General features: G+C 39.6%; 6 protein-coding genes across 14 annotated transcripts in view; 3 read left to right on the forward strand and 3 right to left on the reverse strand.

Moving 5' to 3' along the window:
- Nucleotides 1–2,598: 2,598 nt before the first annotated feature.
- Nucleotides 2,599–7,084, forward strand: trub2 (TruB pseudouridine (psi) synthase family member 2). Its single transcript, XM_026934989.3, has 8 exons — nt 2,599–3,301; nt 3,481–3,615; nt 3,707–3,781; nt 3,885–3,946; nt 4,730–4,811; nt 4,970–5,042; nt 5,173–5,309; nt 6,058–7,084. Exons 1-8 carry the CDS (start codon nt 3,184–3,186, stop codon nt 6,426–6,428), a joined length of 1,053 nt encoding a protein of 350 aa, XP_026790790.2. The 5' UTR covers nt 2,599–3,183; the 3' UTR covers nt 6,429–7,084.
- A 1,477-nt stretch (nt 7,085–8,561) lies between these two features.
- Nucleotides 8,562–11,202, forward strand: hdhd3 (haloacid dehalogenase-like hydrolase domain containing 3). 2 transcript variants are annotated; one of them, XM_026921783.3, is made up of 3 exons: nt 8,562–8,661; nt 9,944–10,277; nt 10,569–11,202. In XM_026921783.3, the coding sequence occupies exons 2-3, from the start codon at nt 9,948–9,950 to the stop codon at nt 10,962–10,964; spliced, it is 726 nt and encodes a 241-aa protein (XP_026777584.1). In that variant the 5' UTR covers nt 8,562–8,661; nt 9,944–9,947; the 3' UTR covers nt 10,965–11,202. The 2 variants fall into 2 exon arrangements, with proteins under 2 accessions (XP_026777584.1, XP_034166737.1); XM_034310846.2 differs by lacking the exon at nt 8,562–8,661 and adding an exon at nt 9,089–9,707.
- Nucleotides 11,203–14,356: 3,154 nt separating this feature from the next.
- tgfa (transforming growth factor, alpha) lies at nt 14,357–23,862 on the reverse strand. The gene is made up of 7 exons (XM_026924815.3): nt 23,582–23,862; nt 23,389–23,468; nt 21,041–21,163; nt 20,458–20,572; nt 17,859–18,008; nt 17,555–17,664; nt 14,357–16,642 (listed from the first exon to the last, which is right to left on the reverse strand). The coding sequence occupies exons 2-7, from the start codon at nt 23,429–23,431 to the stop codon at nt 16,635–16,637; spliced, it is 549 nt and encodes a 182-aa protein (XP_026780616.1). The 5' UTR covers nt 23,432–23,468; nt 23,582–23,862; the 3' UTR covers nt 14,357–16,634.
- An 8,451-nt stretch (nt 23,863–32,313) lies between these two features.
- Nucleotides 32,314–43,643, forward strand: slc2a11a (solute carrier family 2 member 11a). The gene is made up of 12 exons (XM_053228297.1): nt 32,314–32,951; nt 36,643–36,741; nt 36,911–37,071; nt 38,013–38,137; nt 38,275–38,404; nt 39,009–39,157; nt 39,785–39,972; nt 40,462–40,572; nt 40,842–40,943; nt 41,520–41,595; nt 42,331–42,458; nt 42,914–43,643. Exons 1-12 carry the CDS (start codon nt 32,907–32,909, stop codon nt 43,130–43,132), a joined length of 1,533 nt encoding a protein of 510 aa, XP_053084272.1. The 5' UTR covers nt 32,314–32,906; the 3' UTR covers nt 43,133–43,643.
- Nucleotides 43,644–47,156: 3,513 nt separating this feature from the next.
- patz1 (POZ/BTB and AT hook containing zinc finger 1) lies at nt 47,157–59,962 on the reverse strand. Of its 3 annotated transcripts, none has more exons than XM_053228282.1 (5): nt 58,651–59,962; nt 58,404–58,467; nt 58,069–58,240; nt 54,500–54,586; nt 47,157–49,883 (listed from the first exon to the last, which is right to left on the reverse strand). In XM_053228282.1, exons 1-5 carry the CDS (start codon nt 59,778–59,780, stop codon nt 49,426–49,428), a joined length of 1,911 nt encoding a protein of 636 aa, XP_053084257.1. In that variant the 5' UTR covers nt 59,781–59,962; the 3' UTR covers nt 47,157–49,425. The 3 variants fall into 3 exon arrangements, with proteins under 3 accessions (XP_053084257.1, XP_026771984.1, XP_026771991.1); XM_026916183.3 differs by having other exon boundaries at nt 54,500–54,661; nt 58,651–59,960; XM_026916190.3 differs by lacking the exon at nt 54,500–54,586 and having other exon boundaries at nt 58,651–59,955.
- Nucleotides 59,963–66,158: 6,196 nt separating this feature from the next.
- The window catches only part of eif4enif1 (eukaryotic translation initiation factor 4E nuclear import factor 1), a 9,918-nt gene continuing 5,237 nt past the window's right edge, over nt 66,159–70,839 (reverse strand). For all 6 annotated transcript variants that reach the window (XM_026921753.3, XM_053228267.1, XM_034297709.2 and 3 more), the window contains 9 exons: nt 69,850–69,933; nt 69,566–69,749; nt 69,331–69,416; nt 69,117–69,250; nt 68,522–68,597; nt 68,125–68,245; nt 67,708–68,043; nt 67,404–67,580; nt 66,159–67,239 (listed from right to left, as the gene is read on the reverse strand). In XM_026921753.3, the coding sequence (XP_026777554.1) occupies nt 67,043–67,239; nt 67,404–67,580; nt 67,708–68,043; nt 68,125–68,245; nt 68,522–68,597; nt 69,117–69,250; nt 69,331–69,416; nt 69,566–69,749; nt 69,850–69,933 (1,395 nt within the window). In that variant the 3' untranslated portion in view covers nt 66,159–67,042. The remainder of the gene's footprint in view (nt 67,240–67,403; nt 67,581–67,707; nt 68,044–68,124; nt 68,246–68,521; nt 68,598–69,116; nt 69,251–69,330; nt 69,417–69,565; nt 69,750–69,849; nt 69,934–70,839) is intronic.

Below are 70,839 nucleotides of genomic sequence, written 5' to 3' on the forward strand. Positions count from 1 at the left end.
GTGGGTGAAGGCCAGATGGAGGGTGGTGGTGATGTCATCATCCATTGAGTGGTTGGGACAGTATGCGAATTGCAGGGGAGGGGGCAGCGAGGGGGCAGGGTATATTAATAATAATAATAATAATAATAATTATTATTATTATTATTATTATTATTGTTGTTGTTGTTGTTGTCATTTTTATTGAGATTATTAATAATAATAATAATAATAATAATAATAATAATAATAATTGATCCTTTTAGTTACTGCTTGGATGAATGTAGATTGCAATGGATGGGCTGCTAGGCCATCACAGAGCACCATGCACACATACAATTCACACCACGGGCAATGTGGAAGAACATGCAAATCTCTGCCCAGACAGTAACCTGAGCTCAGGATTGAACCAGGGACCCTAGAGCTTTGAGGTGGCAATGCTATCTTGGAAGCAGCACAGAAAAAGCAAAATGGCCAAACACCAGCCTCTTCCAGTGTCAGTGTTACATACAGCCTTGGATCAGTGACAAATTCCTGTGTTCAGATAAAGCTGGGCATGATCTCCAGCTTTATTTGCATATAATGTTCTGCTCATGTAGTACTATATAACCAATCCCTAGCCCATTAACCCAGGTTTTCAAACAACACACGCAATCTGTGATTCTCAGGTGCATCTCTGGTTTATTGTGGAACAATGGTAGTGATGTCACATCAACAGTTGTCCACTAATTAATTACCCTTTCCTATACAGCAGCCCTGAAGTCAAACTTAAACCATGGAAATTTCCATGACTAACAGAGACTATTGCCCTCAGGGGTGAAGGTGAGACACAATCTTGAGACTATGGCAACTCAGTGGTGAGCTTACAGTAAGGGAGAAGAAGGAACATCTGCCATAGTGAACAATACACAAAGAAATCACAATACAATCACAAAAAAATCAATAAAATTTGATCATTCTGATATAGCTGTTGAATATGCCTCATCTATTGTACATGCAATAAATTAATGCCAGCTTAGTGGTCCTTGTCAAAAAAAATGAAAAGAAAAAAAAAGATGTGTGTGTAGGTAACTTTCAAATTATGTCACTGCATAATAGCTTAGTCACATATTACTTTTTACAGTAGTATGATGTTTGAAATGTGTAGTATGCAACTGACAATCGCTCTGTATTATTATAAGTGTTAACTATGTAACTTTTTGTCCTTTTAGTTTTTATGTCTACCATGATTTCCAATGACACATTTGTACAAAGAATTTGTAATAAATTTTTCATTTAATTTTTGCCACCAGCTTGTGTGTTTTTAAATGGTCGATTAATACCATGATACAGTGAAACCGTGATATTTTTAGGCTAGGTTATACTGTAAAAATTTCAAACTTTAACACCCCTAGTCAGCACTCATCACTTTCATGCAGGCTATGGGAGAGAAAGCCATGACAGCCTCCCCACTCCTGTCAGGTAGAGTCTAAGGAGGACAATGAGGGAGACAGTGAGGATGAGGAAAGAGAGAGGCTGCAACTCTCCAGACCATCACAGCTCAGCTGTCATCACCTGAGGAGAGCCAGAAAAGCCCAAACTGACAGGGTTGCCAGGTCTGTGGCCAGCAGCGACACTGGACCCGACAGTGCCCATCGCCCTCTCCTGTCAGCATGGCCGTAACTACCTATGCGTACACAGAGGTCAAGACTTTGGTAGTTTTGAAACATTTTGTTTTTTTACCTCTCATGTGGCCTATCTCCAGTTGTCAAATTCAATATGAAAACAGTAGCATGCTGATAATGTGGTGGCATAACTGAATACACTATGCAGAAAAACTTGCTTTCCACGACCCAATCAGCAGTGATGGCTGACCTGAGAACAGTTGCCGAGGATGCTTGAGGTTTGTTCATAGACTTAGTCAGACATTATGTTTAGCATGCAACCATAGTTGAGAGATACGTAACACACATATTATAGTACAAAAATCTGACAGCTATGATATAAATGTGTGAGTATATGTGAGAACATATAAATGTGAGTGTGTGTGAGAGCAACTGGTTTGTAAAATGCAAATCTCAATTTGGTTTTCTTTGTTTTTGTTTATTAACTACTAACTATTGTATTAATGGCATAGTATCATGTATTGGACAGCACAGTGGTGTCATTGTTGCCTTCTCACAGTTCCAGGGTCACTGGTTTGATCCTGAGTTTGGGTACTGTGTGTGTGTGTGTGTGTTTTTTTTTTTTTTTGCATGTTTTCCTCTGGATTCTCTCCTCCCACTGTCCAAAAACACACAGATAGGAGAGCTGGCTACATTAAATTGCCTGTAAGTGTGAATGTGTGTGTGCAGGTTGCACTGTGATGGACTGCCATCCCATCCAGGGCGAATTCTCCCACCTCGCACCTACTGCTCACGGGATATGCTCTGCACCCACCACGACCCTGACCAGGATCAGAAATCAATAGGCTGTCTTGTAAACCAAAACAATGACACATTTCTGCAATGTGGACCTACACTACAATTTTAATCCTGTTTCTAAGTTTAATCCTGTGTGTAAGTTCTGAGACAAGGCTGTTGGGAAACAAGCTGGGATGGCACAGCCCCTTCAATACACCATATGTTCCACCTAACCTTAGGGGAATGATGGGTATGGAGTGCCATGTCCTGCTGAGGGACAAAGGGTAAGCATGCCCTCAAAGTCAGCCAGCTGCTGGGGAGGAAGGAGACTCGGACCACACTTTTACATCCCCAGAGTGACGGTTTAGTGGAGCACTGGCCACTCAGTTGGCTATTCTGACTACAGAGCATCAGCAAGACTGAGGAAGCCTACTGTGGGCCTACTGCTGAGCAGTTCAGGAGGTTGCACCCGGCAGCACTGATGATAAGGAGAAATCTCTGCACGTCTGTAGACTTGTAACTTAGTTTTAGAGCCAGAAACCTCTCGACTGCCTGGACTGGAGTACTTCTCCAAGCTGCCTGAAAGACATTTGTTTTGCTAGTCCACGAGCTAGCTCATTGTACTCTGCTAGTATACTTTACCACACCTCCGACCGGTAGAGGGCAGCCTTAAGCGCACAACAGCAGTAGTGTTTAACCCCGAAGGAAAACACACGCTGTGTGACACTTGCTTATTTGCGTGTGTTTTAAACAATGTGAGGTTGTTGTTTTACTTCATTCAGTTGGTAAACAAAAAGGAGTTAATGTCGTAAAAACAGCTAGTGTAATGGCTTCGCCAGTTGCACGCCTTTTTAGTAAACTAGACGGTTTGTTTGCTGTGTACAAACCTCAAGGAGTTCACTGGAAACTTGTCCGGGACTCGATAGAGACAAACCTTCTGAAAGGTATGAGCACTATGAGTCAGTTACTCTGATCTACATACTCCATTTACAGCGAGATCTGGGATGCAGTGGTTATTGCTATTCCTGCGACATCACATAATCTAATCTGTATTTCTCTCAATCTTTCTCTCCATCCTGTCTTTCTGCTGTCCCTGCTGTACTCACTGCACCTTCTGCTGTAGCGGTTAACTCGTGTCCTGCAGCCCCCCCGCGCTCTAAGGTCCACTTCCAGCTTTTACCGAGTGGAGAATGCAGCAGCTCCAGCCAGCTCACTGTCACCAAGTCCAATCTGCCTGCTCTGGCTGATCATCCTCTGGGTCAGACCCAGTTCACATCACTTCACATCATATCTAACCTGTGCAGTTCTTTACAACCCAGTCAAACTCCCTGTCTTTCCTCTTTGTCCAGTGACAGGACCAAGGTTTCATAAGATCCGTGTTGGAGTTGGCCATCGATTGGATGCATTTTCCTCCGGAGTATTAGGTAACACCATTTTTTAAAAAAAGTTATTAAGTATGTGTAATATGCTATAACTATGTGTAGCGTATTTACTTGCATTTTTTTGCTTATCCTCTGTGTTTTTCAGTTCTGGGTGTGGGGAATGGAAACACTGCCTTGGAGAGTCTGTACAGATCACATGTGACCAGGGTAAACATTAATATTAGTTATGGTATAGGTGCTTCTCGTCCCATCTCATCTCATCTCATCTCACACTCAGTCTGTGAACTACAAAGGAGCTTTCATTAAGCTTATAAAAACCCCATCCAAAGAAAGATGAGGATGAGGACCATCCTCACCCAGATGAGGATGGGGTCCCTTTTGAGTCTGGTTCCTTTCAAGGTTTCTTCCTCATATTGTCTCAGGGAGTTTTTCCTTGCCACCGTTGCCTCTGGCTTGCTCATTAGGGATAAATTCACATATTTACAATATATGGTGAATCCATTTATTTCTGTAAAGCTGCTTTGTGACAATGTCCATTGTTAAAAGTGCTATACAAATAAAATTGAACTGAATTGGAATTGAAAGTACAAAAGTTTGGAGGGGTTTTTAATAATTAACTCTAGTTTATGTTTCTCCAGGCATGTCAGAAAGATGCGTGTAAACTGCAAACTTACAAACATGCCTACGAAAAGCAATACTGTTTCTTAACTGTTGATGCTGCCTCAAGTCTGACTCCATTAAAGATTCGTTCAATATGAACAGAAGAGCTAGGTTAAATGTTTTTTTGTTGTTTTTTGTGATTTCCCTGTCTAGTTTAAATTTGGAATTTGAATGGAATAGTCATTGTATAATCTGCATTCTGCTCACAACACCCAGTAGCTTTTATTAATGTATTCAAATTTTCATGTAGTTTTCATGTAAACATGTATTTGAAATACTTTTTTAGATACTAGTTTAGATGGGAGTTTTGTTTTGGTGTATTAATTGCAGGAATACACACTGGAGGGGGAGTTTGGAAGGGCTACAGATGATTTCACTGACACTGGACGAGTTATAGAGCGAAGCACATTCGGTAATACTTGTTATTCTATCTTCCCTGAAAAAAAGTGAAGTAGACACTAATGAAACTACCAGAAGTACAGATCTGGTCAAATGTTGTTAACTAAACAGTTCAGCTATACCTGCTGGCATTTTACTTTTGACTTCTTCCTCTGTCATGTGTTATAATAGATCACATTACTAACGACAAGCTAGAGAGAGTGTTGGCCATGATCCAGGGAGCCAATCAGAAAGCTTTAATAGCGTAAGTCATTATAATCAGTAAAATGCCAAATTATACTTTGCAAATTTCACATTTAAATTTGTTATTACACAGCGCTTGCAATATGCAGTTCATGCATTGTTTCTCTCATAAATGTCTGTGTTTTACTCAGGTACTCTCAGGTGGACCTGAGCACTCAGGAGGCTTATGAGCTGGCAGTGAAGGGGCTGTTGCGCCCACAGGATAAAAGTCCTCCCATTTTAACTGGTTTACGATGTCTCAGCTTTAAACCACCTCAATTCACGCTGGGTAAGAGCATTGTTATCCATCTCTTAGCAGTTCACACTTCAGTGACTGCAGTACTATGACTAAAACTATGATCTTACTATGACTAAAAACCTTCAAAACCTAAAAAAAAAAAAAACCTTGACACTAATTCCTTGCCTGGTTAAATTTTAATGAAATGTGTGGCAGTTTTCTATCTGCTACAACTGTAGTGTGTGGGCGATTAGTACGATCATTTTGACATGTTTCCATGCACTGAGTAAGAACTGACTTACAATAGAAATCTAAGGCAAATTGTTAATAAAAGTGATGACATATGCATATTCAGAACAACTACACTAGCATGACAGAGACTGAGAGAATGTCTTACCAAAGCTGTTCTTAAATATAGTTTTTCTTTCTTTATATTAACACTGAACGAATATGGAAAAAAATTGGTTACTTATGCTTTCCCAAGGGTTTTGAGGTGTCCATGTGCCATCCACGTACCTACCGTATAACACATAAGCATAAATTCTTCTTTCTGAAAGAGTCCCATCTCTAAAAGAATGTATTTTAAAGATTTTGACCATAAGTGAATTGTGAATGAACAAGATTTATGTTTTTCCTCAACAGAGGGAGATGTTGCAGTAGATAGACATTAGTTTGAAGTATTCCTTTAACTTAATTTCCTTGAATCCTCTGCTAGTGATTTTCCTGCTAGTGATATCTAGTAAAGCCAGTAAGTCTTTATGCTTACCTCAGGTTGTTGTGTGTTTTTAAAATGCTTCAGAGGTTCAGTGCGTGAATGAAACTCAGCAGTTCCTTCGGAAACTGGTGCATGAGGTGGGGTTGGAACTGCGTACCAATGCAGTCTGCACCAAGGTGCGTCGCACACGGGATGGTCCTTTTAAAATGGAGGATGCTCTTACTCACCACCACTGGACTGCTGATGATATTATACCAGCTATTGCTAACTTTCGCCGTACTACCCGGAAAATCCGGAAGAATGACATTTACAGGCAAGTCGAGCAGTCAGACTCCACCACACAGACTCAAGACCAAACAAGGACTAGTACTCGTCAGTTAGAGTCTGTTAGCCAAGAGAAAGCAGGATCACTGAATCCTTCTTCAGAAATGTCTGTTGACTCCAGGCAATTCTAATGTCCTTTAATACTGAAGGTGGATTAAGACCCAGTTATTCCATGGTGGAGATCTGTGTTCTGACTATTTGTTAAACGAACCTTCAATATATTTATTGTTGTATATTGTTATATAAGAGGGTGAGTCAGATGAAAATCGTGCAACATTTAAAAAAAAAAAAAAAAAAAAAAAAAAAAACCTGGAATAATTTTTTTTCTCGAGCAAACCGAAGAGCTGGAACACTTGCATTGAACGAAATGGAGATTATGTAGAAGAATGTTACACTTTTGTGCCACTATTTACAATACACAATGCAAAATAAAAAGGAATAACATTCGTTTGACTCATATTATGTAGGAAAGACCTGAAATGCTGACCATTATTTTTTTTTTTCCAGTCACATTTGATGATTTTTTTTTCTTGTCTTGTAACTTTACACTTAAACCATTCAGATCTATTGAATGGTCTACCTGCAGTTGAAGATAAGTTTAGGCCTGTATACTTGCGCTCCCTGCCTGTGGTTTATGTACAGTATGGATGTTCTTTCCTGTGTGTGTCATCTTACTGTGTGTTGTATTAATGAGATAAGATAAACAAGACATTTGTTGACAGTGAAAGTGTTTGGTCTGTGATGGTTCTCTTGACATTTTAAACATTAAAATAGTTAATTATTAAAATGGTTGTGTTTTTTTTTTGGGTGGGGGGGGGTTTGATATTTAAAGCAACATGTATATTAATTCAATAACATAAAGGTATTAAAGTCATAGCCTATAGAGATATATGTTTCAGAAGCATATAAATAATATATCAGTAATATATCAATATGGTCACCTAATGATCACAGGATATTTACAATTACATTTAAGGAATTTGGCAGATGCCCTTTTCCAGAGCAACTTACCTAGTGGTTCACTAGGTCACAAACTAAGAATATCATCATTCCAAAAACTCTGTTGGGGAGGTAATATAGTAACAAGCACTCAGACAATACAATTTTTATTTATTTATTTTATTTATTTATTTATTGCTAATTAAAAGTGCTAATTTAAGTACTTTAGGAAGTCTTTAGACATATACAGTTGAGGTCAAAAGTTTACATCCCCCTTTCAGAATCTGCAAAATGTTTATTATTTTACCAAAATAAGAGGGATCATACAAAATGCATGTTATTGTTTATTTAGTGCTGACCTGAATAAGATATTTCACATAAAAGATGTTTACATATAGTCCACAAGAGAAAATAATAGTGGAATTTATAAAAATGACCCCGTTCAAAAGTTTACATCCCCTTGATTCTTAATACTGTGTTGTTGCCTGAATGATCCACAGCTGTGTTTTTTTGTTTACTGATAGTTGTTCCTGAGTCCCTTGTTTGTCCTGAACAGTTAAACTGCCCGCTGTTCTTCAGAAAAATCCTTCAGGTCCCACAAATTCTTTGGTTTTCCAGCATTTTCTGTGTATTTGAACCCTTTCCAACAATGACTGTATGATTTTGAGATCCATCTTTCCACACTGAGGACAACTGAGGGACTCATATGCAACTATTACAGAAGGTTCAAACGCACACTGATGCTCCAGAAGGAAAAACCATGCATTAATCACCGGGGGGTGAAAACTTTTTGAATTTGAAGATAAGGGTAAATTTAACTTATTTTGTCTTCTGGGAAACATATAACTATCTTCTGTAGCCTATGAAGGGCAGTACTAAATGAAAAAATATGATATTTAGGCAAAATAAGAAAAATGTACACATCTCCATTCTGTTCAAAAGTTTTCACCCCCCGGCTCTTAATGCATGGTTTTTCCTTCTGGAGCATCGGTGTGCATTTGAACCTTCTGTAATAGTTGCATATGAGTCCCTCAGTTGTCCTCAGTGTGAAAAGATGGATCTCAAAATCATACAGTACCTTGCGTACCTTATCATTTGCACTCAACTGGTCTCTTTTTATTATTATTATTATTATTATTATTGTAGTATATAATATTATATATATGACATATTGCTGTTTGCACTTCTGGTTAGATGCTAACTGCATTTCACTGGCTCTGTACTTGTACTCTGAACTACAGAAAGTTGTACAACTGCAATATCTAATCTACTCTATCAAGTCTAATAGCCTTGATCGTGATTTTTCAAACCTATGCCATCTCTATGCTCATTGCACTATAGTCCACTAGGTGGCGATCTGTTCATGGACTCCGATATGATATAAACGCGACGACGAAGAGGCAGTGCCGGAAGGGTACTTAGCTTGTGAGTCGCTAATTTTCGTGTTACTTTACATTAACGCATTAATATACTTTCAGGTTTCAGTCAAGCTTGAAGTGAAGGTGCAGCCCAGTTTGGAGACCCAGTATTTTTTTTTAAACTTTTTTCCTAATTAGCTGTCTTGTTTATAACGTTATATAGTTTTAGCTAGCTATTAGCAGTATGAGGTCACCACTCCTGGATCTACGCAAATTAGCTGTTAGAGTCATAGGTGGAAACAAACATCTTAAAACTACAGCTTGTTTTGAAAGGGTAGAGCTGAAGAATTCGAGATCTACATGGTCCCATAACTGAAAGTTTATACACACACACACACACATACATACATTATATATATATATATATATATATATATATATATATATATATATATATATATATATATATGTATACAGTCGGGTCCATAAGTATTTGGACAGTGACACAATTTTCATAATTTTGCCTCTGTACACCACCACATTGGAATTACAAAAGTAATTGGACAAACTAACAATCATAAATTTTAGCATTATTTTCAATGATTGGGTGCAAATCCTTTCCAGTCAATGACTGCCTGAAGTCTGGAACCCCTGGACATCATGCAATGCTGAGGCCTTTACTGCAGCTGCCTTCAGTTCCTACTTGTTTGTGTGTCTTTCTGCCTTCAGTACAGGGTTCTTAAACTGTGTTGAGCAAAAAAAAAACATTGCAGGGTCTTTTTTCAAATCCTCAACTGTCTCGGTGTTTCGGTGGCCTGTCTAGCCATTCTCATCTGAACTCTCTCATCGGCAAGGCATTTCTGTCCACAGAATGTCTGCTTACTGGATGTTTTTTGTTTTTTGCACTGTTCTTTGTAAACTCTAGAGACTGTTGTGTGTGAAAATCCCAGGAGATCACATTTTTTTCCCCATTCTGATGTTTGACGTGAACATTACCTGCAGCACTTAACCTGTATCTGCATAATTTTTTGCATTGCACTGCTGCCATATGATTGGCTGATCAGATAACTGCATGAATGTCCAGATGTACAGGTGTTCCTAATAAAGTGGAGGGTGAGTGTATATTTGGCGCAGAGGAACAATCACCTGTTGTAATACCATAAACACCTGGGATTTTTTGTTTGTTTGTTTGTTTTAAATGGCAATTCAACATTTGGGAGCCAAACGAGATGGCTCTCATTGAACTGCTGAGCCAAATGATCTGACTCAGTGAAAAGAGCCAGAATTTCCATCAGTATAATGCATGGTGTCTTAATAATAGTGACGCCTGTCTACATATTGTTTTGCAGGACCATGCGGGGGCCAGTGCGCTGGGTTTTATGGGACATAAAGGACACTCTCCTGAAGGTGCGTTGCTCCGTGGGAGAGCAGTACTCTAATGAGGCCAAACGTGTTGGACTGAATTTACCAGCCACGCAGATAGAGGCTGCATTCAGGGAAGCTTACCGCCAACACTCGCGTCTCTACCCTAACTATGGCGTTGCTCAGGGCATAAATGGCCAGCTGTGGTGGACAGGATTGGTGAAGAGCATCTTCTCCCAGTGTGGGGTGCAGGACCCTGCATTGCTTGACACACTTGCCAACAATCTTTACCATAATTTTTCTGGTCCAGAGAACTGGGAGGTAAGAGGTCACCAACAAACGTAATTACTTTTTAATATGTTTGAGTTAAGTAGTGTCACTGCTGTCTGCTTTTGTAAATTTCAATTTAACTAATGCTTTGCTTGTGTTTTCCCCCAATTTCAGTATCAGCAGAAATTTCATTGATCGTTTCATTTGACATAAATTATCAAATTCAGTGTGACACAACAAAGCACATTAATGATTCACACTGTTTACAAACATCAGATGTATATACATGAAGTAATCAAACCTCGACCAAAAGCGGCAAGTCTTATTTGAGTTTGTCTTCAGGTGTTCCCAGACTCAAATTCCACCCTAAAATCCTGCACAGCTCTCGGATTGAAGCAGGGTGTGGTATCCAATTTTGACAGGCGCCTAGAAGGAATCCTTCAAGGATGTGGCCTCCGAACCTATTTCTCATTTCTGATGACTTCAGAAGAGGCTGCTGTGGCCAAACCAGACCCAGGCATTTTTGTCCAAGCCCTGAAAAAGTCCGGGGTGCCAGCCAAACACGTAGTCCATGTTGGGGACCACTACATAAATGACTACCTCACCTCTCGATCATTAGGTATTCGAGGTTATCTGCTAGATAGGCATGGACTCCAGAAACATCTGGATGTTCCCCCACAGCATCGACTACAGAGCCTAGATGAGCTACCAGCCAGAATATTACAGGAAACGGATTAAAACAGTTTACTTAGCTGAATAACTGCTGAATTTCTTAGATTTATTCATTTAATTTGTGTTCAAGCAACTCACATTAAATACCATTTCCAAAGATGTCTTTGATCAACTAAATTATTTTTGTAGGTACGCATGTAGAAGGTAATGCACTATGTAAACCCCCTACTCTATTCTTGTGTGGAATCTTGTATTAAGGCAAATTTTTAATGATCAGAAATAAAAGTAAATGTTTATTCAAGAATTGTTTAATGATTTCATATACAGTATTCAGACCTACCAAAAAGAGATAAGATAAAAGTGCAACCACAAAGGCTATTTTTCTGTGAGATAGGAAGAAAGTCCCAAACATGTTACATTATGCTAATATTTATGAGAAAAATACTCCCACAGCTTCCACATATGAAATAAAATTTAAAAATTGGTTTGTTGAGAAGTATTGAAACAGACCTAAATAAGGTACAGAGCCTAAAATGGTTTTATTTCAATTTTATTTGTATAGAGATTGATGCAAAGCAGCTTTACAGAAACCTGGATGTAGATTTAGATCCTGAATGAGCAAGCCAGAGGCAACATTGGCAAGGAAAAACTCCCTGAGATGACATGAAGAAACCTTGAGAAGAACCAGACCCAAAAAAATGGAACCCATTCTCTTCTGGGACACACTGGATAGTGAAAGCTTAAATAATTACAGTGTACTGTCGTAGAAGAGTAAAGGCAAACTGTAGTAAGTGTGCTGAAAGGATGTTCAGTATGAGCATATTGTGATTAGGAGTCCTGCAGTGAGCACAGGACAGCTTTAATAATTACAGCCTCAGTTCTTAGTGCACATCTGCAGTTTCGAGGTGAGATTATTTATTAAAGCATGGGTGACACCTGACCATAAACTGTTTTCGGGAAGTGTAAATCTTTACGGTTTCCATGTGGGACCATCCATAGCAGCAGAAGGTGAGTCACAAATGCAGAAAGATCCAAGCAGTAGAGCATCAGGTCAGGTCAATGAATCAGGTCCAGAGGGCAGGAAGAGCTACAGCAGTAGAAGCCAGGATCTAACACTTGTCTTTAACGAATGGGGGTGTAATGATGGTAGGATGGGGTACAGAGAATAAGAAATGAGACTGAGGTCTAAGAAAACAGGTCAAATAAAACATTTAAAATAAAACTAAAAGGTGCTCAGACCTGCACAAACATTGGAGAGGAAATTAGGACAAGCACAGGTTGAAATACCAACTAAGATGCATACAAATGACTTACAGAGAAAGAGCAAAATAATAAGTCTTTGTCATGTGAGTGATGGCCTGCAGGGATAAGGCCAAAGCAGAGCAAACAACTAAATAGTCATTTAAGTGAATAAAAACGTAATAAACAGCGAAAATATACACTCACTTTCCACTTTATTAGGAACACCTGTACATTCATGCAGTTATCTAATCAGCCAATCATGTGGCAGCTTCAGTTAATGTTCAGAATGAAGAAGAAGTGTGATCTCTGTGATTGATCATGGTATGGATGTTGGTACCAGACAGGCTGGTTTGAGTATTTCAGAAACTGCTGATCTCCTGGGATTTTTAAACACAACAGTGTCTAGAGTTTACACAGAATGGTGTGAAAAACAAAAACATTAAGTGAGAGGCAGTTCTGTGGGTGGAAATGCCTTGTTGGTAAGAGAGGTCAGAGGAAAATGAACAGATTGGTTCAAGCTGATATAGTAACCAAAATAATCACCCTTTACAGGCATGGTGAGCAGAAAAGCATCTCAGAATGCACAACACAACGAACCTTTAGGTGGATGGGCTACAACAGCAGAAGACCACATCAGATTCCACTCCTGTCAACCAAGAACAAGAATCTGAGGCTATCATGGGCACAGATTCACCCAAACTGGACAGCTGAAGGTTTGGGGGGAAATGATCTGGTCTTTTTCCAGTCTTCAGCTGTCCAGTTTTGGTGAGTTTGTGCCCATGATAGACTCAGATTCTTGTAAAGAGTGCTTACTTGAGCTACTATAGACTTCCTGTCCGCTCAGACCAGTCTGGTCATTCTCCTCTGATCTCTCTCATCAACAAGGTGTTTCAGCCTGCAGACCTTCTGCTCACAGGATGTTTTTTGTTTTTCACATCATTCTGTGTAAACTCTAGAGACTGTTGTGTGTGAAATTCCCAGGAGATCAGCAGTTTCTGAAATACTCAAACTAGCCTGTCTGGTACCAACATCCATTCCATGGTTAAAGTCACAGAGAGCACACTTTTTCCCCATTCTCATCTTTGATGTGAACATTAACTGAAGCTTTTGACCTGCATCTGCATGATTTTTTCATTGTGCTGCTGCTGCCACATGATTGTGTTCCTAATAAAGTGGGCAGTGAGTGTCTAATAATAACAAAAATGCTACCTCTGGCTAAATGTTCTTTGCTTGAGTGTGTCTATGTGACTTCCATCTACACTATACACTGTATGTAGGTAATAAGTGGACAGAGGTTAAAAAAGTGAGCATGCTGGAAAGGGAACAGAGCAAAGCAAGAAAAACCTGAAAATAATTCTCATTCATGTAAAGGTCTAAAATAGGGATATGAGACTTCTACTCCTGGAAGGCCACAGCACTGCATTATACCTCATTGAACACAGTAGATGTACTATAAAGAAAAGAAAAAACTCAGTAGGGCTGTGGACTGCCAAGACCAGCGTTTGATGCTTTTGTACTAAAAGAACCTAAAAACTGAAAAGAAAAAAAAGGTTCAAATAATTTAACTTCCTGCAAAAATAATAATAATAATAATAATAATAATAAACACCAAGTCAGCAAGTCTTTCTGCATTTTAACATTTTTAGGTGAAAAAGGTATACATAAAGGAACATAGTCAGGAACATAGAAATATGATGCAGCTGATTATTGAACCAACAACCATGTAATTAATGACGATCACAAGCAACAACTATCCAGGAACACAGAGCTATTTATAATCCTGTTGTATCTAGGATCAAACAAATTGTGCATGATGCAATTTTATAGCGAGATGTTATAGCACTGTGTAATTTACAGTAAAATAAATAAACATGTATTATAATGACAAAGTAGTTGACAGCTCTATACGTGTTTTTACACAGAAAGGACAAAAAACAAAATGTTTTAAGACTGTAAAGTCTAGATGGTATATGAACATAACATTGCGAGTACAGGGTTCCTTTTTTTTTTTTTTTTTTTTTTTTTTTTTTTTTAAATACTGGATAACAAAAACAATGTGTCAAAGTAAACCAATAAACAGATTTACATGATCAAATAGATCAAATAGACAGAGCAGAAGAGATGAGATCTCAATCATCTCTCACAATTAGTATTCATTTGCTTGCAACCACTTTTTTCCCCTTTAATATCCAATTAATTTCCTGTATTTGCTCATGTTAAATATAACATCTTTTTTTTTTTCTTTACTTTCAGTTTGGATTAGAATTTTTTCTCCAGTAAATAATCAGGTTTTTTTTAAGTGACATCATTTATATAAAGTGCTCAATGCCAGCAACACTCTCTCCCTCGGTCCTTTGGATGAAGTCTTATTCAATCAATTTTCCCTAAAACTGTGAACTATTACTACAGTAATGTAACTCGTGTTAATGATTTCTAATTTTGGAACATCTTGTGCATAAAGCAGGACTGTTTGCATCTACTGTGTCATTGGGCAGTTTTAGGGTTCAGCAAAAGCCGATGACTGAATAAAACAGTATCAAGGTTTCACCAGTATCTGGATGCACCTAGTCACCATACATTTACATAAGAACAATGACAAAAGGCTTGAGGGTCAATAAGACAACATACACAATGTTAAACAAGGTTTAAAACTTTCTAAAACTCAGAGTCTAAAATTTTCGGAATAGATTTGCAGTAAACAGTAACAAGCTTTAAATAAGAAACAAAGCCGTCACGGCTGTCTATATGTGTATACATAGTTGAGTGTGAGCATGTGTGTGGATTATATGTAGAAGTGAACATGTACATAGTGCTTTGTGAAGTGAATTTAGTGGATTTATCACAATTATATCTACAAACACTCTTTAATCAAAATCAGGCCCCACTAAGGACTGGGCCTGTTTAGCACGTTTCAGATTTTGTTTTCCAGAAAAGAGCCAGTGTCTATTTTACTATTGCCATCAGGGTAAGAGTGCGGTGCAACAGTGTATAGTGCATATGTGTAAACACACTTGTGCACACCCAAACTTTCAATCATTAATGCAATTTCTGCCAAAACCATACATGTTGTGAGTCTGATTTTAGAAGTTATACAATATTGTCAAAAACCTTGTAACAATGATCTTTCCACTATCAAGAACTGAAACAGGAGAAAGCTCAACTCAAGGGTATGTGAGGCAAGTATGCATACTTATGTTATTAAATGGAATCTGTGAATAAGAATATCTCAAGTGCAATAATAATAAAGAACATAAGCATAAAATACCCTCTGGTTTCCAAGACCCAATTGTTTTCATCAGAAGCCTGCCAATGACTGTTAATTTGTAAATATATCATTATTGAATATATTAATATATTTGAAAAATACTCTGAAAACCTTGTTTCTTCGTCCATTATTATCATCCAAGATTATCATCATTTAAGATCCAAGATATCTAAGATTATTCTTCCATTCTTAGAACAATTAACTGCGTGTGACACTCCTGAATAACTAAAACATTTAAAACTGTATCTCCATTACACCACACACCAAAAGTTTGGACACATGTAACTGGTCTTGATAATCTTAAAAGATATCTAAAGGCATATGATTGAAATTTGTTTCAAATGCAAAAATAAATAGTTTTCATTTAAAACTTAGAAACTACAGCCAATAACTGCTCAGCATACATGGGAACTCTTGGAAATTAACCCAACTCTTCACAGATTTCTCATGAAGCTTGTTAATAACTATTTTCTTTTCTTTTTTTTTTTTTTTGTTTAGCAATTTTTGTTCCCTGTAAAATTCAACATTTTTGGATTTTTTGTTATTTTAGTCCTAATGTGGAAAATTAAACAAAATCTTTCTACAAGTAGGTGTATCCAAACTTTTGACAAGTACTATCTCTCTTTTGGTGTCACATGCCATAAACATTTTGTTAGTTTTTCCAAGCTTTTTTGTGATTTGAAAAATCAAAATATTCCTCTTATCATCCTCTTATCATGCTGTCCACTTCTCATGTCAAAATGAACATAGTTCTCTGTGTCTCGAGAATGTCCAAGCACCCTAAGCACATTAATTCATGATTTTTTTTTCAGAGTTCTGAATCTCATTCTTACTTTTCATATCCAGCTGAGCAGGCTTTAAGCACTAGTCCGTTACTCCTTCACTGCAGAGCTTTTCCTCACAGGATCTTAAGTCTGACTGGATCTTCACTCCTGTAATCTGTTCCAACACAATAGTATGAAAGTCCAGGAGATCAATATCTGTGTTGGGAAGTTACCGTAAATTGGAAATAAACCGTCTTCCATCATTTTAGTTTTACATTCCACAAAAAAATAAAAACTGAAAGGCTAAGTTTACTTCCACTGAGTATGTAAGTTCTGAATTCCACATCTGGTTTGGTTCTCAGCATGCTGACATGAGTCAGTAGCTTAATCCAGGGATAATCCTTGGGATTTCAGGTGGCAGAATGGAGAACATAGGTACACCAACAGCACTACACTGGACTCATTTCAAACTGCTGCAGAAAAAATACAGAAGAACAAGGCAATTTTAAAAATCAGGCAGCACTGTGAATTCCACCAAGTCAGTTCAGATGTTACCTTGCACATATGGAACATTTTCAGAGGGTAAGACAGATTTATTGTCAAAAAAAAAAAAAGGAAACTGGAAAATGTCAAAAGTGATAGAAAACAAACATTACACAACAGAATGTAAATATATAGGGACATCGCTGTTCCAGTTTTGTCCCAGTTTCTGTTTGACATATTTTCTCATCCTTGTTAGACAACTATGTGCAACCCTCCTGTTAACAAATCTGATTAAAAGCTTGTTGGGTCCACTAACAAGACACACTGTGACCAAACTAGCGATGATTACTCCTGCAGCTATCCAACTAAATTCCCAAAATTCCATGTCCAATTGCCTAATTATTTTATTTCCTTCACAGAATAAATAAGTGTGCTACACATAGAAACTTACAGAGCTCCAACATAATTTCTAGAGATTATTCATAATATTTATAATATAAATGTTTATGAGTAAATACAAGTATTGTTATGAGTAAAAGAATTTGTATTTATTTATAGTTTTGTAAGTCTGTAATTTCTTTAGGCATCAGCTTGGGATATCACACACAGAATATTCTTGTGTCAAAGTTTTATTATCATTGTGTTTAAGTCCTTTAATCCTTTGAGTAAATAAAGTATTGTTAACCCGTTAATCCACTACTAAGTTTAGGCCCTCCCCCAACCGGAAATCCAATGTGTAGTCAACAACCAGAGTAAACATGAATAGGAGTGTGGAATCTTTCTGTATGAATTTGGTAGCCTGTGCATCATAAGAGGTCAACTAGCCTAAACAGTCTTCATCAAACACTTCTTTAACACTTCAAAAATGAGCAATTAAGCAATAGCTCCAGCAAAATATATACCTGTCTCTGAGTGACAGCAGGACGTCCCACTCTTTACGATGCCCTTTGGTTTTTTTGACAAACAGGAAAGCAGAGGTCCTCGCCTACATCTGCCCCGCTTCCACCACAAGCTAGAGAGATATTAGATGTAAAGTTAAACGTCACTGAGTTCAGTCTTTCCTTATCTTGTGCTGTTCTGAGCTTCATGACCTTATTCTCGACCAGCAGTGGAACTTATGTACTTCATGACGTGTATGTTACATATTACAGTGTTAAAAATATACAGCTGAATAATATTATTGGATACCCCAAGTATACTCCATACTTTATTATGGTGCAAAGCAGCACAAGCAGGACACTGCCCAATATGCCCAGCATCAATATGGTGGCCAGTGTCTGCTGGCTCTGGTTGGTTGCCACCACTGCCAGCAGGTCTGCATGCTCACAACGCATACCTATGAAGCCTGGGAGGCACCTACACCCATAAAAAGACAAAACAAGGAATATTAGGTAAGTATTAAAACATGTATTAGAACTAAAATCATTCAAATATCTCACTACAGTCCTCTCTAAATTCCACAGTCATTTCAACTTTGACACTCATGAGCTCTTACTCTCGCAAATATATTGAGGGGAAATAAGTATTCAAACATTTTTTGTTGTTGTTTGGGGGTTTTTGTATTATATTTTAAAAATATATTTGCAGTGCATATATCCACTTCAAATTAACATACAAGATATAAGTATGAACAAAATTGTATTCATAATGTATATAATAAGAATAAACAAAGATGTAAAAAAAAAAACAAAAAAAAAAAACTTTTTTTATCTACCTGCAGCAGTACCTTTTTTTTTCTTCTTCTTTTCTTTGCAAAGCCACTGTTGGCAATTATAGCTTTGAAATGTCTAAGGTAATAAGTAATCAAGTTTTTGCAGCATTGTTGTTCAATTTTGGCCCATTCCTCCCAACAAATCGTCTTCAAATCATGGCTGAATCATAATCATGGCAAGACTTCTTCAGGCAAGAAAAAAAAAATTGTCAATGTCCACAACTCCAATTCCTCCTTAGGAGCAATTTTCAAATAACCACAGAGCACCTGTACAAACAATTGTATGCAAACATAATAATCTTGGGACCACACAGACACTGCATTATTCAGGAAAGTGGCAGAAATTAACTTTATTAGGAATAAATGAACTGTATTCCAAAAGGTTCAACTGAACCCAAAGACAAACACAAAGGAACCAGTGAAGGAGCTGAGAGGATCAGATACTAAAGCATGTACATCCACCATTAAGAGCATCCTACATTGCTATGGCCTGAAAGGCTGTTGCACAGGGAAGAAGCCCCTTCTCCAAGACGAGCATAAAAAAGCCAGACTGAAGTGTACTGGTGATTACCAGCCATTTGGAGGAGAGTTTTCTGGTCAGGTGAAACAGAAATTTAATTGTTTGGCCATAATGATCAGAGTTATGTATAGAGGAAAAAGGGTGAGGCTTTTAATCTAACTGTGAAGCACGGATGTTGCAGCATCACACTGTGGTGGTGTTTGAAAAAGAGACTGGTGCATGTCAGAAAATAGATGGCATCATGGGAAGGAAATCTAGAAATACTGAAGTTAAAAACTCAAGCCATCAGCCAGAAAGTTAAAACTTGGTCAGAAGAGGATAATAATCCTAAGCATACCTCCAATGTTGTAACAAAATGGCTTGAAGACAACAAATTACAAAGTACTGAAGTGGCCATCACAAAGCCCTGACCTAAATCCCATAGAAAATATCTGGACTGGAGTGACAAAGCATGTCTGAGCAAGGAGGCCCACAAACATAGCTGAGTTACCCCAGTTCTGTCAGGAGGAATGGGCAAAAAAATTCCAGCAAAGTATGTTTAGTTTATCTAATAATTTTATAATTGTGTGGAAATTTGAAAATTTCACAAAAACCATTAAACCAACTAGTTACAAAAGCAGAAAAATCTGTATTTTGTTATTTTTATTATTTTTATGAGCTTTTGGAATGATCGACTTAAACGTAAAATTCATTAAAATCATTAATTATTTATTAACATATTTATCTGTGTAGTATATGAATCATCTCTGATGATTAATGTCTGCAGAGGTAAAGTGGATCATATAGATTTATGCACAAGACAGTGATACACTTGTGCTATTTAAACCAATCTGTCTGTGTATTAAGACAACAGCAAGTCATTTAGTCAAAAACAAGACACATTTGTCCAAACACAGACAGCTTACTGAAGAAACTTTAGCCAGGAATTTATCGATGAATCAGCCATAGTTTGACATCAGTGTATCAGAGCTGCTGACAGAGTCATAGTTACTGAGGAACTGTATTACTCACAGCTTGCTTTCTAGGTGAGCTCATTGTGAGGGCAAAACAATGATTACATAGTTTCATATGTTACTATAAAATAAATATTATTCAACACTTACACCATCAGTAGATGATGTGCATGTTCTGGAAATCCAAGTGTCACAACTCCAAATATTTGTTGTTCAGGAAACTTATGCTAAATTTATAGTAATGTTAAATACACTGGCATTTCATTGGTGGATTGATAGAGGACTAAAACTTAAGTGTAGCCCAAATGTCTAAACAGGATTATGTTCTTTTTTAATATTATTATTGTTATTTTGAATATGGTTCTCAAGTATCATCAGGACCAGTGTCATGGATGTCCTCTCCTTTGCAAAAGCTTAAAATGTTATGCTGATTTTTTCTTTTTTATTATAATTATTATTTTTTATTTAATATTGGTTTTCTATTTCTATTAATACAACCCTAGCTCAAAACTCACTTATTGGGGATATAAACCACTGCAGGGTCTCTCATTCTACTGCACAACTATGTTTACATTTTAATATCTGTATGACCACAGTAAGGTGATGGATTTGTGCACTCACACACACGCTGGTGTCTCCTCCTGGATGAGGAAGCGGCATGTGCCGTGGAAGCAGAAATGGCTGTGAGAGTCAGGACAGTCAGCAAAGTGAGAGTGGACTGCTGCTGCTAGGAACTCTGCAGCCAGGAGGCAAACAGAACAACCACTGTGACATACATTATCAAAACATGAATAGTGTATAGAAAACAAGGTGTTCTGGGTGTTCATATACAGATCATCTTTTGCAGATATCTTTTACAGAGAAACTTCTTTTGAGATTTGGATTTTGACACGGAGGTTTTTGTCAGACTGCCAAGCAGCTGGTTTATAGAAGACAATTTTCTCTCACTGTTTGTCTGATTCCCAGTGTTAAAGTCAATGGGAAATCTGTCCACTAGGTGGTGAAGTAAACGGACAGTATGGTCCAATGATCCACTGATATCCTTGGAAGAGCTAGAAATGCTGCTTCCATGTTATTTTTCCCCATCTATATTCCAAATAACTATGTATTTCATGTAGAGTTTATGCATTTATAAATATCCCCACTTTTCACATGACCAGACACCAGAAAATAAATGATAACAGGTAACAAAACCAGAACTTACTGCTTCTACCAGTACTTGACACTGCTGTTGTGTTGGTAGCAGTTATAGTGGTGGGAGTCATCACCATTGTTGCTGCTGCTGAAGTAGCATTTTCTCGCACTTGGCTGTATGTAAATAAATAGCCTACAAAATAACCATAAAACATATGCGACACATCTTTTCAGCATGACCACCAACATTTGAGAAAAACCACCAACATCATTTCACTCAGCAGGAATTATGGCAATTTCGCTCACCTCTGGAAACAACAGGGTAAAAATTGGTAGGTGTTTACCAGTGTTTGAAGTAGACCAGTATGCAGTACCAGCACTTACGTCTTACTCTTTTGAGTACCATAAGTTTTTATTGTGTACCAGCCTTTCTCAGCAGTACAACAGCATCACAGGGCAGAAATAAGAGGCCCTAATCATCATATGGCAAAAAGGAGTAACTTAAACAGACCTGATGGTGTTCCCTTAGATGATGCTTATTTATATTTTAGACTAATTAATTAAATACACTACCTGAAAATAAGAATAGAAAGAAATTAACTTCTGTTCAATCTACCAGGTAAACATGCCCAACTAAACTTTGATTTTTACACTATGATATGAACATGCACATTACTTAAAACTAACATGAGTTTGACTAAAGACTGATTTGTAGAGTAGAGTATACTAGCGAATCCCTGTTGATCAGAAATCACAATCTAATTAGCTAAAAGGGATATAATTTCAAAAGGAACAGTACTTATATACAAAACTTCTCAATCTCTTGGGTTTTAGACCTTTTTCACATGTCAGGGATTTTCTAATCCTCTTTCATCAATAAATAAATTCACTTTAACATCCAAGACATTTTACACCAGAACAGTTTCACATCATACAACTTCTTCATTTTAGTCAATGTACATGTTACAGACCCAGAGTATCCAAACAAAGCACTTTTCATCAATGCTTTCAAATGTGCTGAACTGTGGGGCCTCTCAAGGTCATTATCAACCAAACCAACCACACAGTTCACTACTGTATGCTAATTTATCTGATAAGAAAATTCTATGATTGACCAAATATAACTGACTTTAACTGAGTAAAGCTCAAATTGGTTGTCTAAGAGTACCTCTTATTCCCTGATGACCAAATACTCCATTAGGCAGCTTCAACCCACAAATACTCCATTAGGCAGCTTCAACCTACAAATACTCCATTAGGCAGCTTTACCTGGTGTTTGAGTGAAATGATCCCTTAACTGTTTAAATGAACACAGGAGAAGGATTAATCCAGGAAAACTGAATATTTATTATCCTCAAATGTCCAGTTTTTCACTCACTCATATTCACTTTCAGTAATTGCTTTATCCTGATCAGGGTTGCAGTGACAATTTTCCTAACCTGTGTTGTTGAGATTTGTGTTCCATGAACAAACAGCATTGACATCAAATTGTCAGTGGAGTGTGACTACATCCCTACTAGAGCAGGATTGGTTTTACCAAGAGATGCACTGTAATTTAAATTTTTAACTGACAACATTCATGGTTTTAATCCATTCTAAAAGTCAGACACATTGTAGTTCAGTTTATGTAGTTCATAAAACGTGACGCTCACTCGGCAGTAACAGTAGTCATGTCTGAATCAATGAGATGTCAAACTATTCCTTTAGATCTGACATAAATACAGTTGATTATACTGCCAGTTATAATACTCACCAGGTATACCATGTGTATGTACTGAAATGTATAAATATTAATTCTGGCATAGTCATGCTGTCCTAGCATGTGCAATAACAAAATTAACCTAATTTCCCAGTCACATGAGAAACCGGCTGTGCCTTCTGACACGCTGAAATGTTAGAGTGACATCAAGTCATGGTTTGGGGTAATATATATTCTGTGCCTCAGATCCTTCTTTACAATCTTAATAGATGCGTCAGCTACAGGAATGACAGAAGAAGTCTGAGTCTATTTACACCTCACACCTATAACACCTTCAGCAGAACAAGGAATTAAAACAAAGCTTCTTTAACTATATGTAGGATAAGTGAGTAGGATCATGCATTTTCTACAAGGACACAAAACTGGCACATGTGAAATAGAGCATGGCTCTGGTGTGGTGTTCTGCCTGGGCCACTTCAATGTCACACTGGAGCACACATCCAACCCAGGTGCACAAACACAACTTACTCAAGTTACTAGTCCAAGTGATTTTTAAAGCAACATTATAATTGCTTGTAATGTGTCACTGCAATAAACTGACAGCATAACCTGCATGTTTCACAGAACAGCTTAACTTCTCCCCTGTTTATACATACATACATACATTCATTCATTCATTCATACATGCATACACACGCAAGCAAGAAACATTTACTCACCACTAAGGAGGAATAACGTATCCCAAAAAGAGCGATACATCATTATAAGGCTCCAACGTGTTCCCTTGGATCCGTGGCGTCTTAAGTTAAAGTATATTTGGAAGGTAAGTACGTTTGTCCTCCAGTGAAGGCCCAAATGTTTGCTTGTCAAAAGTAATATCGAAAAAAAACAATTTTAAGCTTGATTCCATACCAGTGGGTATTAAATGGTGGTTTAGCGTCCTTCAAATAAGCCACGCGTCGATTTACTTAAACATGAACTTATGAAGTGCTCTGCTAGACTCTTTACATGCAACAGACGCTTGCCCCACTAGATCCGGACTACCAGCGCTGAAGACAATTGTAAGCAATTGACGCAGGGCGCATCCTCCACACACTTGATTACTTTTGTGCGCGCGTGCATGTATGCGCGTTTATGAGAGTATGTGTGTGTGCATGTATGCGCGTTTATGAGAGAGTGTGTGCGCGTGCATGTATGCGCGTTTATGAGAGTGAGTTAGTGAGAGAGAGAGAGGGAGATCACCAGAATTAATGGTGAAATCAGTCATCTTAAGAAGAAGCTGTGGATAAAATGTGGGGGGAAACAAATAATGTGGACCAACATCACGTGGACAAACAAAGGAGCATCTCTACTTGACTGGCAATCATGTTGCCTCTTTAATAAAGTCTGGTTTTTGTCTCATCAAGTGCTGAGAAAGAAACTTCTTACTAAGAGGATGGAGCTCTAAACAGGTGAAAGCATGTGTTTTGTTGCTAGTGGAGAATGCTTCAAAGTGCAGAGACGTGCCTGGTGACCTACAGGCCTATGAATTTGTTGTAGTGTGGTTGAGTGTTCCTCCATCAATCATCATAGAGTTTATAAAGTTAGTTGGACTCAGCTAACATGCATACAAAAAAGGCCAGAGTTGGGTTTGCCACTATTTCTCTGCTTATCTCCGCTGAGTGGAGTCTCACTTGGAGCTTGCGCTCACTCTCCTGATTATTGGCCCTCTGACTAGAGCGGCTAAAACACAGTTGAGCCTGCTAGGTTAACGAGACCGCTAATGTGCAACACTGGGGCTGGAATGGGATCTCCCTATGCACACCTTCGTTCTTCCCCTTGGGTAGGATGTTCTTTCTGCGTCTCCACTCCACCAGTAGTGTTTTTTCACACGCTCTATTCTCTACTCGACTAGCAGGGCTGTAGCCAAGCACCCCTAGCATATTGAGGTGCTGTTCCTAGCTAGCCCACTATGTTAGCAAAACAGCTAACACAACACATTAGGGCTGGTGTCAGATTCCTTCAGCTAATCCTTAATTTTCTCCACTTACCTGTTTTTTCCTTTCTCTCCTCTTCCTTACCCAGCTTCCACATCTCCTGCCATCCAATGACTAGAGGGCCTGTGTCTACATACTGCCAGAATGTTCAAGTGGAAGATGGTTCAGACATTTCCTTCGCTGACTGCTCAGCAATGCCGAGCTGACAAGTCGGACTAGTTGGACGATTTTTGACCCTGACTCTGATTTTAGACTCTATCTAATCTGAAGCAAGCGCCACAATGTAAGAAACAAAGTAAAGAACTAAAAAAGCTATCCAAGTCTCTTTCTAGGCGTATGGATGAACTAAGCTAAGACATGGCTCATCTGTAATTGTTGGTCCTGGAACTGAAGCTGCACACAGTGGAGCCATTCATGCCATTCATCACTGTACTCCTTATAGCCAGAGAGCCAATCTAGACTGACAATAAATGCAAATTTTAATGTCCTAAAACTCCAGCCTACATGTTCTTTCAGCTTTGTACAAGCCCTAAATGGACATCACACTCTCAGGCCCTTAGCAGGTGCCTGGGTGCTCCCATTCACTGTATGGGTCAAACCCATAACAGCTTCCTCTTCACAAAAAGGGTAGTGCAGAGCTTTACGTGATGTGTGGGGGCTGCTGGCAGGATGTTTCACAACATTGCTCATTGAACAGTGACTTCATCATACCAGTGGTTGCTGATGACAATGTAGTAAGGGTACAATCAGTTTCACAATCAGCTCCAATATTTTCTGGGCATAGGGTATCTGTGTAGGGTCAGCAACAGACCCATCAAGCCTGCCTCCTGGACCCAAGAAGTTTGTTTCCCCTTGGACCAAGCTATAATTGAGAAACTAGACCCCATCAGATGGCACTCTCTGCCTTGCCCACCCACAGTTAGCCTAATTGAAAGCAACTCACTTTTGGAAAGAGCAATGGTGTAGTGGATGTACTGTTGAGGCAGCAAATACACCGGAGAGTGGTGTGTCTGATCTGGGATAGATTTGGCAAGGCTCAGGTGAACTTCTTTGCCCATGCTAAGTGGATTCATTGTTGAATGTGGTTCTCCCTGGTGGAGCTGGACAGTCCACAGGGATTGGCCCACAACTAGCCTCACTATCTACTGTATACATTTCTACCTCTACCAGTGATTCTGTTTATACTGCACATAATTCAATTATCTGTATGTAAATAAATATCAATTTATTTATAAGTCCTGCTTATGGCTCAGAATGGCCTTGGTTTCTAGTGCTGCTCTCAGTAGTGGTCAGAACACTTTTGCAAATCCCTGAGCAGATCCCCCAATAGACAGAGAGATATGACACCTTTGAACAGGTCACCTGTGTCTGTGGGTATGGCCCCTTGGAGTGAAGTGCAGGTGGGAACTGCAGCCAAGCAATCCAGGAAATACGTCTGCAAGAGCCCCTAATACACAGTCCTTCTGTGCTCTCATGTGGAAACTGTTCTATGAATGGTGTAGACCTCATAGTTTATGTTTGGTGTACTGCCTGGTTTCCAGAGTATTAGCCTACTTGTGTGCAGCTTGGATGCTGTAAATTCCCCATCTATGCTAAAAGTGTATGTGATGGCCATTCTAGTGTGTCATAGCACCATGGATGGTGTCTCCCTGGGGGTTGATAAACTTATCACAATTTTCTGAAGGTAGCTAGGCAGCTTTGTCCACCACACTCCCCCAACATGTCCCCCTTGTACTAGAGTTCATTAAGGCCTCTCTTTAAAGCCTAGGCAGGATGCTGAACTGAGATGGATTTTTGCCTTGACGATAAGCTTGACTTGACTTGTTGGTGGGCAGATGGTTCCAGACTGACCTAAAGTTTAAGCTAAAGGGTTTCTGCCAATGGTCATATCATCCAGTTTTGTTAACCAATTGATTGGCCTTACAGCATTCCATGAGGGCTAAAGTGTGGAGAGGTCCTTGTTATGCCCAGTATGGTACTATGTGGACTGGATGGCAGCTGTTTGATCATCATATCAACTAACCCTCTGTCAAATAGGAAAGACATGGGGAGCTCCCCTGCCCCCTAGGTGATAAACATTATCACCCTGGCCTAGAGGTGGGACAGACACCCAGATACTACCATGACATGCCATCCTCTTTGTGGTCATTATTTACAGGCATGTCACTCCAGGAAGTCTGCTCTGATGCTACCTAGGCATTGCCATGTACCTTCTCCAGGTTCTACATGGTTAAAAGCCCCTCCCAGTGGTGTGAGTGGGTTAAGAACACTAGTTATGTACAGTATGTAACTGTGGCTCTTTGAGCACCAGATAACCACCAGGTTTCCCTGTCATTCAGACATGCTGATCTGGCAGGCCCTCGGAAAGAAGCTTCTAAGGTAGAGGTATTCAAACTGTGGAGGGCCACAAAGAAATTGCAGGGGGGCATGGGTGACTGACACTCATAGTGTCAGTCTTCTCATTATGTGGGCTCTTACAGGGGCTCTGTTGGCTGGGTCCATGTCGGCCGGGTCCATCTCCATCCACTTTGGGAGTTATGACTTTTCAAGATTCATTATGGTATATCTACAGTGGAGGCCAAATGTTACCATAGATTTCTTTTGGCAAGTCAATTAGGCAAAATCCACTTTTTTCACATCAGAGGTAATTAAAACAATTAGAGACAGATTTATTTCAGCTTTAATTTACTATATCAGAATTCCATTAGGTCAGAGGTTTACACACAAGTTGACTGTCTCTTTAAACAGTCTTTAAACACATTAATTTAGGGGTTAAAAAGCTAGTTTAACCAGTCTGCCAAGCTACCAAAACCAAGGCCTCCTGGTTAGCTTGAAGAAAGCATAGCTGGAAATATCTTTATCTTTGTTATCTTTTTTTATCAAAAGAAACATTTGACTGTAGACTGTAGACAGTGTGGGTGTGTAGTCTAAAATCAGAATCAGAAAGAATTTTATTGGCCAAGTAAGGTTTCACTTAGGAATTTGACTTAAAATTTATTATTCAAAATTATGAATACTGTATAATACAGTTTGAGAAAACTTGCGCTAGCTGTGAAGATACATTGCTGTATTTCAGTAGGTCATTAATTTGTGTTAATGAAATGTGTCTAGTCTGTTGTTGAGCAGGCAACAGCTGGGGGAAGGAAACTGTCTCTGTGTTTGGAAGGTTTTGTATTCATGCTCTGGTACCTTACCCCTGAAGGAAGTGGTTAGAAAAGTGAGGGGTCAGAGAAAATTATATCTGCTCTTGTTCTGGCTCTGCTGACGTGGTTGGTGAAGGAGAGCAAGTCACAACCAATGATCTCCACAGATTGAATGACACTTTGGAGTCTGAGTTCTTCCATGAGATGGTAGAGCCAAACAAGGCAGTTATGGAGGTTGTGAGTATGGACTCTATGATTGCACTATAGAACTATACCATCATTGCCAGAGATAGGCTATATTTCCTCAACTGCCACCAAGGGTACATCCTCTGTTGGGCCTTCTTTATGATCATGTCAGTGTGTTATTCCTATTTGAGGTCCCTGGAAATTGTAGTTCCAAGCCTACTGTAGAGCCATTTTTGGATAGAGGACATGGTGAGGTGAGTGCTCCTTCAAAGTTCATGATCATCTCTACAGTCTTCAGAGTGTTTAAGTATAAATTTTTGAGACTGAGCTGAGGATACAAGCTTTCACTTGCCTGTATGATGTCTCATCTCTTTTCTGTATGAGGCCAGTGACTGCTGTGTCATCATTTAACACTGCAGGATCTTTGGAGGTGCAGTTATTGGTATACAGAGAGTAAAGCATGAGCGAAAGCACACATGCTTGAGGCAATCCAGTGCTGAGGGTGGGATGAAAATGAATTGAGCTTCCCCACTCTCACATGCTATTTTCTGTTGGTCAGGAAGTTCGACATCCACCGTCACATGAAGTATGGCAAAGCTAGCTGGGAAAGTTCGCCATGTAACAGTGATTGGACCATTGTGTTAAATTCTGCATTGAAATCAGCAAACAGCATTCTAGTAGAAGATCCCAGGGAAGCCAGGTCAAAAACAAACCTGTAGTTCAGTTGTTTTAGCTAAATACATGGGAGTTTATCATGTTTTCAGCTTATTTAGATCTGAAAGACACGATCTACACCAAAAAACATAAATGGGAATACAATTACTGTACTGTACAGTATTGTAACTGTTCTGGTTGCAGGGGTCAGTGTGAATGTGCAGCCAATGTATTTTGGTGAAAGTGCACCAAAACACTGATGTGGTGCTGTGAACCTGTCTTCTTTCATCTTCACCTCTTGGGTTGGTGCCGGGACAAGTGGTAGGTTTAAGGCGAGTCCACAAAACAGTTACAGCAAATAACATTTACAGCAAAATATTTGGGTCTTATATAAATGCCAAATATTATAGATGCCAAAATTTAAATGGTCTGTATCAAGTCCTTGGAAGACATAATTTCGAAAGCACTAGTCGCTGACTGCACTGTGATGAATTTAGTCAGAGTGATTCTAGCACCCGTAAAAGCTGATACACACGTTTATAATCTCCTTCACTCTCATTTTAATATAAGTCTGGCTCATTTTGTATGTGTGCACAGGGAGGTGTTGGGTTGTGAATCATGTTGGCAGTACTTGTTAGCCAGTAATGCTGTGCTGGGCTTCATTCAGCTCCTAACGCTACCCTAGTTGCCAGAGAGCCCTCAGTACCTTCTCATCGATCGTGGCGATAAGGACGCCTGCTTAAAGGGTAACACAAACTATTATATTGTGTTTATTATATTACACATTATATAAGGAACAAAACATAATGGGGTGTGTTATAGAAAAATAATTAACGATGGGGTGGTGTGATGCTCCCTGATATGAGGTGGATTTATTGTTACCACCCCGAAGTTGATTATTTTACAGTTTTACAATGCAAAGTGTTTTAATCCTCTATTACCACAGCAAGTTGCCTACAACTGCAATTTTTATTAAATAATGAATGGCACGCACACCATACTTTTTATTCGTTTATAATTATGTTGGGGAATGTAAATGAAACAAGTTAGTTCTGTTATCAGTTATGTTATAAGAGCTATAAACAGTCTTTCCTCACCAGCCAAGTCCAAGCTATGTTGTTATAGAAATTAATCAACACCTTCTGACTAATCATAATCAAGCATTCAGCTGTGCTGTGATATAAAATGTACTAGTTTGTTATATATTCTCAGTATCATAAAGATAGGATATGGTATAATATAACAGTTTATTATATTTTGTCAGGATCACAATGGTAGAATATGATTATATCACAGCTACTTGTGTGAGGTTTTATGTGAGCTATGGATAGTTTGAGTTCTATAGGCTGGAACTGATTAGTTTCATGAGGCTATACAGCAGAACATTAATAAATGATGGACTGACATCCTGAAAATAGGAAACATGCACTGTATATGCACAGTATTTGTACTGTATAGCATAAAAACCTTATAACACTCTGGCCTGTGGGACTACACCCAGCTCTGTAAATGTAAAAAAAAAACAAAAAAAAAACAGATGGAGCAAACACTGAAAGGTAGGACTGTATTTACTTCAAAACAGCTGTTTTAAACAAATATAAACCAAAATCAATGAGCTGTCTAAATCTAATTCTAAATCTAAGCTTGTATGTGAGGTGGGTCATGGAAACCCATCATCACTGTCTCATACAGTATATAGATATTACAGTTACAGTCATAGTTCATAGAATGTTTTTTCTCTCTGTGCGGAATTGACTCGGCGAGACCATCTTCAGATGAATTCCAGTTGCATCTTCTCATATGAATAGATACCAAGAGTGTGAAAATAACATCGACCTGGTGTCAGGATACACAATGGCCATGTTATTATAATGCTGGCCAGAGGCGTGTGACTGTAAGTGGCTCTTTGCTTCTTTAAGCAGAAATTGTAATAAACACACACTTTTGTTGCACAACCAGATATCAATCTTGAAATTTAGGAGAACTTTGAAATTTATGATTTATTAAAAATTTATTACATAAGTTCATACAAAGTAAATTAGTGTGACACCTGGAACAAAAAAATTATCTCTTACAGTGCATTTTCTGAAATTCAGAATAATTCAGTGCGTCAGTAAGTGGTAAGGACAGTGTCAAGTGACTGAAAATTAACTGAACACAGCCCACAATAAAAGCAATGAGTGACTCAGTGAGCAGTGCTGAGAGAATAAGTGGCCAAATTCCCACTTGCTTTCTGTCTATATTTTTGTCTATGAAGCTATGCATGTGTTTCAACAAATATTACTGACATTACAACATTTATTCTCTCATTACACAGATTTATGTCTATGCTTCTTATGTATTTCACGAAGTAAGAATTTCAACTGAACACCTACAGTATTTGACCACCAGCACTGGCACTTGTGAATTCATCGCCTGTATTCTGTGTGTAAGTGTTTAACAGGAGCTAATCCACTCACATTACATAAATGGCCTTTGGAAAGAAAGGTAACTCATGCGAGAACTCAGTAGTCTTTTTGTGTAAATAAATTCATTCTAAATGTTAGACAGGTTAATCAGATTTAGAAAGCTTTTGTCGTTTAAAGGCCAAAACTACCACTTGTAATGAATGAGATTAATTTCGTGTTTAATTGAGGTTTTGAGTTTATGTGACAAGTGTTAGAAAAAGGTTCACAGTCATACTTCAGAATTTTTTATACTGTTGTTGTGGGTTTTCTTTAAAAAGTATTTTTTGTTACTGAGGTTAAGGCTTTGGCTAGATTTTGGTGTATATATAGCATCTATTAGCTGCATTAATAATTGAATTAGTAGGTGGTCCTCACAAGGATAGTAAGACGTGTGTGTGTCGTGGTTGTTTAAACATGTTTTAGCACCACAAGCCTTCGATATCTCAGAAGATATGAATCTTCAAGAGCCCTAGCACCCTTCACCGGCACCCTTCACCAGCACCCTTCAGCGGCACCCTTCAGCGGCACCCTTCACCTGCACCCTTCAGCGGCACCCTTCAGCGGCACCCTTCACCAGCACCCTTCACCAGCACCCTTCACCTGCACGCTTCACCAGCACCCTTCAGCGGCACCCTTCACCAGCACCCTTCACCGGCACCCTTCAGCGGCACCCTTCACCTGCACACTTCACCTGCACCCTTCACCTGCACACTTCACCAGCACATTTCAGCGGTGCACTTTAACAGCACCCTTCACCTGCACCCTTCACCCGCACCCTTCACCTGCACACTTCACCAGCACCCTTCACCTGCACGCTTCACCAGCACCCTTCACCGGCACCCTTCAGCGGCACCCTTCACCTGCACACTTCACCTGCACCCTTCACCTGCACGCTTCACCAGCACATTTCAGCGGTGCACTTTAACAGCACCCTTCACCTGCACACTTCACCCGCACCCTTCACCTGCACCCTTCACCAGCACCCTTCACCTGCACGCTTCACCAGCACCCTTCACCTGCACGCTTCACCAGCACCCTTCACCTGCACCCTTCACCTGCACCCTTCACCTGCACCCTTCAGCGGCACCCTTCACCTGCACCCTTCACCTGCACACTTCACCTGCACCCTTCACCCGCACATTTCAGCGGCGCACTTTAACAGCATCCTTCACCTGCACCCTTCACCAGCACACTTCTGCTCGGACCTGTTTTAATTTCCCAGCGTGAGCCACGAGACCTGTGCGACCCGCTGAGCAGCGCAGTGTAAAATCAACAGGGAGAGGAGAAACAGATAATCACTGAGACTTCTTCTGTTCATAGTACGTTTTCTGGGGTTTTCTATTATCGTGTCTTTCAAGAGCTTAGTCAATTCTGTTAAGAATTTTAAAAGTTTCAACTATTCTCCTAGCCCTGTTTTCCATCTGTTATAGGAACAGTTGATAGCAGTAGTCTAAGTATTTTAGAGTAGAATTATGGGTAGAAGTCAGATGAATTTGGGCTGCGCTGCTCATCGCCCCGCAGTCCTCGTGGCTCGCGCTGCCCAGTGGCTCGTGCAGGTGTTTGCCTCAGCGCTGCGTGGTGCTTCTGAGGAGCTCAGTTTGGACCGGTTTAAGATGTGTACACGGATAGAGGAGACACGTCAGTTTACTTACTGACGCCAATTTAGACGGCAACGGAGTCGATGATAAACCGTTAGGCTACTTATTATGTCATACCATACAAAACTGCTCTCTCTCTCTCTCTCTCACACACACACACACACACACACACACACAGGCGCTGCCTCACTTTTTTTTGCTATACCTGCGATTAAGTAGCAACAGCTAGCATCATGACTTCACACGGGCAGAAAGACGCCACGTCTGAGCAACAAAAGGTAGGTAAATGTAAGATCTTAAGAACCTAAGCACAAGCTGAATCCATTTCTAGTGTGTAATTATACAGTATTAAATTATAACCCTGACAGTGTTGGCTACTGTATCGATTAAAATAACCTAATGTTCAATTAAGTGCTGAATTAACATCTAATTCTTAGTGTTGAATTATCACATACAGTGTTTAAAATCCGTGTTGAATGAACCCTTACAGTGTTGAATGTGCATCTGCATGTGGAATGTGCACATGTACAGTATTGAATTTCAGCCTACTAATGCTCAAGTACTAACTCTTTATGTGTGGAATTAACACCTGCAATAGCCACTGAATAAAAATCTGCAGGTTTCTGTGAAATCTTTCATAATTCTGGGTCCAACAGGATTTATATGTACTCAGTATGTACTACACTGGGGATTATCCCAGGGGGGGATTGCTGCTCTGCAAAATTGTTTTTTTTTCTCTCTCTCTCTCTCTCTAATAAACATTATTCACTGGTTCATTTTTCAAAACTATTTACACATCCATCTGCACAAACACAATCGTTAATTTCATGTCCAGAATGCACTATAACTACCATAAAATAAAATCAGAACAAAACAGCACAAGCTTTCTTCCAAGAAGAACATAAGTGGGGAAAAAAAAGAAAATCCCTATTACACAGAGGCTTAAATGGTTATTCCTTTAGTTTGTTTTTGCACTGCATTTCTTGATTGCTGGGTGTTCCTTGGTTGATAGTGTAAGCAATATAAGAACGTGTTTAACACTGCACTGTCATGTGTTGACTGTTTTCTATACCTCTATAGGTGCGTAAACTAGTTCATGCATAAATAACTTAAAGAATAAAGTCTGCACACATTTGGCTCTGTTCAATCATTTACTTCAGCAAGAATCATGGCACAAACAGCTTTAAGACTTCATCACTGCGTAGTCATCTTAAATCACACTTCATTTTTTATAAAGTCTGCAAGACACCATGTGACATACTTAACCTTACCTTGAATACTATTAGGTTGCAGCAACGCCACATGACATCAAACAATAGCAATTTCCTCAAACAGCACCGAGATTTAAAACACTGGTCTTCATTCCATTATTATTTACTGCGACAAATCCAAAAGTTTAAAAAAAGATTCTTGTTCTTATTATTCATGGTCTTGTGCTGTTGTAGCTCAGTCACCTCAAGGTCTGATATGTGTTGTGCATTCTGAGATGCTTTTCTGTTCACCACTGTTGTAAAGAGTGCTTATTTGAGTTACTATAGACTTCTCAAATCTCTCTCAACAACAAGGTGTTTTGGCCTGCAGACCCTCCACACATGGGATTTTTTATTTTTTTTTCCTCCGCACCATTCTTGTAAACTTTAGAGACTGTTGTGTGTGAAAATCCCAGGACATCAGCAATTTCTGAAATACTCAAACCAGCCCATCTGGTACCAACAACCACACCACAATCAGAGTCACAGAGATCACACTTTTTCTTCATTCTGATGTTTGACGTGAACATTAACTGAAGCTCTTGACCTGTATCTGCATGATTTTATGCACTGCCCTGCTGCCACATGATTGGCTGATTAGATAACTGCATGACTGTGCAGGTGTACGGGTGTTCCTAATAAAGTGGATGGTGAGTGTAGACTCATTGTCTTTGGTTAAAATGGCATCTTAGTAGAGAATGTGTTTTTTATTCTTATCTACTATAAATTGTATACTGGCCACTCTTGAATTTAAGAATTTGACAAACTCATTTAATTCTGATTTCTTTCCATTCCAAATCATAAAGCAGTCATCAATATACACTCACCACACACTTTATTAGGAACACTATACTAATACTGGGTAGGGCCTCCTTTTGCTCTCAAAACGGCCTCAATTCTTTGTGGCATGGATTCCACAAGATGTTACTTAATATTACTCTGGGATTCCTGCAGATTTTTCAGGTGCACTTTCATCCTGTTATACCACATCCCAAAGGTGTTCTACTGGATTCAGATCTGGTGACTGGGAAGGCCACTGAAGAACACTGAACTCATTGTCATGTTTATGAAACCCGTTTGAGACGACTTTTGCTTTGTGACATGGTGCATTATCATGCTGGAAGTAGCCATTAGAAGATGGGTAAATTGTGGCAGTGAAGGGATGCACATGGTCAGCAGCAATACTCAAATAGGCTGTGGCATTCAAGCGATGATTGATTGGTATTAACAGGCCCAAAGTGTCCCAAAGTGTCCCACTCCATTACACCACCTCCACCAGCCTGGACTGTTAATAAAATGCAGATTGGGTCCATGGAGTCATGCTGTTGGTGCCAAATTCTGACCCTATCATCTTTGTGCCTCAGCAGAAATTGAGATTCATTAGACCAGGCTACTTTTTCCAGTCTTCACCTGTCCAGTTTTGATGAGTCTGTGCCCACTGCAGCCTCAGCTTTCTGTTCATAGCTGACAGAAATGGAACCCAACGTGGTCTTCTGCTGTTGTAGGCCATCTTCCTCAAAGTTCGATGTGTTGTGCATTCTGAGATGCTTTTCTGCTCACCACAATTGTACAGAGTGGTTATCTGAGTTACTGTAGCCTTTCTGTCAGCTCAAACCAGTCTGGCTATTCTCCTTTGACCTCTCTCATCAACAAGGTTTTTCTGTCCGCAGAACTGTCGCTAACTGGATATTGTTTCTTTATTGCACTATTCTGAGCAAGCTCTAGAGACTGTTGTGCGTGAAAATCCCAGGAGATCAATTATAGAAATACTCAAACCAACCCGTCTGGCACCAACAATGCCACAGTACTTGAAGCTGCAAACCCGTATCTGCATGATTTTATGAATTGCACTGCTGCCACTTCGCATCCAACATTTAATACATGGGGCAAATATGCTATCGGAAAAAAATAGTCCAACTCAAATTTGCCCATAAATAAATTAGCATAATTTGGTGCTACTGGAGTACCCGTTTGTACAAATTTTAATTTGCAAACAGAATAAATGGTGCATCTTCAATGGATGAAATAAGACATGATATATGCAACTCAAAAAAGTAATTACTATTTTTTTTTTTGTTAGTAATGAAAAGTGCTTAAACAAAAAAAAAATCCCATACTGTAACAGAAAACTGCAAGTGTGTTACTATGAAATGCTGCAATTCACAGGCCCAGTAAAAGCTTGTTTACTCAGTCTTCTTCATTTGGCCACATGTTCTAATCCACATCACACCTTATCTACAGTCTTCCTATACTATGGGAAAAATACTTGCTTGATCCCTAATGGGTGATCTTCAGCAGGTAGCTTAAGTGCAGGAATCTTTAATCCAGGAGTGTTATCTTATCATGTGGATGATGATTATAAATGTTACACATCTTTTGTGAGGTTATTCTGTGGTGAATAAGACGGAAAGGAGAAGTAACTTCAACTTTGGATGGACTACAAGCCAGTATGTGACTGCATGAGGATTGTAAAATGCCTTGTCCCATGCACTTCATCTGCATTGTTTGGCCTATTTCTTTGTTACCCATTTTCTTCCCTCAGATTTAAGCCTTCTGTAGAGATCATCTTAACATAAATTCTGCACTTTATATTAGTAGTAGTCCTTTGTGTATGAACTGATCTAAGATTTAATTCTTAATTACGTTTGCAAAACCATAAATTTTGTTTTGCTTTGCGAATCATTGTGTTGCTCCTTCAGTTTGTGCCATTTTCTTGCAGGGCAATGCTCGCACTCTGACCTTAATGGTAACTTCTGCTGCAGTTGGGGGAACATTACAATACGGATACAACCTTACCATTATGAATGCACCCACTGTTGTAAGTAAGAGAGAACGTGTGTATTTACCTCTGTTTACATGTGATTGTCTTGCTATTTTTGTTCACCCTGTCTTTATGTGAGTGTCATTACCCCTGAATCTGAAAAGGTCCCTGCCTGTTCTCATCTAGTGTATCATTCATTACTATTGTGTATTCTGTGTCCCTGCAGTATATTCAGAACTTTGTTAATGAGACGTTTCAGAAGCGCTGGGAGATACAGTTAGAGGAGTACCAGGTTACATTGATCTGGACACTCATAGTGTCTGTCTTCTCATTGGGTGGTCTTACAGGGTCTCTGTTGGCCGGGCCCATGTCCATCCACTTTGGGAGGTACAAATTTTCAGGATTCATTATTCTACATGTATAATACTTGCAGAGTTATATGGTATTTACTGTGAACATGTTTGAGAATACAATGTTGATACTGAACTGGGCTCAAGTTCTGTGTATTGAGTTGTGTGTAAGATAGTGTAATGGCCTAATTTATAAATCTGTACTCGTTGAGGGCCCCCTAGTGGCCAAGGGCCTGGTTGGTAATCTGTCCCTGCTGGTGATACACTGTATGGCCAAAAGTATCTGGACACCTGACCATCACACCCGTATGAGGCCAATATTCCATTCCAAAACCAAAACCATGGGCAATGATATAGAGACCCAACCCCCCTGTTATATGTTGCCCATCTATGTACACCAATTCTGCCAAGTCGAATTCCTAGTACATGCAAGTGTTCCTGGCCAATAAAGTGATTCTGATTCTAATAACAGCCTCCACTCTTCTCGGAAGGCTTTCCAGTAGATTTCAGAAAGTGGCTGTGGGGATTTGTGCCCTTTCAGCCACAAGAGCATTAGTGAGGTTGGGAACAGATGTTGGGGAGAAACATTTCAAAAGTCTTCAGTGCGGTTGAGGTCAGTAGGGGCTCTGTGTAGGCCATTCAAGTTTTTACTTACCAACCTTGACAAATCATGTCTTTATAGAATTTTGTGCACAAGGGCATTGTCATGCTGGAACAGGTTTGGGCCTCTTAGTTCTATTGAAGGAGAATCTTAATGGTAGAGCTTAAAAAGATATTCTAGACGATTTTGTGCTACCAATGGTTTGGGGAAGGCCCAAATATGGTTGTGACTGTCCATGTCCACATACTTTTAGCCATATAGTGTAGCTTTATTACATAGCTAGCTAGGAAATTATTACTCTTATTGTTAATGACATTTATATAATAAGATATTTTTGACTGTAATCTATGTATTTTTATTATTGTATTGCCCTCAAGGAAGAAAACTATGCTGCTGAACAATATTTTTCTAATGTCCAGTGCACTGCTGGCTGTGACAAGCCGGCATGCTCAGTCTTTTGAGATGATCATCATCTCCAGATATCTGGTTGGCATCAATGTGGGTGTGTAGGCTACTGAACTGAGCTAAATTCCCATACTTCCCTGGATTTATCATGTTTTAATTATGCTTAGATCTGAATGACTTCCTATCCACCAAAACTGTAAACCACTGACTATAAAACAACTATTCTGGTTGTAGGGGTCAGTATGAATGTGCAGCCAATGTATTTTGGTGAAAGTGCACCAAAACACTTACGTGGTGCTGTGGCCCTGTCCTCTTCTGTCTTCACCTCTTTTGGGTTGGTGCTAGGACAAGTGGTAGGTTTGAGGTGAGTCCAAAATATTTGGGTCCAGCTAGACCAGGGGTGTCCAATGTTATCCAGAAAGGGCCAGTGTGGGTGCAGGTTTTTATTCCAACCAAGCAGAAGCCACACCTGAGTCTCTTGAAAGCCAAGCTCGACTGATTAAACAGCTGGAATCAGGTGTGGCTCCTGCTTGATTGGAATGAAAATCTGCACCCGCACTGGCCCTTTGCGGATCAGATTGGACACCCCTGAGCTAGACTTATATAAAACACGACAGGTGATGAGTCAATGCCAATATCATCACACAATGTTTAAACCTATTATAGGCAAAGCAACTTCTGATGTGAGTGCATATAATATGGGTTTCATATGGGCTACAATGTGGATTATTTCAAGCTAATCTTTCTTTAGAGTAGTTATTTTAACTTAGTGACATTTTTAATACTCAGACACTCGATTTAGATGCCATCTAAGTGCTCTGTATCAAGTCCTCAGAGGACATAATTTTAAAAGCAGTGTCCATAAAAGCTGATACACAGGTTTATAATCTCACCACTCATTTTAATGTAAGGCAGGCTCATTTTGTGTGTGTGTGTGTGTGTGTGTATGTGTGTGTGTGTGTGTACAGGGAGGTGCTGGGTTGTGAATCATGTTGGCAATACTTGTTAGCGAGTAATGCTGTGCCAGGCTTCATTCAGCTTCTCACACTACCCTGGTTCCCAGAGAGCCCGCGGTACCTTCTCATTGATCGTGGGGACAAGGACGCCTGCTTAAAGGGTAACACAAACTATATTTTTATACTTCTTGTATTATATGATTATATTATACTTTAGAATATAGTGTAATAGTTTATTATAATTTCTCAGTATGACAGTGGTAGAATATAGTTCTACTGTATGTAAGATGTGATGGGCTGAAGATGTGATGTGGGCTGGGGATGGTTTGAGTTTTATAGGCTGGAACTGATTAGTTTCAGGAGGCCATATAGTAGAACATTAATGAATGACACAATGATATCCTGAATATTAGGAACCCATTACATGTACTGTATATGTACAGAATTTGTTACATAAAGCATAAAAGCCTTATCAGTCAGACTCTGGGGCTGCACCAGGCTCTGTAAATGGATTGAAAAAAAATTTATCACAAATGATTGCACTGTCAACATTCAACCATTTTCCCCTTGGAGTGGATGATGAAAAGAAGAGCTGTATATGCATGAACTTTCAGCTTCAAATGAGTATGAAAACAGTATAAATCATTACAACACTTTGACATACTGATTATAGATAATGGTCATAGAAGTTGTAGTTCGTTTTCTGAAATTTTTTTAACTGGACATAGAAGGGTTTTTCAGCTGTGTGTAAGTGACATGTCTCTCCCCATACTGTGTGTGTTTGGCAGCACTGCGGCGGTTGCGAGGCTGTGAGGTGCAGAAAGAGGAGTTGGATGAGATGCTGCAAGAGCAGGCTGAATCTCAGGGCAGGCGAGCTCAGCAGCCCTGGGAGCTCTTCAGTGACCGTACTGTTCGTTGGCAACTCATCTCAGTCGCCGTCATAAGCAGCGCCATGCAGTTGTGCGGTAATGACTCAGTGAGTGAGGCTGTCCCTCAGACGAATTCTGACTCATTCATTCATCTTCAGTGATCGTTTTATCCTGGTCAGGGTTATAGTGGAACCAGACTCTGTCCTGGAAACACTGGGCATGAGACAGGAATACACACTGGATGGGACAAATAGCCATCACACAAGTCTATCATCTTACTTATAATTGAATTGCATTGTAAATTGGTATGACACCTGGAACTAAATGTCTTGCTGACAGTGCATTATCTGAAATAAACAGAGTAATTCAATGCATCAGTGAATGGTAAGAGTAGAGACCAATATCTGAAAATTAACTGAACACAGGCCACAACAAAAGCAATGAGTGACTCAGTGAGCAGTGCTGAGTCAATAAGTGGTCCAATGAGAGAATAAGTGCCCAAATTTCCTTGCTCCCTTAGTCTATTTGTCTCTATAACTTAAATTTTGTCCATGAAGCTATCTATGTGTTTCAACATTTATTCTCTCATTACACAGATTTACTTCTATGCTTCTTACATATTTCAAGAGGCGGGAATATCAGTTGAATACACCCAGTATGTGACCATTGGCACTGGCACATGTGAATTCACCGCCTGTATTCTGTGTGTAAGTGTTCAACAGGAGCTAATCCACTCACAATATATAAATGGCATTTGGCAAAAAAGGTCTGGCATGTGTACATAAATTAATTCATTACAAATGTAGACATTAATTAGAGCTATATAAAGTTTTGTGGTTTTAAAGGCCACCACTTGTAATGAGTGAAATTAATGTAATGTTTCATTTAAGTTTAGAATTTACAATGACAGATTTAGAAAAAGGTCACAGTGGTATTTCCCTGCTCTGTGTGTGTGTGTGTGTGTGTTAATGTTCAGAACCTGTTGATAGAACGGAAGGGTAGAAGGCTGCTTTTAATGGGAGGTTATGTGCTCATGACTGGCTGGGCTATAGTTTTCACCGTGGCTCTTTCATATCAGGTATGCATTATTTAGATTTAATAAATACTGCACACAGTTAACAAGAGCTCCCCTGTATCTATACACACACACACACACACACACACACATTATCTGGAATTCTGTCAAGATTTTCATCACTTGCAGCTTCAATTTATCTATGACTTGAGATTCAACCTTGACTAAAAAAAATTCCCGATTTTTGCATTCTTCACAGTTGTTTCCTCAGCATTAAATGATGTAACTCAACACTGTTACAGACTACTGCAATTCATTAATGTATCCACAGTCTACCTGTTTAAATTAAGTCTTCTGTGGTAGAATTTCACCACCAAATTCAGGACTTGACTTAGACTTTCCTTGGATTTGAAGGAGTAAGTCACTGATCTAAAACACTGTTATACTACACAGTTGAAAGGTGTGTAGTTAAAAGCATCTAACACTAAGAAAGCACTAAGGAGAATATATACGTATACAGTATACATATTAGATACAATTTGATGAAGTCAATTAATGTTCAACAGAGTGAGATTCCAATGAACTGGAGGTGTTATATAACCATCTCACAATTAGCATTTTGATGCCATTGTCTTCTAGCATGTAGTACACTGGATGCCTTACCTGAGCATGGTCTGTGTGTTCACCTATATCCTCAGTTTTGGGATCGGACCAGGTGAGTCAAACTGCACCACTGCTCCATTGGATGTCACTGTGGCTGAATTATGGCAAAGAGACAAAAAAGAAAAGTCAGTTTTTGGTTAAAATCTGTTTTTTATTCATATCTTCAACACCTCACCTTTTAGAAACCATAAATAAATATCACCAAAAATGAAAAGGAAATGTTTTTATTTACTTTTGGACCTCATCTAGGCTATTATACTGTAAGGATCATTTTATGTAAGGAGACAGTTTAACATTAATGCAGTGGTTAAAAAAACACTGTCTAAAGATGTTTCAGATCTTATTAGCGAAGTGTAATATCATCCTTTGATCCAGTTATTGGATATTTATGAGCTGTAATGAAGCAGACATAAGCCTAATCAATTCAGTTTCTGATCAGAACCAGGATGTCAAAACGTCTGAAACGGAATTGGAATGGAATCTTTAAATATAATTTCTCCTTTTCACTTTTGGGGGTAACTGGACTTTAAAATGCTATAAGTGGGATTGAGATATGTGCGAAAAGGAAAAAAGATCACATTTCAGTTCAGAAAAATCTGTAGTACATATATATGAAAATGTCAAAATTTCATCATGTAGAGGGTTTTCCTAGGCTGGCAATATTTAATACACTAAAAACAGCTTTTGTTGCAAGCAGTCCACAAGCATTAAATAGATTAATTAAAATTATACATTGACACTGCTACTGCTAACATTCAGATGTGTTTTATAATACTTTTCTCCACAGCGGGGGTGACTGGAATTCTCCCTACTGAGATTTTTAACCAGGCAGCTCGCCCTGCTGCCTACATGATTGCTGGTTCTCTAATGTGGATTAATCTCTTCATTATTGGAATGCTATTCCCATTCATTGTGGTGAGTGCATGAATTCACAAATACACAAATGAATGTCTAGTAGTATGAGGTCTAGGTCAGTGACCCAAGTGTTAAACTTAACCAGAATTCTCCACTAGGAGAAGAATACAAATGGCCTCTATTATACTTTAAACAAATTGTCTTTTTCCAGTGTCCACTCTTGAGTTGAAGAAGTAGAAGTAGTAGGTACAGGTGTGGAAGTGACAAATACCTCAACATACTACCTCTAGACAGATAATCTTTGTGTAAAAGTTTACATAGTAGAGTAATATTTTTGATTATTTCATATTTCTACCCAAAGTCTTAAATATTAGCCTAACATCTACTGATGAACTGTCTTGAAGTTAGCAGTTGTAGATAATAATAATAATAATAATAATAATAATAATAATAATAATGATATCATGAATAAGATGAAAACTAATGTATTTCCTTCCTGTGTGTGTTGCTGACAGAGTGGACTAGGTCAGTTCTGCTTTGTGCCATTTGGTGTTGTCTGTCTTCTCACTGCTGTCTATATTGGACTGGTTTTGCCTGAGACCAAAGGAAAAACACTACCCATGATCACAAGCGAATTCCACAGGCTTAACTTCCACAAAAAAGAGAAGACGGGTCCAAAGTGCAAAGACGTTCATTACCAACTAGGCGAAGTCCACCACTCAACTGCCCTCTAAGCTACTTATTTATATATTTGGAATTCCTGTAAACTTATGAATGCTGGAGCGCTCTGTTGAAGAGTAAAAGGTTTACCCAAATATAACCACATAGACACTTTATTGTAAGACCATTTATTCACAAATTTAATTTGTTTTTGTCTTATAGGTATAAAAATATATAGATATGATATATAGATATCTAACCACAATATCTAACCCTGTTTTTCCTTTATAGTAATTATATGAATTAGCACTTTTTAAAATCTTTTTAAGCTATGTTTTCACTTGTAAATTCTCTCACTCTCTGGATAAAAGCTAGAACAAATAAGGTCTCAACTAGTACAAACATACTGCTGGTGTACTCTTTAATCACAATAAACCATGATGGAAAATATGGCTTTATTAGTCTACTATGTGCCGAGTAGAATTCGCATTTTGAGCGCTTACTACCTTACTGTTGTCAGTTTGAAATATTCTATGTTCAAATATTCTATATACATTCACCAGTCACTTTAACAGGAACACCTGTACACCTGCTCATTTATGTAGCTATCCAATCAGCCAATCAGGTGGCAGCAGCACAATGTATAAAATCATGCAGATACAGATCAAGAGCTTCAGTTAATGTTCACATCAAACATCAGAAGCCCATCCATCTCAAGGTTCGATGTTCTGTGCATGCTGATATGATTTTCTGCTCACCACAGTTGTAAAGAGTGCTTATTTGAGTTACTAGTTCCTTCCTGGCAGCTCGAACCAATCTGGCCATTTTCCTCTGACCTCTCTTCGCAATAAGGTGTTTCCACCCACAGAACTGTCACTCACTCAATGTTTTTTTGTTTTTCGCACCATTCTGTGTAAACTCTAAGCACTGTAGTGTGTGAAAATCCCAGGAGATCAGCAGTTTCTGAAATACTCAAACCAGCCTGTCTGGTACCAACAACCATGCCCCAGTTAGAATCACAAAGATCACATTTCTCTCCCTTTCTGATGTTTGATGTGAACATCAGCTGAAGTTCTTGATGTGTATCTGCATGATTTTATGCATTGTGCTGTTGCCAGCTGATTGGATAATTGTGTAACTGCATAAATGAGCATAAATAAATAAAGTGGACAGTGGGTGTATATTTTTTAAAAATGTCTGTGATTTATTTTGTAGGCAGCATGGTGCATTCCAAAGCATTCCTGCCTCTTTTTCTTAGAGCAACTAGACTTCTGCAGTCAGTATAAGCAGTTGGCATAGGTCTTGCTCCCTTGTGGGTGGATTCCTGTGTTTTGCAGTGGTGGAAACTGTAAATGATACACTGTGGACAGTGTGCTCAGTAGCCACTGATCCGAGGTCATCAGGCTCCAGTGTTTCAGTTGCTGAGGGGAAGTTCACTGCATATTTTCAGATACAATACCAAGTTGCCCCATTTCCTGAAATCATGATCACACCCTGATTGAGAGTACCAGCCTGGCCCATGGTGTATCCTGCATAAATCCTTCCATCTGATGTTGCTGTTTTTGAAACCCAACTTCACAAAATATTGTGGTGGCAAACAAGGGTGTCTTGTCTCTAATCTTTGGACAAGCTACTGCCAATTTCTGTTCCTGCTGCATTAATGCAAAAAAGGAATTTACCTTGTTCTTCCTAAAGGTTGCAGCAGTCGTGTTCACTCCTTGCTGTGAAAAAGCAGGGTCAGAAGAAGGAAATGGCCTGCAAGCTTCACATGTTGCTGTCAGCATTACACTGTGGTTAGAGCAAGGCTCTGTAAGTGCTTGTCAAAGATGCTCTAGTTTAGGCATTGATCTTGTCCATCATCCAGCTCCAGCAGGGGCCCGTTCTTCGTACGTCGCTAACTCAGTTAGCTGGATTTGATTGTTGACGATTTGGCATGATCTTGGATTATTCGGTTCTTCCACGCTCATCCTGAAGTTGTTGTCATAGCAACGGGTCGGTAAGCTTAAACCTGCTCGGGAGCAGGCTTATTTCATGTAAACAGGATTAGATCGCGGCTTTCTAAGCGGAGGTGATACGGGAAGTCTGTTACAGCCATGTCTTGCCCGTTTTTACGAGAGCAACCTGTTGTGGAAGGTGCGAGGATAATTCTCAGAGCTTTTAGAATTAATCGCGTTTTGCGAGACAGACCGGATCCATTAGCACAGCGCCATAGTGCACTTTTTGAAAGATATGGTTTTTCACGTGAGGGTGTCATTTACTTTACTTTATAATTAATTTGTTGGAACCTCATTAAAAGTTCGACTCGTCGGAGTAGGGTTTTAACAACAGCACAAACTGTGTGCATCGCGTTAAGATTGTCTGCGAGTGGCACTTTCCTTTACACTGTTGGAGATGCGGAGAACTGGTATATGTCTACAACACTACACATACACTACATGAACAGTATATGTGGTTAATATTACCATTTTGTAGAATATTCTTGTATTTCACCTTTACTTGTTCCCAAGTTCTAGTGGGTCCCGTGGTGGCTCTAATATAAAAAATTAAAGTAATTATGAAAATTTAAAAAAAGAGTACATAATATATACTGTAATAAGTGATAAAAACATCTAACACCGTCACTATTTATGCATTTAATTTGTCTGCAACTTTTTGCCAACCCTCTCTCCTGGCTTTTGCAGCTTTTGAGGTGCTCCCTGAGGTTTTTATTAAATTGTGGAACTCGCTATAACCCTCCATTAAGAGTTCTTGTTCTGTCGCTGAGAAAAAGTGGGCGTGCTCTTTGGCCATTGTGGGCAACCAATAGCAGCGCTGCTGATCACTGTTTCTACTATCAATACATAGCCCCTTTTAAACCAGCGCATGAACACGCAATGATCTCAGATAACTCAATCCAGCCATACTAATCATCAACAGGCGTGTGCAAAGAACCTAATTAGCCAGATAATAATTAGCTGGATCATATCATCTCGGATGTCTTTTGATCTCGGATGTAATAAGCAACGTACGAAGAACGGGCCCCAGGGCGTGGCATAACAGACAGACTGCCATCTTGCCTTGAAATGCACCAAAAGTTCAGACACACTGAAAAAAAGTTGAAAGTTACACTTGTGTTAACAGTCCAGGCTGGTGGAGGTGGTGTAATGGAGTGGGGAATGTTTTCTTGGGACACTTTGGGCCTGTTAATACCATTTAATAATCGCTTGAATGCCACAGCCTATTTGAGTATTGTTGCTGACCATGTGCATCCCTTCACTGCCACAATTTACCCATCTTCTAATGGCTACTTCCAGCATGATAATGCACCAGGTCACAAAGCAAAAGTCGCCTCAAACTGGTTTCATGAACATGACAATGAGTTCAGTGTTCTTCAGTGGCCTTCCCAGTCACCAGATCTGAATCCAGTAGAACACCTTTGGGATGTGGTAGAACAGGAGATTTGTAGCATGAAAGTGCACCTGAAAAAATCTGCAGGAATTGCCTGATGCAGTCATGTCAACATGGACCAGAATCTCAAAGTAATGTTTCCAATATCTTGTGGAATCCATGCCATGGAGACCCTACACAGTATTAGTATAGTGTTCCTTATAAAGTGCTCAGTGAATGTATATGGTATCCACATAGAGTATAACGTAATGGGATTCTTGCATTACATTCTAGTTAACAACATAAGTAGTAATTTGAGGTATGCATGAGGTATGCATGCATGAGGTATGCATTAAAAGTTTGAAAGGTGAACTATTGGCTTGGTTTTGTTTGTTACTACTAGTACTGTCAGAGCCATGCTGTTATGATAATTAATGCAAAATTCTGATTTGCGAACTGAACCTCGGTGTGGTATGAAGGAGAAAGAGAGAAAGAAAGAAAGAAATCTTAAGTATTCTGTTTGTTTAGCTCCTTTTACAGACATCAGTAATATACACTGCATAATGAGATCATACATAAAATGGATTGTATCACAAAGCATCATCCCAAATACAATTTTATTTTATACTTATCTCTGTAGCAAATAAACAGAGACACAAAACAGTGTACAAAAACAAAAACATCAATAGAAAAGTATGCCTATATCCAAAAATCAATGAAATTCTTGACTGAAATTGCAAAGAAACCTTTTTTTTTTTTTATCAGAGAACAAAGATAGAATAACAAACATACATACAAATGTACATTTTCTTTCTATGTGCATGTCCTTATACAAAAGTGTCAATGCAAATCACTTTATGTACATGGTTATTCTTAAGATGGTCCTTTTAATGACAGATTTTCCTACCCATTCACAATCAGTACTGGGAAGGCACTTTGCAACATACGGTTATATGAAAACATAAGCAGAATACAAATAAAACAATGTTTAAAAAACATTTCCAGTGATACAATGTGCCACTAAAACATAAGAGACGGCATATCAGTATTTTAATCACAGAACCTTCCCAAACGATCACATCAATCTTTCACATAAATACAGGCACCGATTAGAGTGCAGGGGTGGTTAATTCCAGGCAGTGAGGTGAAGCCGAGTTTGACAGAAACAATCAGATGGATTTGTTGGGTCAGTTAGAGGAGTCAAACAATGCTGTCATGAAGGGAGTCCTGGTTAGTTGCATACTTCCTCTCGTCACACTTGAGGACAATAAGGATGAATTTTAAACATAAATTAGAAGGAAATGAATGACTAATATGTATAAATACGACAGAGCTAACATGAAAAATCTTAGACAGTTCCAAGCTAATGCGGGCTGAAAATAACTTTTAAACACGTCTTGCATAACAATAATAAATAAACGGAAAATAGAATCAACTGCTAATTCATACTCGCATGACCTTTGAAACCTTCACTCCAACAAGTAAATACACCAGAGCTCTCATACACACTTAGAAAAACAGGCTTTTCCAAGAGTTCACTGTATAATAAGTTCTTGGCTTCCACAATGTTCTACTTTGAACCTGGTCTGATAGAGGAAATGTTCTGTTGTAGGGCTCTACATAAAACATTTAAAGTTTAAGGTTTTTCCACAGACAACCCTTAAAAGTTCTAATTTTTCCTACGAGTGTAAGCACATAAAGCAGGCCTCTTACAGGCATATCTCTTAAAACACTTTTTTGATATCATAATCACTGCCCAGTCACATTTGCTCAGAGTACTTATTGTTAGTCTAAAGGCTCAAAATTAAATTTAAAAAAAAAAAAGAAGAAAAAAAACAACAGGAATTTAGATCTGACACACTGATGGCGTATTCATGCCACAAAAAAGTTTATATGATCACACACCACTACTGCGTTATAAGAGATACAAATGTGAATTTACTCAAACCAACTGAATACCTAGGCTCTTTGCCTCAAAACATATTTCTCCACTCAAGCTTCTATTCAACCATAATGGCCAAGGGAAGTTAAATACACAGAGCCCCGTTACATAGAATAAACTTAATATTGGCCATATATAAGTATTTATATATACATATATTTCTTACATATGTGAACATTATATACACATCATGAATAGGAATTCTTAAGTTAAGCAGGAATGTTTGGACCCTCATAGAAAAAAGTCCTGATATATTAAAAAACCTTAAAAAGCCCTCTGATTACATTACATTCTCTTAATAAGAGACCGTGATGTGTGCACGCGCACACACGCAGGCACACACGCAGGTGCACACACACACACACACACATACACACACAGAAATTCTTCTTGGCCTCTAAAACGCATAATTCAAAGACAAAATAGCACAGCACAGATCTAAAGTTTACCAACGACTTATAAACCATTTCATAAAGGAGATGGGACACCAAAATCAATAAGTTAATAAAATATACTCTTCATCTCTTGTAATATCTTACAGTCATACCTGAAATTGGTCCCTGTTAAATATTCAAAACTCGTATGTGGTTTGCCTGAATCTATACAATCCATCTTGCAAATATTCATGATTCAGAATGAAATGAAAAGAAAATGGTGTTAACAACCATGAATTTGGGAACAAGATTTAAATTAGTCATCATTATTTAACTTAAAACAATTTCAGAGCCTAGGGCTTCCAGTGATGTCTGTGCCCAGGATTTTGTTACCTGCATCCACACAAAATGATCCGAAGGAGTTCAACTTGGGTTTAATAGGCTCTGTGGGATGATTATTAATACATACTCTGATTTTGAATGCTTGATTGCTTCATGTCAACAAGAATGGAAAACATACTGGCAAATTTGCAAGTCAAAACATTAAATCAACTAACTAAAGGTTGACAGTAAGCAACACAAAAGACAATAGTTTACAATGTCATTGATGATAAAAGGTAGAACTGCAGTTCCCTCAAAGCTGTGGACATCTGGTAAGAGCAAATGTCTCCCTTTCTCCAAGTGTTCACTTGTCCCCTAAGCCTACAGCATTGCCCCCTACCTCAGAGTCCACGAGTGATGAGGCAAAAGCTGACTGGACAATCTGGAAACCAAATGACTCGAGCAGCGACATGTTCTGCTGTGGCGAGAACGGAGAACCCAGATCCCCGAGACTGGCTGATGTCCCACTGGGTTTCTTGTGCACCCGGTGCTGGTGCTTGTTGAGGTAGGATTTAGTGCGGAAGGTCTGGCCACATAAGCCACAAGCAAACTTCTTCTCTATGTCTGTCTTCTGTTTGGAGCCGCATGGCGTGTTTGCTGTGCCGTCAGCCTCGCCGTTAAAGATCAGCGAGGTTACCTCAAGCTCCTTGTCCTCAGCCTTATGCTCCAGTTTGAGCTCCGTTCCATTAGAAAGGTCCCCGAATGCAGCTTCCGACCCCTCAGAATCCTGATGGGGGCATTTTGCAGCATTTTCCTGCCCGTCTGAGGGAAACACAGAGTGAGATGTAGGTGGGAAAACCATGATAAATATGAAGGATGAGGACAGGGAAAGGGAGAAAGGATCTCACATTAGGCAAGATCTGTAGAGCATTTACTAAGAGCAGAAGAATATGCGAACATGAATGATTTAATAAAACAAAAAAGGTGGCAAGAATTTTTGGCCAGCACTAGTAAATAAGCTAAGGTAGGAAAGCGCTAACAATTGCAAATATTAGAAAGCTACTTGCCCATATCTAGTTGATATCTCGCCTTGTTACATTTGTGTCAGTGCATAGTTTGCTTTTGGCCAAGACTGACTGATTTTTGACCTAAAAATAAAGAGATCTAGACAATGGCCAGTTGGCCCATGCTTTTACCAAGACATCATGATGTCATGATGGTGCTTTTTACTACATCAGTCTGTTGTTTCAAATCCATCATGCAATTCTTTCATTTTATTTATGTAAAAGATTACAAAGTTTGGTCATTTGGAATGAAATCAGCTATATTTATAGTATATGATCCACCTCTACTTCTTGAGGCAGGTGTTGTCCTTCAATAAGTGCAGTTCTCTTCTACCAGTGTAGTGCATAGCTAGTGCATTATTCTGTGTTGTGTGTTGGTGCAATGGCATTAGTGTTGGTTTTATAAGCAAAACAGTGACTGAAAATGTTGGGTCTGCCTTAAGAATCAATCTGGACTCTCTGCAGACTGTTTCAGAGGGAAGAATACTCAAACTAGTAGCCATAATGGGCGACTCCCATTCCCTGCCTGCCATATCAGCTAAGCAGAGAAGCAGCTCCAGTGATGTACCTGCACTGCACCTATGAACACCATGTCAGGTCATTCCAAATAAAGACTTTATAATGTCCGTCTCTCTGTCCGCACGTCTGTCTGTGCCTCCATCTGTCTCTCTGTCTCCCTGTCTGTCACTCTTTGTCTGTCTCTCTGTCTGTGTCTCTGTCTCTCTGTCTGTCTGTCTCTCAGCATCAGTCAACGTCTTTGTGTCCGCACATCCATCTGTCTTTGTCCATGCATTCTTCCATCTCCATGTCCACACACCCATCTGTCTCTCTCCACGTGTGTGGCCATTTCTCTCTCCGCATGTCCTTTTGTCTCTGTCCATCTGTCTCCCTGTATGTCCATCTCTGTTTGCCTGTCTGTGTCCGTGTCTGTCTGGTTGTGTGTTTGTAAGAACACCTGTTTCATCTGCTTTTGAAAAGTGCAAGAAACTGGCATTTACTGAGCTGTGAGGCGTAGCAGTTCTCATCCTGTGTTGTGTGAGCATTACTAGGCTCGCCCTACGCCCCTCTCCGGCTGGCCCATACTGACCTGTGAGAGGTGCATGCAAAGGGAGGCCTGGTGCTCCGCCACAGTGCCGCTCCCACAGCTCAGGCTGCACACCAAGGGCAGGAGGGCCTGGTTGAGCGAGAATTGCAGGCCCCGAAAACCCCCGAAAACACCCCTCTGCCTCAGGAAAGGGCATCAGAATCCGACGACTGGTGCAAAGGTCTACACCATCACAGACCGCCCCAATGAGGGAGAGTAGAAGGCCATGAAGGGTACAAACAGAAGGAGAGACAGAGATTCCAGGGTGGACACTTACTGTCAATACAGTCAGACTGACATCAGTTTCACATGGGTTCACGTACAGACCGTGGCTGATTGATGCACCACCTGGGTATCTCTACTGAATGAATCTTTTTTCCTTCGTTACTTGCCAAGCCTGCAGACTTCTTGTTGGAGCTTATCTATAGCTAAAGAAAGTAATTACTGCAGTAATCACTCAATTTGGACGTTTAAACTTTCCTTTCTTATGGATACTACATTGTTTCTATAGAGTAACTCCAGAAAAAAAGACTGTTGTCACAAAAATATACATAATCAGAAAAATACAACCAACTGCATCCTGCTCATGAATTTATAAACAAAAAGAACTTTTACTTAATATATACGACCAATTTTCTTCTACTTGAGCAAAAAAGTCTCTGGAATAAAGCAGTATTAATTTTAACAGCAAATGTTGGCTTAGTTTTAGTCTTTTGACAAAAATTCATAATAATAAATATAGTCATATTTTAGGAATATGGTTACTGGCCATATTAAGTTTTGAGTTAGTCAACTAAAACTGAACTTATGTTTTTATTTTTTTCCACCCTTAAATTTTACCATGGTGTTCAAAAACACAAATATAATTACTTTGTAAGTTTGAATTCTTTGTGGAACACCAGATCATTTCATAAATTTACACTGCAATTACAGCCTTACTAAAGCCTTTCTCCTTCTGCTTTTTTGATGTGCATTAGCTAAATCGAAGTTGCTGAAATACGATCACATGATTATGACTGGGAGCAGATCTTTTAAGGGAGTAGGTCCATTTAATAACATTACTCTAATGAGTGCATTTAGCACACTGACTACACTCCACAGAAATGTATGCAGCATATTAAATGATTAATTTTGTTACTATAGTAAGTGAGTATGCTAGTTTATCTAGCTAGTATGATTAGCCTAACAAGCCGGAAACTACAAAAAAATGCAACACTACTGCTGATGCTACCAAAAAGTAATTAGTACTCTAGCATCCTTCTCCGACAACGAAGCAGTAGCACGCGTTCACAGATCAGAGAAGACAGGCCCATAGTCTTGCAACATTCATCCACAGAAGTGTCTACTGCACATCTTCCTGTGTCTTAATTTAATGACCTTATCCAATTTCACTGTATGACCAAACGTTTGTGGACACCTGACCATCACACCCATTTGTCCTTGAACATCCCATTCCAGATTTAGTCCCCCTTTACTGTTATAATAACCTCCACTCTTCTTGGAAGGCTTTCCACTAGATTTTGGCTGTGGGGATTTTTGATCATTCTGCCACATATGCATTAGTGAGGTCAGGTACTGATGTCGGGTGAGGAGGCTTGGTGTGCTGTCAGTGTTCCAGTTCATCTCAAAGGTGTACAGTGGGGTTGAGGTCACGGTTCTGTGCAGGACACTCGAGTTCGTCCACTCCAACCTTGACAAACCATGTCTTCATGGAGCTCACTTTGTGCACAGGGGCATTGTCATTCTGGAACAGGTTTGGGCCCCTTAGTTCCAGTGAGAGAAATTGTAAAGCTACAGCATACAAAGATATTTTATACGATTGTGCGCTTCCAACTTTGTGGCAACAGTTTAGGGCAGACCCACATATGGGTGTAATGGTCAGGTGTCCACAAACTTTTGGCCATATACAGTATTTAAGTGTGCAAAAATTAAGAGAAAAAAACTTTACTTTTAATTTAGGCAGCTCTGACATTTTTGTCTCATTTTTATTCTTTGAGGAAAATGTTACATTTCGTCATATATTTCTGAGTAGAAGGGTGGATTATTATTTTGTTATCATTTACTTTTAGTCATGGAATAATTTCTGTCTTTTTATTCATCTAAAAAATAAACCTTGAAGTAAAACTACCACCACTGCACATTGGACAACATAGCAAAAATCTAAATAGGAAATTTATTTTAGTAATTAGGGCACAAAGCTTATCACTGATGAAAAAAAAACTGAAGCCATATCTATCCATCCTCTCAACACACCCCAACAACAGGCTGCTAATTTCTATGGCAATAATTCCTTGAAAAAAGGTCCATTGATTCCCAAATACTTTGCACATATTGAACTACAACATGCACTGATTGCCAAGAAACGCTTGTTTAGCCAGCATGTGATGGAAATTACAGTAAGCAACAGACATGATTACTTTGCCATGCTAACTTATACAGCAACAGACAGCCTTCTTTACTAGACAAAGCTGGTAGGGCTGCAAGTGTGATCTTTTTTTTTTTTTTTTTTTTTAATATACTTTGGCCAATCAACCACAGAACACTGCAGCCTTACTTGAATGTGCACATGATACAGCACAAGCGAATTGCAGCGGTACATGTAGAGACATGCAGCAGCCATCATACTGATCAGCCCGATTTTATCAAGAGTTTCACAAAATTACATTTTAAAAGTTAAGCCTATAACACAGACTTTTCATATGCTCCAGCCAGACTTCCAAAGTCTAACGGGAAAACTGAGTGGATTCATCTGAATTGTAGAATGAAATGATCCAAATCATAAGGAAAAAGATTTCATTCCATGTGATGGATTATGAATCAGGCATGAAGGAAAATATCTGACTGCTTTCAACATTAGATTTTTTCCCCCACCTCCAACACCTTAAATGATTTTATCACATTAACTGAATTAAACCGATTCAAAAATCGCTTTAAAAATCAGAACCGCCAAAAAGCCTGATTCAGGTCAAATAGCACCATGTGAGCTTCTCTTTATAACCACATTTCCATCATTCTACTGAAATTAAAGAGCATGCGACTAATTATTCCCATACCTTACAGGCACTGCAACATATAAGAATATGACTGGACTTTCATAAAAAACCTACTCATAATATGAGATAGGAGAATGATGGAAATCAGCTGGACTGATCAATTAGCGTGACAGTATGGGCCGAGTGAGTGAGTGAGTGAGTGAGTGAATGAATGTGTTTACACAAGCAGATGCAGTATTTAGCAGCAGAGTGAACAGACTGAGCGAGCAAGTGGCAGGGACACAGAGGCGTGCTTGCCTTCCACTGCGCATTGGCGTCCTGAGTGGTAGGGGGCGCCGTTGTGCATCTGCGGCCCGTTGTCACGTGGCTCAAGGAACTGGTGAGCTGTGGAGGAAGGGAGCATGGACGAGCCGTGGTGTGTTTTTACATGTACCTTTAGGTAGGACGCAGTGGAAAAACCTGAGACCGTCAAGAGGAGCAAAAAGTAAAACAGAAGGAACAGAAGGAAAAAATAGAACAAGCAGAGTCTTGTTTAACAATGAGATGAGAATCTCCTGTTTTTGTATCATTGTGAAAAAGGCCTTGAATCCAAATCAAAAGACTTTTCAGTCTCAATGGCTCATGTACAGTGGTCTCTAATGAACTGGCAATCCATATAGCAGGTGTCGGCAATTACGTCTGGCAACAGGCCAGGTTTTTTTGTTTTTTTTTTCCCCAGAGCAGCTCATGGTGGGGACATGGTGGAGCTGTCTACGTTTTTATAGTACGTCTGAAACCCACCTTAAATGATAATATTGTTAGACATTTTTCTTCTGCTACAATATGCTACTATGCAAATACTAGGAAAACACTAACAGCAATGACAGACTGGAGTTAGGTACTGTTAGCACAAAGTAACTGCTACTGAGCTAGTTCACATTCATCACAGTAGCCAAGTCTGTCAAAACACACCAAAACAATTTTGTTAATCGACATTAGCTAACCTAGTTAGCAGCCCAGCACAGGATGCAGGTTCTGTGGCTACAGCTAGTGCTTACCACATTATTATCCTCATTATTTGCTTGTCAGACATAACAGGCTCAGGCGTTTAAGTCGGCTTTACACTGTACGATTTTCCATTCACATTTGCTGTCGCAGACAAAAATCACACATCGTAAAAGAATATTTCTGGTCATGAGTTGTGATCTCCAGCCTTAGAAAGCATTATATTACATACACGACACAGCGGCCGATATAGAGCCACTGCAATCAAAGACAGCCGACACCTTCGATCTGGCAGTGTCCGAAATTTTAGCGAAATCTCAGTGTGACCACTGCTATGATGCTTGTCTAAAAGCCACCAATAGGAGGATGCCATAGTATGACACACAACTCACAAAAGAGCTACGCATACAGTAATTGCAATGGTGAAACAAACAGAATAATCCTTATTGCCCTAAGCTCACTTTGAAGAATGTTTTTACTTATGTGACCATATTTTCTGCATGAGCCCAAATCGTGCCGATTGATGACGTAAGCAGAACGTAGTGATTTTCTTTAAAAGCAGCTCTGGAGGATCTTCACTGTATAATCTGACACAGAGAACAGGTTATCTCACAGACTGTTAAAGAATTCAGCCAAGCTTTTAGAGGGAGAATCTGGTACAGTGTGACAAGTAATCTTAAAAGACTGCTGTAAATACACTGTCTAAAGCTGGCTTTAATCCTGTTTCTCCACTTCACAGACTTATTTCATATGCAGCGCATATTCTTGAATCAGCTTTTTCACACAAATACTGATAAAGTAATAATGTTTTAAATAAAGACTGTAAATTTATTGCTGTTTTAACATGAAAAAAAAACAATCAAAAAGGAATTATTAAATTAAGAGCCATTTCTTTAAGGAGCACTTTTAAGGATTCAATACTTTGTATTTTTTTTTTTTAAATGAGAAATATTCATATAGCCTACTTATTCTAAGAAAAAAAAACACCATTAAAACGTTACAACTAACAGCAATCGCCCATTAGCATTTAGTAATCTAAGGATTACCATAAAAAATCTTCTTAAACCATTCAAAACATTAAAAGGTGATCTTAAGTAATAATTCTTATGGTTTAATGCCAAAGAAACTACAAAAAAAAGGCCAAGGAGCATGCGTAGAACTGTACCCTCAAAAGTGCAGGGATTTATGGATATACATGAATATGCAAATTGGAAACACCCTTATGTGCTCCTGCCATCCCAGTGACACACCCCTCCCCCGCTGCCCTCATTATGCTATACTATTACCTATGTATTACAAAATAATATTTTATTATAAAAAATAGAAAGCCACATTGGGAAAAAGCAACGCTGTAAGTGTCGACCTCAGACTGACTCAGAGTAAGATGTCTGTTCACCAACATCACAGATCTACTGACGTAACATTGCATTAGGCTTAGTTATGAACGTGCACATAATGATGTTGCTTTTTAATGTTAATGTCACAGCTAGGTAAATGCTAATATGCAAGCAAACTATTCCATGTCTGTCGCTGGTAAACACAAAACTCTGAGTCTATTTGAATTGTCATATTCTCAGTATTTTTTCAATAGTCAAATCTATCCAAATACATTATAACTTCCTCAATTTTGTTCATTACTTAATTTAGCTAGCTATATACTTAAGCATGCACGTCCTATGGTTAAAAGGTTCCGGTTAGAACCTATCATTCAGATCAGTCCCTAATAAATGTCAAGTCTGACCTTGTTTGGTTGAACCTATTTGAGCCTAATTAATTGATCACTATCTGAGATCATATGTAACTCTCCCTGAATCTTTTTTTTTTTTCCATAGAAGTATTGATAGTGTCTGTTTTAAATGCAAATGTGTGAATTTAGCAATTTATTCATAAATGTGACCCAAAAACAGATCTGTATAATCAAATCTGCCATTCATAATAAATTATCTATTTTAAAATGTTTACTTTACATTAATCATGCTCACTATTGCATTTCAAAATATGTCCAGTAGGTGACAACATAGCATTGTAGTAGGTCTACAAGCAGAAGGTCCTGAAGGAAGCCCCAGATCACAGGTTGTCTTTGTTAAAGCAATTACAGGTTCCTGGAATACATTCAGTATTGTTCAATCAAGCCTTACGTATAAACATTTATATACTGGGAGTTTGTATTGGAGGAAGCTGGTCAGTCATCTAGTTAGCTGAACTTGCCAGCTGTCCTAGACGTGGTTGTTAAGTAGTGATCTGGTTATTCAACTAACAATCCATAAACTGTAAAACACACAAACAAAATAAACGTTATACCATCTACTCCCAGATTACTCCTGACAATCTGTAATCTGCCAAAGCACTTCTGTATAACATATCTCCCGGGCTACTGCTACGAGAACTTTCTGCATTGCGCATCTGCAGAACTGCATATGAAAGACTGTTCCAATGCGTCCAAAGCCGCTTTGCTACTGGCTTTCTATGCTCTGTAAAGTTTTTTGCACCGAAGTTGAACAATACACAAATTGTGTGCTTGAAAATGATCAGAGATCCATTAATCTGCAGTTTGTCTGACACAAAATGTCCATATTTTCCAGTTGGGCAAGTTGGATTTGGCCTGTGGGCTGCTGTTTGCCGACGCCTACCATATAGCATATGGAGTCCTAGGCCTTGAGCTTAGAAAAATGTATGAACATATTTTTTTTCCTCATTGATTTGTAGTTAGTAAAGCAAAATTCAACCAGTCTCTAGCTCTCCTTTAACACTGGCTTTACATATATTTTTTTAAATTGGTCTCAGAAGTGATGCACATTTAAAAAGGCTCAGTGAACATTAATTAACAGAAATTATCTGCAACGTGTGAGTGACACTGAATTAGTTGTCTATATGAGCATTACCTTTATTGCATATGCTGCAGTAGTTATGAGGTCCTTCGCTGTGTTTTTTCAGGTGGTCTGTCATATAAGCAGCCCTTAAGAACTTGCCGCACACTTGGCATGGGATTTTATCCTCGTGGCAGGCCAGGTGAGACCTCAGACGATCTCGTGTTGCAAATGACGCATTACAAATCTGCAAAAACAAGAAGGGAAACCAATGACACGGTGAAAGATTTCTAACTTGGATGATGACTTTGAACAATTACGGAAGATACTGTGCTATAAGGTAACGCCACCTCAACGTATTCATATTGGTAAACTCTGGGAATAGTTCTCCCTCTCTCTCTCCCCCTCACCTGACATTTATGAGGTCTCTCTGTGGTGTGCACCTGCTTGATGTGGCCATTTAGGTGGTCCGGCCTGCAAAGAACATACAGACAGATACATCAATCTCATATCAACCTGTATTGTGCAGCTGAGAGCTGTTTCTCTTTTTTGTTTTTTTGACAGGGGGTGTGGCCCAAAGTCTGATCTGCCAAAATATCAACCATGCATATGAAGTCTTGTGCTCCAGCCCAGTAACTTGGGCTCCAGAAAGCTCACCTGGAGAAGCCTTTTCCGCAGTTCTGGCACACGTACGGTTTGCCCACGGCTCCATCGTGAGAGCGCACATGGTAAGACATCCTGTCTTTGCGCTTGAACCGCAGGCCGCACACAGGACACGCGTATGGCTTCTCCCCGGAGTGAGACAACTTGTGTCGATTGAGGTGATAGACGTCTCGAAACACCTTCCCGCACAGATCACAGCCCACGTGTCGTCTCGTCCTCTCCCGTTTGCGGTTCCCGTCCGTCTGCACGCAGTTCTGAGTCTGAGGAGCCGTTACAGCCATATCCACGGACACTAACTCTCCAGCTGCGCCCACAGCCCCGTGCTGGGCCTCATGGGCTCTCAGCTGCACAGCGTCGCTCAGCACTTTAGCGCAAACGCCGCCAGGAAACGCACCTTCACTGTCGTCAGTCGTACCGTTGTTGTACACGCCGGGCGCTGGCGGATCTTCTTTCTTGGGCCGTCCTCTGGCTCGCTTGGAGGTTGGAGAGGCCTCGCCGTTTACCGGGCTGGTGGTGAAGGCTGAAGGGGGCACAGAGAGGCCGATCGGGTGCGAGCTGCTGTTCACAGGTGGAGGAGCGCTGCTACTGTCGCCGTCGAGGCTGTGTCTGTTAGTAAACACGGCGCCGTTTGGCACGTCAGCGTGCATGGCGTTTGACAGGAAGCTGAGCTCTCCACCGCGGGACGGCGGCACCAGGATCTGCACGTTGGACTGTTTGATCACCTCCTGGCAGATTTCAATGACAGAGCGCATGAGCAGGAACTTGGCGGCCGTCATGAGCTCCGGGAAGCACTCCAAGCGCACCACGATCTTCGACGTGTACGCGAAGTCCAGGATATCTCGGAAAACTTTGGGGCTGATCGTGTGCATCTCGAGCTCTTTCCCCTCGCTGTCGCCCTCGCCCTGACAGCTGAACACCGACTCGAAGTACTCGCTGCACGCCGCCAGCACCGCCTTGTGCGCCGGGAAGCTCTCCTCTCCGACGCGCAGGATCACGTCGCAGAATCTGCCTCCATCTTTCCTCTGGCTGTTGAGGTTGTGGAGCATCTCGGCGCTGTGCTTGCTCACCTGGTACGTATAGGAAGAATTCCACGGCTGTTCTGTTCTCTCCATGCCGCCGTCCATTAACCACAACGACTAGCGCATGTGACGGAGAGGCGAACAAACATGAACAGAGAGAAAAATAATCCCTGCGGTTAAAAAAAAAATAAAAATAAACAAAAACGCTTTCAACAACGACCACCCCTCTTCGTTTTAGCATCTAACATGTTAGCAGGGGAAAAATGGCAGCCCCCCAGCTTCCTGTGAACTTTGACCTTTGTTTTGGAGGGAGGGGGTGTCGCCCGTGCTTTAGTTGATATATTTCGGGAAAACGGATCGCTTATTGATAATGACAGTCAGGCTGAACGCGTCTAAACCGCGCTCACATGTCAGCTGTGTTCACTGATTGCAGTTTTCATGTTCGTGAATTCTGCATATTGTTCATCTTCCTGGTTTCTAACCCCCTCCTCCCCTTTATGAATTCACATCCTTGTTTTCCAGTGAGCCCCCTCCCCCCTCCCCCCTCTTATTCCCCTCCCCCAAATGTAGACGATTACATTTGCTACACCAGAAGCCGCCAGTGGCTCGAGCTCAGCGCTTTGTTCCTGCTGCACACAGCACGCTATAATACTGTACAAATACAAACAAATGAGCAGTGAACGGGAGCGGACAGAAGCCCACAAGCCCCGCCCACTCCGGCCCTGTCCCCTTCCTCTGACACGCACACACCAACATAAACGGAGGAGCTCTCACTAACAGTGTGTGTGTGTAGATATACGTATGCAAGTTATATATACTGAAAAAAAAATCTCTATATTGTAACCTCACAGGCTAACATCGTGCTTTTCAGTATATCAAGAAATAAAAATAACAATACAAGAAATAAATCAACAAATAAACAAAAACAAGTCCACTCAGTTTCTCTGTAACTGACGGTTATTCATAGCTAGCATGTTCACACGACTATTTTTTCAGTATTTACCTAACACTATGTGGATTTTCAGTGACATTAGCTCATTCGGTTTGGGGATGATCTTTAAAAACAGCTGACTAACAACTGCTTGGGAATTTCTCTAGTAATGTTACATTCCAGACAAAATGGACATGGACCTTTTTACCTGGCCTTTTCAACCAGCATTCCAGTGACTAGAGCTCAAAAGAGATTATGCACACCTGAGTGAACAAAGAATCTTGGTGAACTTGGGAAACTGGTTGAAAAATTATCCTAGGTAACTAAAGGCTGGTTTATACTTCTGAACTGAAGCATATGTGCGTCACGACACAGAGAGCTGTACAGTCACCGCCCTAACAACAGTTTTATTTTTTTTAAACTAGACTTATGGATGATTGCGCTTGGCCTTTGTTGGATTTTCACCTGGCATATTCATTCTTTTAAAATGAAAAATGTCCAAGGATGCACCACAGGTTGGGGTTCAGGTGCAATGCCTGGTGAGTGGCAGACATTTCAGCTTGCTGCCACCATGACCCCCAACAGGAAAAGTGGAAAGAAAATGAATGAATGATCACAGTTTAACAACGCACCAATATACTAGCACATGCATAATAGATATCTACAGAGTACAAGCAGTACAATGCTTGTGCAAGTTGGAAAAAGCCCGGTGTACTCTGTCTTAGCTGTGATAGCAAAGCAGATGTCCAAAACATAAGATTGTTGCTTAAGACCGTTTGCAAAGCTATTGTTTTTCCCCCTTTCTTCTTTTGAGGCCGTGCAAACCGTGGCACAACACAGCACAAACTCTTATTGAATGCAGTCTGGCTTTTAACCAACAGGTAGTGAGCACATGTGAGACAAGTCACCTTTTGCAAGTCTGAGTAGAGTCACAAGTCTGTGAGTGGTAAGTTAGAAGTCTCAAATCTTTAATCATGCACTTTAACACTCAGATTGTTAGCAGTGGGCTTATTATTGCACGTAAGTAAAACACTACCATGTTATTTCTACAGAAAGCACTGTACTGCACATTGTATAGCCTTACTCTTTAATGTCAGAATCTATATGCATTATCTGTTACAAAAGAACACTTATTTTATATTGTACTGAAAGCATAAAAATCAAAATATGTATAACTTCATTGCTAGATATTGAGCTAGAAGGATAACACATTTGCTATCCAAAAGAACCCACATTTCTGAGTGTTTTACGGTGTCTTATTTTGATACTGTATTTATTGCACTTTGGTTATATCCATCGCAGTGAAAGTTTTTTCCACTGAATGTTATATTACTGTTGTATTTGGGGAATTTCTGCAATTAAATAAATATCTAGGGCTTATACAGGAGTCTTTTTACATTTTAAAATCTACAACCATTATTTTCATATGAAATCATTCAGAACCTGAATGAACCCAGATCAGGTGTCCTTTATTAAGTAATTTGTTTGGGAAATACCTTTGTTTATAATCAACATATCATTTTTTCATCAAACAGGACCATCCCATGTCAATGGACCCCTGTGCTGGGCCTCTCCCTGAACCCAGAGCCCCAGACTTCCACATGGCAAGATTGTTAAGATTAAGTTCAATATAATTTGCCTAATGTAAATGCATATTTTGGACATTCCTTCCCTTACCCATCTTTGGACCATTTTTGGTAGATACTAACCACTGTATACCTGGGAGCACCCCACAAGACCTGCCATTTTGGAGATGCTCTGACCCAGTCTTCTAGCCATCACAGTTTGGCCCTTGTCAAAGTTGATCAGATCCTTACACTTGCCCATTTTTCCTGCTTCCAACACATCAATCTCGAGAACTGACTGTTCGCTTACTGCCTAATATATCCCACCAATTGACAGGTGCCATTATATATGCAGTTAGGTCCAGAAGTATTTGGACAATGACAGAGTTTTTGTGATTTTGCCTTTATACACCACCACAATGGATTTGAAATAAAACAATCAAGATGTGATCGAAGTGTAGACTTTCAGCTTTATTTTAAGAGGTTCCACAAAAATATGGCATTTACCATTTAGGAATTACAGCCATTTTCAACAAAGTACCTCTATTTTCAGGGGCTCAAAGGTATTTGGACAAAGTGACATAATTGTAAATATAACGATAATTTTAATACTTGGATGAAAATCCTTTGCAGTCAATGACTGCCTGAAGTCTGGAGCCCATGTTCTCAAAACTCAAATTCTGAGTTTCCTCCCTGGAGATGCTCTGCCAGGCCTTCACTGCAGCCACCTTCAGTTGCTGCTTGTTTGTGGGTCTTGGGTCATGAGCTGTTCCTTTCTTTCGCCATACTTTTCTCTTCCCATCATTCTGGTACAAGTTTATCTTGGTTTCATCAGTCCAAAGAATCTTATTCCAGAACATGGGAGGCTTTTTAGATGTTTTCTGACAAAGTCTAATCTGGCTTTGCTGTTCTTGAATGTTACCAGTGGTTTGCACCTTGTTGTAAACCCTCTGTATTTACATTCATGAAGGCGTCTCTTGATTGTAGATTTTGACAATGATACGCCTACCTTCTCCAGAGTATTCTTGACTTCTGTTGATGTTGTGAAGGGGTTTTTCTTCACCAAGGAAAGGATTCTGCGATCATCCACTTTAGTTGTCTTCCGTGGTCTTCCAGGCCTTTTGATGTTGTTGAGCTCACCAGTGCATTCCTTCTTTTTAAGAATGTACCCAACTGTTGATTTGGACACACCTAAGGTTCTTGCTATAGATTTATGTTGTTTTTTCAGCCTAATGATGGCCTCCTTCACTTGCATTGAGCTCTCCTTAGACTTCATATTGGTAGCTCCAGTCAAACAGCTGCCAAATGCCAACTCAATACCTGATATCAACTCCAGACCTTTTATCTGCTTCATTTGTCTTGAAGTAACGAGGGAATGGACCGCACCTGGTCAATTAACTTTTTGTCAGTCAATTGTCCAAATACCTTTGAGCCCCTGAAAATTGAAGTACTTTGCTTAAAATGGCTCTAATTCCTAAATGGTAAATGCCATATTTTTGTGGAACCTCTTAAAATAAAGCTGAAAGTCTGCACTTCCATCACATCTTGATTGTTTTATTTCAAATCCATTGTGGTGGTGTATAAAGGCAAAATCACAAAAACTCTGTCATTGTCCAAATACTTCCGGACCTAACTGTATATATGCTTATCAGCCATAACATTAAAACTGCCTGCCTAATATTGCGTAGGTCCCCCTTGTGCTGCCAAAACAGCTCTGACCCCTCAATGCATGGACTCTGCAAGACCTCTGAAGGTGTACTGTGGTATCTGGCACCAAAACCTTAGCAGTAGATCCTTTAAGTCCTCTAAGTTGCGAGGTGGGGCCTCCATGGATCAGACTTGTTTATCCAGCACATCCCACAGATCTTCGATCGGATTGAGATCTGGGGAATTTGGAGGCCAAGTCAACACCTTGAACACTTTGTCATGTTCCTCAAACCATTCCTGAACAATTTTTGCAGTGTGGCAGGACGCATTATCCTGCTGAAAGAGGCCACTGCCATTACGGAATATCGTTGCCATGAAGGGGTGTACTTGCACTGGACAATTGAAGACTGGAAAAAGACAGGTAATTTTTTTTTCTAAACTTCAATTGTCCAGTTTGGGTGAGTCTGTGCTCATGATAAACTCAGATTCCTGTTCTTGGCTGACAGGAGAGGAACCCAAAATGGTCTTCTGCTGTTGTATCTCATCCACTTCAAGGTTCAAAATTTTGTGCATTCTGAGATGCTTTTCTGCTTACCACAGTTGTAAAGAATGATTATTTGTGTTACTATTTAATTCCTGGAAGCTCTAACCAATTTGGCCATTTTTCCTCTGACCTCTCTTATCAACAAGGTATTTCCACCCACAGAACTGTCGCTCACTCTGTTTTGTTTTTCACACTCATTCTGTGTAAACTCTAGAGTCTGTTGTATGTGAAATTCTCAGATCATCAGCAGTTTCTGAAATACTCAAACCAGCCCATCTGGCACCAACAACCATGCCACATTTAAAGTCACAGAGATCACACCTTTTGCCCATTCTGATGTTTGATGTGAACATTAACTGAAGCTCTTGACCTGTATCTGCATGAATTTATGCACTGTGCTGCTGCCACATGATTGGCTGATTGAATAACTGCACGAATGAGCAGGTGTACAGGTGTTCCTATTAAAGTGAATGGTGAGTGTGTATAAATATACTGTATATGCAGTACAATGCAAAAGTCTTAGGCACATACAAAGAAATTCTGTAGAGCAAAGATGCCTTCAAAAATAATGAAATTAGTAATGAAATATATGTAAAGAGTAATGAAATTATGTTTAAAAAATACTAAGAGCAGTAAACAGTAATAAATGAAAAAGTCAGGAATTTGATGTGACAACCCTTTGCTTTAAAAAAAAAAAAGGTACAGTTTGTGCAGTTTTATAATGAAAAGCTGTAAGTTTTACTGAGCATCTTGCAGAACCAGCCACAGTTCTTCTGGAGACTTTCACACTTGCTTCTTATTTTTGCAGCAAAACCCAGCAGCCTTTATGTTTTTTGTCTGAAAAGTGGTCTCTTGCATAATATGCTGCTTTGTTTCCTGACAAACATTTTTCCATAACATTTAATTTTCCAGCACAAAATTAATGTTTGGAAATCTAAAATGTTTTTGTACAAACTGGATAATGTAGAAGTTATAAATAAATCTATAAAAATAGGGTGCCTAAGACTTTTGCACAGTACTTATATAATCATTATATAAAGTGATAGTGATAATTGGACAAAAGTTAATTGGTAATGTCTAAGCTCTATTCTTACAGCATTACAGCCTTAAACATGTGTAGGGGATAGCCTATATTGGTTGTTTTTAATGTGGTTTGAAGATAATCTTAATTGCTAATTACTTCCATCAAGACATCCACATGCTTCTCACATGGTCTTGGGAAACACTAAAGGGCCCAACTTGTAGTAAAAATTAACATTTAAATTAGCTTCCTAATAATTTTTTCACCCCATCATGAAGGCAAAGAAGTGCTTTGTCTGTAGCTTGTTTTAGACAGTTTTAGAAATTGTACACAGCATCCTCTGTGATCAAGAATTTGTTCTAACTTGCATTTTTTTTTTTCAGCTAAGCTTACAAACAGCCCTGCTGCTAACACCATTTGTGCTTCACAACTGCAAGCTGCATGAGAGCAGCACTGCAATAAGTAATTACTGTACATGGCAGACACAGAACCAACAAAGCCACATCTTTACTTTTTACTCCATTGTTTTGCATTTTTGTGTTGGTTTTATCCAGGCCAAAATTGAGTGTTCAGTCTTAAGTCTCAGTCAAGTCACAAGTCAGTCAGGTTGTGATTAGAGTGTACACCCAGCTGTGTACTACTTAAGAAATTAACTAAAATTTGATACATGGATGTATTGTCATTAGCACAATCTAGACATTTTCCAATATTATCCATATTCTTTTTACTGCACTAATTACCCCAACAGGAATTAAAAACAGAATCCAAACACAGATTAACAAAAAACAAAAGTGAATTTTTTTTTTATTGAACATTTTATTTTATTGTGCTTTTTTTTTTTTTTAATTAGTAGCACAATTCCTTGAATTCAACCCCTGCCACCCTAAAACAAAACGTGATTCAACGCAGTGCTTCTCTCTTAGTGACTGGCTAGGGGAAGGAAGTGAAGGCTGGGGAGAGGGCATAAAGGAAGAAAGGGTAGGGGGGGGGGGAAAAAGGCACATACATACTGTAGCCCCACTTGGGCTCAGCTCCAGCAGGTTCCAGCTACTCTTATCCATGAGAGATGGTGTATTGGTTGGGAAAGTATTGTTCATACACCCATGGGCATCTCTTGTTCTACAAACCAGTCATCAGCAGTGCAGCCTAGTCCCACTCAGACCAAATCCAAGGCTGCAAAATGTAGAACCCCACTACAGCCAGGGGGAAAAAAAAATTCCCAGTGGCCCCATTTTTTACTCTGAAACCTTCCACATAGCAAAACAAAAAAAACAAACAAAAAAAAAACAAAAAAAAAAAAAAAAAAAAAGCTATGTACAGGGAGGAAAAAAATTCCCATAGTCTGTACAATTCTGGCCTATACATTATTTACTTCTTTACTGCAAATAAACAAAGAGAAGTACAAAAAAAAAAAAATCCCTAAATAATTTGATAGGACAGCTTCAACAGGGAAAAACAAAAGTAGTCCAGGACTTTTCTCTTAACTTCTAGGCCTATCAGCTATCAACAACTGTAAGGTTTATGACTGAGCATATAAAACACGCAGGGCTCCATCACCTGTACATTTTCATAGAAATTAAAGTTCACATTTTTTAAATTAAACAGGGCCATGAGGAAGAGAGGTCTTGCTTTACTCTGTGACTGGCTGCAGGATCGTCATCACTGGCGGAACTCCAGTTCATCAACACTGATTACTTTAGTAGAAGGCATGGAAGGGAGTGGTTGCTGCAGCACATCTGAGCCAAACCACTTGGCCAGGCCTAGAGGTGGACTCCCTGCTCGCCGCTGAGAGTGGGGTGTCCGGTGCGCGCTGTGGCTCTGTGACTGCGGGGTTCCAGTGGGCACTGTGTGTATATCTGTAAAGAGAAACCGCAACAAGTCTAGGGTTAAAAAATAAGTAAGTACATAAATAAAAATAAATAAAAGCGGTGCAATTTCTAGCTCTTATACAACTATTATAACTTTACAATAAGACTCATGTTAACCCAGAACATGCATCAATACAATTCTTGGTACTTACTAGGTCTCTGCTGCTGTTGGAACTGTTGTTGCATGACTGCTAACTGCATGTGTGGTCCAGCAGCTCTGGGGGGAATAAGTGGGTGTCCTGTAGTGCCCAGTGGATACAGAGGCTGGCCTAAGAGAGCAGGAGGCAGACCCTGCAGCTGGGACAGATCCACAGTCTGGGGGAAAAGTCCTGTTCAGGCAGGCAGACAGACCACTGATATTTACTGTGAACTCTTAGGAGGTACAAGAATGTCTCCATAAAATATAAATGAACCGACATAGAAATAACCATTTTGCAGTTAAACACCAATCCCCACCTGTTTGTAAGAGTGCAGGTCCAAGCTGCTGGGGCTGGATGCCCTGCGCAATCATCCTCTGTACCACACCAGGATGCAGTTGTGGTGGTGGAGGCCTAACCAAGGGGACATGAGACAAAAGCGGTACTGGGTAAATGGGTCTGGGGAAAGAGGAAGTGGACCCTGGGGACAGCATAGAAGGAGTGTGATGCCCTGTGGTGGAGCTAGGCCTGGCTCGCTCAGCCTCTTTCGAGTGGCGATTCTGGGCAGATACAGGGGTGGAGCAGGCTTTTATACCACCTGCTTGAGGTCCACCTCCGTCCACACCATCAAGGAAGGAGCTGGGGGAAGGACTGTCTATAAGGGAGACAAGTTTGAAGGTTATAAACAAAGAAAATTCCACAATGACAAACAGTACAGCTTAAACAAGAATCTTACCTTCCTGTGAGTTTGCTGTGTCCTCTTTACTTCCTGGCCTACTCACTGGCTCATCTTTAGTCTTCTCCTTTGACTCATACATCTTTTTAATCACTGAGGTTGGAGTAAAAGATGGAGACAGCTGCAGAAAAAAAACATACGCATTGGCAATACAATTCCAAGAAAGATAAACAGTCACTGCATCAAGAGGACATTTGACAAGGCAAGAGTTTGCAGCTAATTACATAACTTTAGCCAAAAGACAATTGCCCAGTAAGGGACTGAGAGACAAAACCAGTTTAAAGCCTTGAATTTCCCAGCTAAAAGAAATCCCAATTCATTCAACAAGTGTGAAATTCAGCTTATACAGAAGTTGGGCAAAAATGTTTTTGCTTTGATCCATTCACATTAAACTCACCATACTAGTGACTGCAGTGACAGGGGAATTTCTGCCCGGCAGATGAGGGCCAGGGGACCTGTTAATCCTCGTCTGCCTACAACACACAGAACAAAGCCCCTGAACAGCTCATTCAACTTATACCTACAAGATTATTATTTTCAAACATCATTTGAATTAACAGAAAATCAGGAAGACAGTCAAGGAACCTTGGCTGTGTTTGAAATGGCATACATCATACTAAACCATGCCAAAAACCAGTATGTAGTATGTGAACGTGAAACTCTGGTCTGAGTAGGACATCATCCAGGTATCTTTGGCAGCATACCTGAATTGATAATACACTGGAAATAAGTTTTGTTCTGTACTGCATCCCATGGTGCAATGTGGTCTCTAAACGTTTTTTTTTTTTTAAATCTCAAATTGCAAAGAATGCAGTTTGAAGAAATTGTGAAGAGAGCATCAGCACATATGTAAAAGGCCCTTTTCATACTGCTTTGTGCTTTAAACGTTGCAGGTAAAAAAAAAAAAGTCCAAGTTAAAAATTTGCCAGTTCATATGCCATTCTGAACACAGCCTTTGGCTGCCATTTGAATGAGAGGACATTTTTCCTAACCTGTTCCGGAAGGACTTATCATGGCCATGTTTGTTATAGCCTTGCTGGTACTGGCGACCGTGTAACGCCAGATCCTGCTGGAACATTCCAGCTTCCAAGTCTGCCTGGTCCACTCCCATAGACATTGCCCTCAACTGAAACACATTCAGTAGGTTATCCCTACATTCCTATGCAATCCTACCACGATATTTGTATACTGCCTAACAGTTCCTACCTGTTGTGGAGTTGGGCCTGGACTTAACGCTCTGTGCATTTCAGGAATTTGGTCCCCCAGAATTTGTTGTGGGCCAACAGGGAAGCCTGCAGGGAAAATAATGCATTAGAAAGGAAAAAAAAAATTAAAACCCAAGATTTTCCAAGCAAGTCAGAACAAAACCAAAAGTCCAATAGTAAGAACATGTCATTTAAAACTGCAGTTCTGTTAAGTACTGCATTTCAAAATATGCTACCTGTTCCTGTCTGCATGCCAGTGTAGAAGTCCTGAATGGGACCTCTGTGTGGAAAGAGAGGCGGTGAGGAGCCACGGTGGTGCAAGAGGCCAGGGGCTGAAGCAGGTGCAGCTTCAGGGTTTGCCAACAGACCACTCAAGAGTGGAGAACCTGCCCGTGGAGCTCCCTGAACACCCAACAACTCCTACAGCACAAAAGCAATTTAGACCAATGCCAAATCAGTTATATAATGTAGGACAATATTGTGATTAAGCAGTAGTGTGATTAAAACTTGGATGCAACACCTGGAATATATTCTTCTGCTGTATGGCAGGTACCTGAGCCTCAGTTATGGTGCTCAGGATGGCGGGATCTGCAGACTGCTGCAGCTGTGCACACAAGGGAAAGGGCCATCAGCTTTACAATCACTCCACATACAGGGTTCAGTGACGCACACCAGTGTTTCCCACACCAATGACGTGATTTAGAAAGCCACCACCACACATTCAGATACAAACAGACAATTTCACAATGCAGCCTTCACACAACACAAGTAAAATAATACAACCATCTACAGACTACAGCTTCAGAAATTATGGCTTCTTTGATTTTCATGCCAAACATTTCTGCATCTAACTGCAACACACCTGGATAGATAGCTCAAATACACTAACATGACTATCCATAATATGGCCTGCCATAAACCCTGCAGCTGTCTTTCTCTGGCAAAACATCATTAGAATCCAAATAACTACTTTTCATGCAACCTTTTAAACTTGTAATAAAAACCATAAAGCCACATGCCAAGCATGCAAATGAATATCAAAACCCACTAGAAAAGTGCCCTTTCTCTAGGAATAAAAACAGCAATCCCAATACAAGCAATCCAACTTGCTCAACTGCACAATACAAACATATGCCCATCATTAATCCAATTCAAGACATTACTACCACCAATTACCCTTAAAAGAATGAAAACACAGTTGCCTATCCATGGGGTAAACCATTTTAATGCTTCTTTGCATGCATTAACTGCATGCTTCTGATGAAACTAGCAAAGCTAGTGGTATGGCTTGCAAGATTAGCTCAAACTGATGGCCAGGGTAACTTCAGGTATGCATACAAAAGTCTCAGGGTCAAGCCCTCTTGCTGCATCACCTATGGCTCTGGGGAAGAAGCTAATGAGAAAATTCAATACATTTGACCAAGTGTTTGTCTCAGAATTTCTGGAGAAAACAGTTGACAGTCTTTAATTATATGGTATCTTTATATTAAAAAAAAAAAAAATTCCATCA

This window comes from Pangasianodon hypophthalmus, chromosome 2 (assembly GCF_027358585.1).
Source record: "Pangasianodon hypophthalmus isolate fPanHyp1 chromosome 2, fPanHyp1.pri, whole genome shotgun sequence".
NCBI lineage: Eukaryota > Metazoa > Chordata > Actinopteri > Siluriformes > Pangasiidae > Pangasianodon > Pangasianodon hypophthalmus.

Excerpts from the sequence above, each read along its gene's own strand:
- trub2 (XM_026934989.3), top strand. The coding sequence starts at position 3,184 with ATGGCTTCGCCAGTTGCACGCCTTTTTAGTAAACTAGACGGTTTGTTT. Across the intron at positions 3,616-3,706 it reads TCTGGCTGATCATCCTCTGG|TGACAGGACCAAGGTTTCAT; the intron begins GTCAGACCCAGT and ends CTCTTTGTCCAG. Across the intron at positions 3,947-4,729 it reads ACAGATCACATGTGACCAGG|GAATACACACTGGAGGGGGA; the intron begins GTAAACATTAAT and ends TATTAATTGCAG.
- hdhd3 (XM_026921783.3), top strand. The coding sequence starts at position 9,948 with ATGCGGGGGCCAGTGCGCTGGGTTTTATGGGACATAAAGGACACTCTC. Across the intron at positions 10,278-10,568 it reads CTGGTCCAGAGAACTGGGAG|GTGTTCCCAGACTCAAATTC; the intron begins GTAAGAGGTCAC and ends GTTTGTCTTCAG.
- tgfa (XM_026924815.3), bottom strand. The coding sequence starts at position 23,431 with ATGATGTATCGCTCTTTTTGGGATACGTTATTCCTCCTTAGTG. Across the intron at positions 21,164-23,388 it reads TACGTTATTCCTCCTTAGTG|GCTATTTATTTACATACAGC; the intron begins GTGAGTAAATGT and ends GTTATTTTGTAG. Across the intron at positions 18,009-20,457 it reads GAGGAGACACCAGCGTGTGT|GTGCCTCCCAGGCTTCATAG; the intron begins GTGAGTGCACAA and ends TTATGGGTGTAG.
- slc2a11a (XM_053228297.1), top strand. The coding sequence starts at position 32,907 with ATGACTTCACACGGGCAGAAAGACGCCACGTCTGAGCAACAAAAG. Across the intron at positions 39,973-40,461 it reads AGTTGTGCGGTAATGACTCA|ATTTACTTCTATGCTTCTTA; the intron begins GTGAGTGAGGCT and ends CTCATTACACAG. Across the intron at positions 40,944-41,519 it reads CCGTGGCTCTTTCATATCAG|CATGTAGTACACTGGATGCC; the intron begins GTATGCATTATT and ends ATTGTCTTCTAG.
- patz1 (XM_026916183.3), bottom strand. The coding sequence starts at position 59,780 with ATGGACGGCGGCATGGAGAGAACAGAACAGCCGTGGAATTCTTCCTAT. Across the intron at positions 58,241-58,403 it reads AGAGACCTCATAAATGTCAG|ATTTGTAATGCGTCATTTGC; the intron begins GTGAGGGGGAGA and ends TTGTTTTTGCAG. Across the intron at positions 54,662-58,068 it reads CTGCAGCATATGCAATAAAG|GTTTTTCCACTGCGTCCTAC; the intron begins GTAATGCTCATA and ends TGACGGTCTCAG.